Source organism: Pecten maximus, chromosome 19 (assembly GCF_902652985.1).
Source record: "Pecten maximus chromosome 19, xPecMax1.1, whole genome shotgun sequence".
NCBI classification, from domain to species: domain Eukaryota; kingdom Metazoa; phylum Mollusca; class Bivalvia; order Pectinida; family Pectinidae; genus Pecten; species Pecten maximus.
In genome coordinates this window covers 4,765,163-4,837,251 of record NC_047033.1, presented here as the reverse complement: position 1 = coordinate 4,837,251, position 72,089 = coordinate 4,765,163, and the positions used below count along the sequence as shown (strand labels likewise).

The 72,089-nt window shown below is 34.6% G+C and overlaps 1 protein-coding gene across 1 annotated transcript; it reads left to right on the top strand.

The window, feature by feature from the left end:
• Nucleotides 1-31,869: 31,869 nt before the first annotated feature.
• Nucleotides 31,870-34,590, top strand: LOC117317864 (E3 ubiquitin-protein ligase TRIM4-like). The gene has a single exon (XM_033872823.1). It carries the CDS (start codon nucleotides 32,696-32,698, stop codon nucleotides 34,220-34,222), a length of 1,527 nt encoding a protein of 508 aa, XP_033728714.1. The 5' UTR covers nucleotides 31,870-32,695; the 3' UTR covers nucleotides 34,223-34,590.
• Nucleotides 34,591-72,089: the final 37,499 nt, after the last annotated feature.

Sequence of the window (72,089 nt, the reverse complement as noted above, 5' to 3'; positions counted from 1 at the left end):
ATGACAAACAGCGTATTCCACGGGTGCACATTTAACTTCGGAAAACTGTAAACTCCTCAATGATCACACGTGTCAGCGGCTGAGCGGGTAGCGAGTCTACGGTCGCGGTCTGTTTTCTGTTACTCTCGATTAAATATGATAATCTATCAAAATGTTTTTGTTATTTATGTTAATATCATAATAAAAAACAGAACTATTTTTTACCGCGGAAAAAAAAGTCTCAATTTGTTGTGAAGCGTCACCATTGGCTGTTCTAATAATTGACTCCTCCCACTGTGTCCGACTTTTATATGATTTTATTTATTTACAAAGAAAACATATTGTAATCACAAAAACAACATCCGTAAGTGTAAATATAGGGATTGGATTTCACTTTTATGTTAACCATGCTTTTATGGAGCAATTCCTCTAAGAATATATTCTATGGAGCACTAGCCTATATATTAATTTGCATACGTTGGCAATGATTCTCGACCCTAGGACCCTAATTTCCTGATAACCATTACGTCTATCAATCTGAGTGTCGGATCAGTGCCTGTCGCCGTCAAGTTACAGCTGTCCGAGGCAGCATCCGAGCAAAGTGATGTTCTTTTACATATCAAAAACGTATTTCCTACACTGAGAGACTTGCTTATTTGAAAACAATACAGAATATGATAATTTATCACAAAATTAAATTCAAATATATTTTTATCATCATATTATGCAATGATACTTTCACACGTCATGCTTTTTTTTGTGTGGATAGCTTAAATGAATTTTGCCTGTGTATCCAAACAATGCTTTCCAATTAACGGTACGCTCACATCGACGGGACGTTACGTAAGGTTTGCGCCTCCGTCTAGCTGACATGCCAAACGGTACATCCTCATTGGTTTAGTTCTAACATTCAAGGTTATTTGTTATTTGCATTATGTATCCGATGTACGCTAATAAAACATATGTTCTGACGTCTTGTCTCATCAAATGGTTCTACAACAAAGACCATGAAAACCATCGTGCGACCTAGTTATTTTGCAAACGAAAAATATGAAAAGGATCATTTACACGCACTCTCCGCGTGTTTCGCCATTACTTGAATCTTACATGGACAGGGATATCGCAACCTTGCCGAGTGGTGGCCAGCCAAACTCTTGCACTCCGGTTGAGACATCCCTCTACGTGGTACGGGTATATGTTTGATTATTATTCTTACCCTCTGTACTTAAAGAAGAAATGAATTGTGAAATGTGAAAATTTGCGCCAAAATTGAATTTTAATTTGCAACAACGTGATTACACTTAACGAAATGACGGCGTTGCACTAGTGGTAGCGATGTCATAAGAGCGTGCTCAAATGCTGCTGGCGTACAAACTGAAAGCTCTAATTCTGTTAACAGCTGGGTATACACGAAAAAACAGTACAATCAGTTTACACATTTTGCTACTCCATCAACTTCCATTTCGTGTGCCGCGGTAAATTGTACGCGCATCATTAAACGCCGCCATTAGACTAACAAAACTGGAACGGAGAACGACCGATCCGGCCATTTCATTGGCTAAAAACATAGGTCCTATGTAAACAATCGAGTCCTCACCGGTTTATCGTAAATTCATTTCTTTACACATTTGGGCTTCATTTTAATTTCAACACTCCAGAACATTACATGTGCTTGGACGAGGTACATGTATTTGACACATTTGATTTGCTTGAGTTATTTCGTTGATTACGTGAATCGGAACCCGCCTACTTTTCGGTGCAAATAAAAATGAATCGAGAGTAGAAAAAGAGGTTATTTGCAAAAAATTACGAATCCGGAAATTTATTCCGCGAAGTCAAATTTTAGAGAGTCCCTTTCCGGATCAATTGAGCGTTTGAAAAGAAGGCTTAAAAACGTGTTAAGACAGGGATTTCAAGCGTTTGTTTGACATAGACACTTCTGTCAGAGCACGAAGAAACCACGAGGTATTTACATCAATTTCAATGTGTCAAAATGGGTATTTTTGTCGTATCTGTCACTACAGAGTCAGGTCGTCATAATGTATTGGACAATACGGCAATGGAGCTTGAAGGCGATTTATCGTTCCTAGATTTGTATAAAAGGGTGAACGAAATTCAGATCTCGGGCAATCGCCCCCCTTCAGCCGATAAAATCGTCATTTCGTCCGCAGAAATGTCCATATCGGTATGTCAGATATAGGGATGAGATTTGTTGAATTCTTAGTGAAACCCCAACACGAGAAAGAGAAACAATCTACAAGTGACCCGGTTAAAATGTCAGCATTTTCTGTGCGAATGGAATCCCAAAAAACGCTTTCTCTTCCACCCAAACCAAAAGACTCCGCCAAACTTGTCGGTCCTCAAAAACTGTATTGTGATTTGATAGACTGGGTTGCAACTTTTGATTCTGGTTGGCCAGGTGATAGTCAGAGACAAGGAAAAACCATTATAGGTCTTTTGAGCAATGCATTATGGAGTCTTGACACTTGTCGTAAGAAATTCAAAGATAATGGATGCCCAATACCAGAATGTTTCGGTCCATTCCAGGGTTACAACAAATACAACCTGTACCGTCACAAAGCACCAGCTTTGTCTGGAAATAATGCAACTAATGTCAGAGGGTCTAGCAAAATGTTTGTCATTTCCCTCCATGACAAGGCAGCACAAAACATTAAACAAGCATATTGAGTCACTGTTGACATCAATAACAAAATACAATGAGCGTCTAAACAAAGATAATGTCCGCCACAAGGCTGTGTACCATGTGAGGCAAGAGCTTGCAAGGAATGTTGAGCACGATTCCACATCAACATACATCTCACTAAAACCATCACCTGATAAAGAATATGGAATACTAGATGAGTTTGTTCAATATATTAATGATTTTGAAATTGTTGACCTTGACCATTACACACCAAAAACAAGTAGAAGAAAATACATCAACAACCTGAAACTTTCAAAGCCAATTATGTTGTTTAGAATGGCGTATGGTGGAAATGTTGGAACCCTAAACTTTATTTGGACGGTACCTGTTGACGGTGAGCGTGACAACATGCATTCAAGGAATGTAGCTGAGATAGCAAAGAATCTTCCCAAGTACTCAACCAGAGGGATGAGAAGAGATTTCATCAACCAATATTGTGGATTTGTGAAAACACCAAATAGTGTTCTCAGGCATATGTACAATGACTTAACAGGAACTGAGGGGCTGCTGAAAGTGCAATTCAGAAGGAAGTAGATGAACGAATTTCTGATATTCTTCTGACAGGCGTTGATCCTCAACTACTGTTAGATTATCGAGAATTGAATGGCAGACCCGTTGCTAGTAAATATCAAGAGTTCTTCACTGCAGTTCAAAAGTATTTTGACAAAGAACTTCTTGTTCTCTTTCCAAAATATTGCTAGATTTGATAGCCAATGTTGCCAAAATATTGTAGTTTATTGGTTTCAGATTCTAGTCATTTTGAGACCTGTTGTTTAGTATTTTTACATGCCAATCAAAGATGACTTTGTTAATTTTATCTAATTTCAAATACTATCAATGTTTAAACTTAATATTTAATAAAACACTGTTGATTTTGTTTGAGCAATGTATTTGTTTTGTAATGGTCATTCCTTGATATTTGGATTTTTATTTTTTATAGATGCACTAGCCAAAATATTTCATTTTGGATATTTTGTTCATTGGTATCCATAAAAGAACATGCATTGCGTATAGTTTATGAATTCAAGCTTAAGCATTTCATCATTCATGGAGTGACCAATCATTGACTTTGGGTATTTTAGACAAATTTTCTACTACATTACATTGTTTGTAACTTCTGTTGTTGATGTTCTTCTATTCACCTTTTGCTCCTGAGCAGATCCATATATGTAGTTATAATTCAGCAACATCAAATAACTAGTTTGAATGGTTTAAACATTTGTTGATGCTGTATTTAAAGAGGAAAAGACATTGTTCTAATGCTGCGTATGTGAAAATTATGCGCTCGCTCCAAAATGTTAGGATTTAAATTTTTTTTGAAATCAAAATAATTTCGCTCGCTCGCTCCAATTTTAAAATGTCAAAATCCTAAGAACAATTTATCAAATTGGTATGGCCTTAACATGCTATTTGCATGTTCTCAACAATTGCATTTCGTCATGTCAACAATACCATGACGTCACGGCGACAATAAAATAACGTCATGTCAGCATTTCCTGTTTATTGCATTTTTGCCAGTGAAATATAGAAATTTATCAAACGAATAAAACTTATATTTTCACTGCAGCGATGAGCAGTGAAAATATAAGATTTTGCAGTGAAAATATACGTTTTGCAGTGAAAATATAAGTTTTCCGTTTTTGACCAATCAGAGCGGACCTTTGTATTCACCTCGTTGAAACTTGCCGATTTTTCAAACCGAAGCGAAGATAGATAACTTGGTTATTTTGCTGTATTTCTGAAATTTTCAGACTAGTTTTTGACAAAATATTCACTTGACGTTAGCTATTCATGCACAGATTCTCCTATAACAGCAGAAAACTCTTAAATTGCGTTGATCAAAATGGCGCCGTCAAGTTGACGTGGAGTAACGTCACAAATAAATGACGTCATTACTGATTCCCGCACTTTTTGCCGCTATTGATTTTTCTATGTTTTTAATTTTTTAACTTGTAGTTTATGAAATGCAATAAAAGAAAATTGAATGGTTTCCCGTTAAATATAACATATATTTCACTATTTCAATCTTCGCACTCGTGAAAATATCGATATTCTGTCATACTCGTGAAATATATGTTATATTAAACAGGAAACCATTCAATATCCTCTAAATATTTTGTCTGTTCTGTTGTAATCATGTGTAATATACATATTGGGAATGAAATAAAGTTGATATTAATATAATGAACATCCATTGTGATCTTATCTCTTGTCATAATAACGAAACTGTAATTCGAAGTTTAAGTTGACATACATTTAGATTTATTCATTTTGTTCCCAAAATAAATAAGTCGAAAACAGTATCGAAATCGGTCGATCTAACACCAGATGTCGACGCCGAAAGTTCACGATTTGCACCAGTCGATCTATTACCAATCAGCGAAATAATCACTCACGCAGAATGAGACCCGCACGAATTGACAGTGACGTCATAAGTTCAACAAACGGCAGCCAAAATAACAGATAGAGATAGCTGCGAGTACGGAGTTAGATTTCGAAGATGATCGAAATAAAAAAAAATATAACACTTTTAACTAAAGTTCTTAAAGAATGTAATGTATACTTAACTTTTTAGAAGTAAAGCGTTTTAAATACGCGTGTCAGTCACGATTTGCCTTCAATCTGAGCTCCTCGTTAGTTTCTAAGAAACTAGATTCAGGCAAAAGTAGTAGCCATTTTGGATAATGTTCGATCACATGACACAAAAGATGGCGGCGGCCATGATTGAATAAACGACGAGATTCAGCGAGGATCATAATGTGGAAACGGTAATTTGTACGTTTGTCAATGAAACAATATAGGATGTATATGGTAAATATTGCGACATTTCGTTATATTTCTCATATTTTCATAAGTCGCCGCTTTACCCCCATCTAAATAATTTCCTAACATTCTCAAAATGGTAATGCTTTATTTTGTCGTCGTTGCATTGAGTGACGAATGGGGTATTTCTGGTACTTAATACGTGAAAATTCTCCAGGCTACTTAAATGATTTTCTTCATATTTCACCCTTGATTATATTATTATTTTAAAGATACATTTTACATACCTTTTCGTGTATATATACCAATTATATTGTAGCATGTAGGGAAAGCGCTTTGAATAAGTTGTATAACTTTTGCCAAATCTTCTGCTAACAAAAGGCTATCAATATGTTTATATCAAATCAATAAAGAAACATTAAGATATCTATTAAACATCGTCCTTCTTTCCATTGCCATTACATTATGATTAGCCACATTTTTTTTCAGAAATTGTAAGAATTACAAAATTACCACCTCTAAATATGATACTTATATATATATATATTCATATAGGGCAAATAATTAATTCTAACAGTGTGAACAATGAAAAATGTCGAAGCAATCCGCCCCCTTACCAAGACACAGCAATACAAATACATTCACATGCTATATAAACAGTACAAGGAAATACAATAAGATAAAGTAAGAGTAATAATTTTGGTAGTAGTTGAAATAATAACCAGGAACACTTCGGTTGGCGTGGGCCGAAGGGACAATGGTTGTTAAAGGGGCGGATTGGTTTGTTTGGTTTATTTTGTTTAACGTCCTATCAACAGCTAAGGTCATTTAAGGATGGCCCCCCGTGCGTGCGACATTCATGCGTGCGGTGAATGCGTATGTGCGTTTTGGGTGGTTGCGGTATGTTCGTGTCCAGTCTCCTTGTGATAGGCCGGAACTTTTGCCGATTTATAGTGCTACCTCACTGAAGCATACTGCCGAAGACACCCAGCATGACACCCCATCCGGTCACATTACACTGACAACGGGCCAACCAGTCGTCCCACTCCCAACATGCTGAGCGCTACGCAGGGGTAGCAAATACCATTTTTAAAGACTCTGGTATGTCTCGGCTAGGGAACAGAACCCAAAGCCTTCCTCACAGGGGCGAACGCTCAACTGAAGACCAAAACTGAGGCATTGTCAAGGGAGACATTAGGAAGAAGAAAGTTGGTAAGAAAGAAGAGAAAAGATAATATCCCAAATTTAGTCGCCTCTTACGATCATGCAATCGGGGTAGCAGGTACAATTCATTCTTACGCCCTACCTGCATGACAGAAAAAGGGGCGGATTGCCTCGACATTTTTCACTGTCCAAACTGTTAGAATTGCTTCTTTGTCCCATATTAACATTTCAAGTAATTCATATCCAGCAGACATACATCTGAACCTGAAGTTAGAATAAATGACTCAATATGGAGGATCCTACCTTTAATTTTGGTAATTCTATGGCAATGCATTTCTTAAAGCATTGAACTGCTTTCAGTTGGAAGTTATGGGCTGATGAATGCCAACTGGACAAAGGCAAATTTAATGACGTTGAATTTGCCTATGTTCCTTTGGCATTCATCAGCACATAACTTTCAAATGAAAGCAGTCCAATGCTTATATTTACATTTAACAACGATTTTTAAAGAATATATCCAGGAATTTTGATCCTACGATGAATGAACAAATTATTATCGTCAAAGACGGAACAGCCTTTTAAACAGCCATATATCGTTATCACCGACGGGACAATTATGATGTCACTATAATAATGACGCCATAATAAAGAGTTGGACGTTATGGACTCGTAACCTTCAAGTGAGCTTGGTAAAGTTATAAAGTGGGGCTGCAGTGTAAATGTAAATATGTTGATATGTATCCTAATTGTATGAGAGCAAACAATGTATCTCAACAATATCTGAATTGCATGTATGCAGATATGTTTATGTAAATGCATATAAATAACAATATGAGATCTAGACATAAATAAAACCCAGACAACATGCAATCAAGTTTTCGCGAAAGGTGTGGTCTCCTTTCTTTAACTTGAAAATTTTAAACAAGAAGTGACAGCAGTTATAGCCTGATTCATGTATATAATTATCCTAACACGTGTTCCACTCAGCTTGATAATACACTCATGTATATGGTAAGAATCATACAACTTCGTTAAAGTCTATGTCTTAATGTTTTACAGTGTGAAATAAAAGCACGAATTAGATCCAAACTATAATTGTAATTGAAATAACTTCTACAGGATTCAAGTTGTATCTCAAGGTAACATCACAATCCTCAAAGGAAATTATTAAACTGACCATCCACGATATTCATTAAAACATAACAGAATATTTACATTTCTTACTTGACAGACACATAACTGTCCTGAGTAAATTAAACATAAAAATGACGGGAAACTGAGAATTGACACGCTAAAGAATTTGTAATCAATTTAGATAAAATGTAATTTTTTAAAACATCACAGAAATTAAACACAGATGCATATGTTCTGAAACATATCTATAATTTTATTCAAAAATCACCTGTACTCAATTGGCTTTTTTTTTATAAAGGGTTACATAGGTTTCAGAACCCAGGTACCTTCCTGTAAATTGTATGAAATTGAATACAAAATATATACTTACATAAATTTAAAAAAAAAAAAAAAAAGAAAAAAAAAAAAGATTGCTCCACTGCAACTAGAAATATATCTATTCTTACAAACCTCATACTCCCTAATCAGTTAATGTTCTGTAGAAGTCACATTCGGTGTCTATTACACTTTTAACAATACTGCGACGAGTCAACTAACTTTTCTGACATTTGGTAGACAATATTGCTGTTTGGGGATCATTTCGTTGATATAATTAATTCATTGCTGCCGATAGAATAAGAAAAAGAAAAAAAGACAAGAATATGGATCTAATAAAAAGATCAAACACTTAGCTCACATGTTCCGGTATGTAAACGCCTAGACTCTAGATATTTATGCTAATATTTACAGTTGGATAATAAACATCAAACAAAACTAAATGACAAATATGTCAATAACATTTATATACACTGTACTGCTACATTGAAATGAGCTGGTCATGGTCAAACGGTTTACCCTACGGCAGCTATGTAGTTCTAGGTAATTTGGTAATCATCCGGCGAATCACCCAGACCCATCATTTTCATTTGTATTCATACACTTTCTTCCATGCCTTCGTTGGTAGATGAAGGCGGGGTGTTCTTTTTGATTTAAACATACATGTATTTTATTGTATCTTAATATATACATGGGAATTGGGCACAAATTATCAAACTTATATTAAGCCCTTTCCCTATATAATTTTACATACATATAGTACATTTATTTTTACAAGATGACATATATTTACATATTTGAGAGAGAGAGAGAGAGAGAGAGAGAGAGAGAGAGAGAGAGAGAGAGAGAGAGAGAGAGAGAGTATAAATGAAGATATAATTAAAAAAAATCATTATGACTATAGATTATCAAATGAATAAACAATTCAAGTAAACAATTCCGATGCCGATAGCAGAAGTTCACACTGTTCACTTTTCAAAACACTCTGCTGTTTCTAAAGTTCATCACATCCTGTGCCATGGTTAGCTCTCTCCGTTCGCTTCCTATGCCTCCTGGAAATTCGATTCTCTTTTGCCATCGGCATCGGAATAGATATGATAAGCACACATAAATTTACACAGATATATATAGAGAGATAAGGGGTATTCAAATCTATACGAATCAAGAATGTATTTCTGGGTGTTTTTGCATATTGTAACATTATCCTCTATGGATAAATCACTGCTTCCATACAGTAATAGCTGCAGATCCAGCGGTATGAAATTGTTCAGATTCAGGTACAATTCGATTCACTGTTCAACATAATTATTACAGAAGAAGAAATGATATGTATCGTCAATAGGATGACCACATTGACAGTGACTATAATCAATCAGATGAGATCGGAAAAGGTCATTATTTAAAGTACTACAACTATTTCTTAATCTTGCATGCAATATATTAGATTTTCTATTTCCAACAGAGTAATGATAAGGTACTTTTGATATATTAGTGATAGACTTTTTAAAAACTAAGTATGAGTTACTTTGCCTTGTTTCTAAATCTAATTGGTTCCAAAGTCGAATAGTAGCCGGGAAAAACGAAATATTGGTCAAATGAAGTCGGAAATTTGGTAAAGAGTAGTTATTGGCGTCTCGGAGGTTATAGTGAGAGTTTACAGATACTAAAGGAGGCAGTAGAGTGGATAAATAGCTTGGTGTTAGGTGATTTGTGACTTTATAGAAAAGTTGCAGTTTTCTCCTGGTACGACGAGTAGCAAGTGGTTCTAAACCACTTTCAGAATATAACGAATGTCTGCTAGCAAAAGATGGTAATCCAGTAATTATTCTTGCTATTTCTAAGTTAAGTTTTTCCAATTTGTCTGCATCACCGAGAGAACACCCGTCCCAAACCTCGCAACAGTATTCAAATAATGGCAGAATATAAGACTTGTACATTTTAATTAAAGTTTGTCTGTTTAAAAGATATTTGAGCTTTCGGAGGATACTTACCTGTTTTGATACCTTTTTACAAATGTTGTCGATAGAGTGGATCATCTGCAATTTGCATCTAAAGTAACTCCTAGGTGTTTATGGTTATCATCAAATTCTACATCCACATTATTAAAGCTGATATCTACAACATGTTCGTGCTCATTGTTTGAAATAAGTAAAGCTTCAGTTTTCAGAGGGTTGAATTTCACCAGCCATGTTTCTGCCCAATTTTGAATTTTAACTAAGTCATTATTTATTTTCGTTTCAATTTCCAAGAGCGATCGACCAGAACATAATGAGGAGGTATCATTAGCAAATAATTTGGAAAGACTTTCAAGGTTATCTGATATGTCATTTATATATAGGATAAAAAAAAGAGGACCCAATACTGACCCTTGCGGAACGCCAGTATTAGTAGTTCTGACGGAAGATTTACTAATTCCTACGAAAACTTGTTGTTTCCGGTTTCTGATATAATTATTTAACCATTTTAAAAGTTTTCCGTTTATTCCATAATTATCTAATTTTACATTTAGTCCCTTGTGCCACACACGATCGAACGCTTTGGAGATATCACAAAAAACTAGACATGTTGGTTGCTTTTTTTCAAAATTTTCACAAACAGTATGATAAATTTCTATCATTTGGTGAACGGTAGAGTGACCAGGTTGGAAACCTGACTGATATTTATATATAAGTGAGTTTTCAAGTCAATAATTATTCAAAAATTTCACAACTAAGCGTTCAAAAACTTTACCAATAGTACTGAGTAATGATATAGGTCTATAATTTGAAGAAACATGTTTATCCCCATTCTTTAATAATGGCATAGATATTGCTAATTTCCAATGTTCTGGAAAGACACCAGTATCCAACGAGTATCTAAAAATTAATGATAAAGGATGAGCTACAGATACTGCAGTATTTTTTTAACATACTGTGACTAATCCCATCATGACCTACAGCTTTGTATATAGATAAAGATTTAAGTATGTCGATTATGTCATTGAGTTCAAATTGTATGTCTGATATAGTAGCGTCCGTCTTAAGTTCGACCCCTGGCTCGTCGATGTTTGTATCGTCAATAGTAGAAATGGAAACAAAGTAATCATTTAGTATATTAGCTTTATCTACATCTGTCATTACAAGATCTCCGTTATTATTTACAAGGGGTGGTATAGTATTAACAGTTTCAGTAGATTTTATTAATCTGCGGACAACTTTCCAAACAATTCTAGGATTCGAATCAGAAAAACGGTCTAATATACCATTTATGTCCGCATAGAACTGTTCTTTTATGTGCTTTTTTTAGATTATTAACGTGATTACGTTGTCTCCGAAAATTCGTCAAGTTTCTTATAGAGCGATTAGATTAAAAAAAAAATAAAAGTCTGTCTCTTTTCCTTATTTCACGTCGAAGGTCAGAATTAAACCAGGGCTTGTCATTAGGTCGTATTGTAACAGTTTTTGTAGGAATGCACTCCTCAGCTATGTCCAAATATTTTTTCTGTAAACTTAACACACATGTCATCTGGGGAGTGCGAGGTAGAGAATAAATCAACCCAGTCTGTATCGTCAAGTTTACTATTAAAAAGTTCGTAATTAGCTTCATTGTAACATCTTATGGTTCGTTTAAACGTCCTGGTAATTACTGTGCCTACAGACAGTTCTACAGTCGTCGCTTTATGGTCAGATACCTCATCGTCAATGTCAATTACGTCAGAAAAGTTAGAAGTACACGTGTCGGAGAGTAAAATAGGGTCAAGTAAGGTAGAGCTCGTGCGTCCTATGCGTGTCGGTTTGTCGATTACATTAGTTAGGTGAAAAGTGTGGATAATATCATACACAACGTGCGTGTTTTCTACCGTTATAAGATTAACATTTATATCACCAACTAATACTATATGTGGGGTTTCCTGAATAGCAGTGTCTATAGAATTCTATAGATGATTCCAAAAGGATTGTGCGATGTTAGGAGGCCTATACAGAGTACACAGAAGATATTTTTTATATGGAAAATTGATCTCCGTCCAAATAACCTCACCCACCTGAAATTCTAAGTCAGCTCTACGACGGATGCACAAGAGACTGGATGTAAATACTGCTATCCCCCCTCCCGGGGTTCCCCGGTCCTTACGGTATAACTCGTAACCACCCAGGAGTATATCGGCGTCAGAAATAGAAGGATCAAGGTGAGTCTCGGTGACGCAAACAATATCATAATCAGAAGCCAAATTTTCTAAATGTGATAACTTATTTCTTAGACTACGAATATTCCAGTGGAAAATAGATATACAGTTATTATAATCTGGGGGGCCTGGGTTAGGATGGACATCATTACAGGACAGGAGGAGGAGCTGAAGTATCAAGAGAAAACTAGTTATTTGTAATGCTGCATATTAAAACACGTGTTACTAAAAATAGTTTTGTAAACATAAACATCACACTAGATCTACAGCCATTGAGAACATGGGACATTTTAATATAGACGAAAAACGTTTGTGAAATCAATAAGCCATGAGTACGTTGGTAAAAACAACCGATAGCCGCCCGATACTGAACTAAATCATTACCCATGGTCATCAAACAATAAGTTACATGAAGAGGGGCAATCGGTCGCGTTTACCATAGCATATTTGTAATAATAGTTAGAACACTCAGTCTCATGGGGAGGTTGAGAAAGGTCAGGAAAGCATAGGTCAAAGGTAGGAAAGGAAAAGTAAGATAAGAACATATAAAGTAAAACAACATACACGAGCTATAAAGTAAGATGTTTCATATTTTTCGGTTAACTACAGTTTTTTTTTTTTTTTTAAAAAGATACATTGTATTTGTATACTTATTTAGCGGGTGACTTATTGATACCAGACATTAGGTATGTATATATGATACCAGACAGGGTGTTCTGATTGGTTTGCCGTGTGCCGGTTGGGTTCAATAGCCTTATATTTTTTTCTGATAATTTTATAATGGTTTTGAGAGCCGTCATTCTTCACTGTTAGGTTCATGTCAGCCATATTCTATGTATTGGAGGATTTAGACGATTTTCATTATTCACACGTATGATTATATCAAGTTTGAAGAGACATTCGGTCAGCTAGAAGAAAACTTGTTGAACCAGTTCTAATGCTGGGATTCTTCTTTTAAATAGCCTAATCAGAGTCGACAAATCTCGGTTTAAGGGCGAACAAACCTTCATGCGAGTTCCGAGTCACGCACTCATCGAATTTTGGTGGGACTTTCTTGAAATTGTTAAACTCAACATTGAGGACTTAATGGTTTAGCAGTGCAGATGGAAAGGTCGTATCTAAATAACTAGTAGTAGTAAAACGTCACGTGTTAATATATTGAATCGTCTGATCAGAATGAAATACAAAATGCATATAAATATGTTGGAATTCACCTGTTTAATATATATAGCAATTACATTATTTGAGAGTTACCATTTACGAAAGTGCCGCAGTTTTTGATAACTCAAGACGAAATGTCAGTTTTACATTTTATCCTGCAACTGCCACCGCATTGTCAGAATACACCCAACGTATATATTTTTGCTGTGTACGGCAGTGACGGAAAACAGCTGTATTTTGGAATCTTAGCACGTGCGTCAGTTCGACTGACCTACTTCAAAGTGAAACTACGTTTAAAAGACAAACATATTTCTGTGATATTTGACACCGTTTCACTTCAAAATGATTATTTTTGATGATTATTTTCATGACTATTGCAGGATAAATAGAATACATAGTCAGTGTCTTAAAATAAAAGCTGCATTTTTGGCTCGGGACAGAAAGACAAAAGTGGCTCGCCAAGGCTCGTCACTTTTGTCTTTCTTTACCCTCGCCAAAATACAGCATATATTTTAAGACACTGACCATGTATTCTCTATATACGTATCTACCGGACGTAGGCCTGTTTGACACATGTAAATTTAACGTTGTTTATCGCTTATTGGGACAGTGATTAATTCACACGAATAATAATTAGGAAAGGATGACAGATCGGCCGAGGAACTTTCTTTTCATGGTAAATGACGGTGATCGTCCTGGGCAAATCGGTTAGCCCTGACATGGTATACAGATGTTCTCATACAGGTAATGCCTTGGTGCAATTACATAATCAGGAGTTGTTGACAAATTCATGGATAAATTATAGCATGTAACGCAGCACAAACTCGATCAGCATCTCGTTGTAGTATCATTGTATATATATATATATATATATATATATGTATAGTGAGGAATCGCCGAGATGCGACGAAAACGCTAGAATCGTGTTGTCTACTTTTAATTTTTCTTTACGCACGCACGCACGCACGCACATATATATAACATAGTAACGCAATCGACGAAGGAAGAAAACTTAAGACCCGTGACCTGACCGGGCCTCGAACTCACGATCTACGGCACCCAATCGCCTAGACAGAAATACCCGCAGCTTATACCGCTGCGCCACATCCGCGCTCTCAAAAAGAACGTTTCAATGGCGCAGTGATGGTCGACCCGATATCATGAAATGATCATAGTGGAAGTCGTCTATTAGATGATATGAATACATGGTAGCAATGTATTTACATAAATGGATGCGAATTTTACACATATCATAAATATTCATTCAATGCAACTACGACAGGAAATTCAAATCTTTTTCTTCGGATAACAAAACACATAGTCCATATGGTATATTGTGCTAATTATTTGATATATGATATAGTATCACAATTGACGAAGGAAGAAAACTTTATGACTCGTTCCCTGACCGGGCCCCGATATATATATTAATGGAGCGAAGACGTAATTCTAACATGAAAAATGTCAAATTTTCTAGGCAATCAGCCCCTTTAGTTAGACACTGAGAATACCAACGAATCCAATTATAAATCTTTCTGCCATTATCGCACCAGAATAGTTTCTGCAGGCAAGTAAGGGACATATTTCCCCCGGTAGTACGACATTTCAAAGGCATTTGGTAAAAAAACGGTTTGTACTTCGTGACTTTGGGATGCATACAGTTATTTGTTACAGTATAAGTAGTAGTTTATTTTTCGAGACTTCAAAGATATAATGACATTCACGTCAAAAGTACAGTGCAGGGGTTATAAAAACAAACAAACAAATAAATAACAATAATACATAGTAAACACAGGATTGACATCAGTATCGTGAATTAACTATCGAGGTTATATCAATGATAAATTAAGCCAATGAAATAATCTCATTTTGAAATTATATTTATGTCAGAACAGCTATGTATGTCGTTGAAAATGGGAGAAAACCGCCATCGCATTATATGTTGTGTATGGGCCCAGGATGAACAAGTAAAAACATTAAAATAAACGTCTAAGGGCATGTTACTTAAGCGTTTATCAACATCTAGATAAACATTACAATGGAAATGATATGAAAACAATGTTTAATCACATGACAGGCGGCATATATCATCACACTGTTCGCTCTCCTATGGTAATATCTAATAGGGCGGAGTCATCCATGTTGAACTTGTGTCGCAGAACTGTAACACCGAAACGGGGTCATCGCTGTCAGGCCACAAGTGAGATTTCAATAAAAGTCGGGATTTCTTTGAAACGAAAGCCGGGCGTGGTGTTCGCAATTTCTCCATTTTAGCTTTAATAAAATAACGTATTTTCAAACTTGATATTGTAAATCATTCGGGTTACACTTTTAAATCGATAAATCGTAGAAAACATACAAACAAAACCCCAAAAATACTTAGGAGACCCTTAACAAAATAGAATGTGAATAACGATAGGTATTCCTAAACGAGTAAGAGTCTGACAATAGAGTGCTTTTAAATGATTGAAAAACAGGGGAAGATAATTGTATACCGGTATACGAAACCAGAAATTGCATACGTCAAGCTGTTACCACAGCCCCCCCCCCCCACCTCCCCCCCTCCTCCCCCCCCCCCCGCCCCCCCCAAAAAATAGATAAAGTTTGAGCAAAACAGCTTTTCTTTTGTAGAGTTACGAATTTGGAAGTGGATAGATTTTCAATTGAATAACAATGAAGTTTTATCGTATTTACCGTTATATTTAGCATATCAGCGACCATGATTAGGTAGCTGTTTTTTGTTTTGTTTTGTTGGGTTTTTTTTACTTTTTATTTCGTTTGTTTTTGTAATCAATGAAATATCTGTATGGTTACATGTGTTGGGATAAGATCTTAAGCGTTCTCTCCCTTTGCTTAAGCGAGTCAATTCGAAATTTTTTCAAACAGGTCGTGCATTCCTAATAATGATATTTACCTTGAATTATATTTTGTATATGTAACCTTATGTTCACAATAATATATAGAAAAGAAAATGACACTTTAAAGGGATTTCAGCATCTCTCTTTGGGAGTAGCCTAAAATTGCCAACAAAAGGCATGAAATTTTTCTCTTGATTTTTGTTATCAGGCTACACGTTTCTCTTATAAAAGATTGGAACTATGTCATATCTTCTGTGGGCTGTGAGAAATGATATACAGACCTTTGATGAATATAGACGTGTAAAAAAAAAGAAATTTTTAAAATAATGACCAAATATCAACCGGAAGATTTTGAAACCCCTGGAAAAGAAGAATGAGATTAAAACTGGGAGCTAAAGGTGTGTAAACCTCATCAATTCATCAAACACTCCTTTCACTATAAAAGAAAAATAAATAATGGCGCGAAAAACGTGATGTCACAATACGACAATTGACGTTGCGTATTGATTTGAGAAAAAGAATCCCATATAAAATCAGTAAAATTGTACATAAAACATGTTTTAAATAAGAAAATCATTTTCAAAAATTAATTATAAGCGTTGATGTAAATTATTTTTTAGTTTCATCGGGGTATGAAACAAATTTTGTTTGCAAACTTCTGTAAGAATCCGCGTCGGGTATGAAACAAATTTTGTTTGCAAACTTCTGTAAGAATCCGCTACGCGGATTCATACAGTTTGCAAACAAAATTTGTTTCATACCCCGATGAAACGATTTCCTCTTTTTTTCTGCTCCATTCAAGATGCTATGATATAATTATTATATGCAGTTTATCATTTGGACATTGCTAAGTTTTATATATGTTTAATTGTATTACGGAGAGGACATTGCTAAGTTGTGCTAACTGGCGTCCAATCCCTTTGTGCATTGTTCATGCAATAAAAATGATATAAATTCAAACATAACTACATCACCTGTCAGTAAATTAATACGTTATGTAGACTTTAAACTGTTTGGCTTTTGCAGAGAACATTGGTATTTTGCCATCTGTAATGTATATATCAGAATCATTTTTTATTTACGATCTAGCAGTCAAAATAATTGATTTTGCTACAATAACTTTTTAATGCAAATGTTTTACATTATGTAAAACTTAGATATAACTAGAACTGTCGCCAGGATGGCTGACTAATACACCCGCAATCTGCAGGAGTCAATGGTGAATTGGAACTGTTGATTAGAGGCTAACTAAGATAACCCAGCAATATAGTGACCAGTTGCCAAAGCAACCATAATTTTGAGAAAAAGAAAGTGGCATGCACATCTACACATGGTCCTCTATATTTGTGTGAAGTTTCATTGAAAACTTCGTTGCGGGGGTGTAATTATATGTAATAACAGTTTCGACACTCCCTATCCACGAGGCAGACATTAGAGTCACTTCCCTTCGTTTAATCATCTCCAATATATACGTAGAATATAATCAAATGAAAATCTTTGAAGCCAGATTTCGTCTACTTAAATATATAAAGACTCTTAAATAAATTTGCATTTTGGACTTTTCAATGATTTATAAAAGAGGGATGACGTAGGTATTTTTGCCGGTTTCGACCTAACGGTGACGTTTTCAAAATAAAAAAAAAAAAATGTTAAAATCTCCGGCTTTTGAATACAAACCTTAAATCTAAAACATATAAACATTCCCATTTGCGAAAAAAAAAAATGTTTGTTAATTGCAATGAATGTTTCATCAAATGACCGTTAAGTTGCATCTTTGGGCTAATTGTAACTTTCGAGGAGGTTTTTCCCCCGGATTGAAATAAGTTAAGCGCATCAGAGGCAAAAAAACCCCATAAAAACAAAAACAAAAATAAAAACGGTGTTGATAAATATTCTAATTCAGCATTACAAAGACTGGCTATGAATTATAGCATAGACATCACATTACCATAAGTCCGCATTACTCATATGGCAGAACTACCGCTTAGAAACACGACTGTTCAGAGTTCGAATCACCAAGATGTATTATTTCATATTTTGTTATGTTTCTTACTTCCATGTATTTTTTCTTAATCGCATATGAAAGATATTTTCAATAATAAATGCATATTTAAATGTATTTAGTATAATGATAGAAATGTTGAAACAAAGTGTCAAATAATATATTTGCTCAATATTATTCAAAATAAAATGTAAATGAACTGCAGCGTCGACAACAGACCAACATGGATGTATCAATTGATATCTATTTCATACGGTTTCGATTGACTACATAATCCTTTCGCAACGCACTGCGCGCCAATGGACCATGGCGATCTATTTTGTTACTGGGGAATCACTTGTATCACGTGCATTTTACCTTTATCTTTAGCCGTGATTATTACTCTACGTTGCCCGTACCTCTTTGCAGTGTTTGGAATATTTTTAACATATATTTTAACCAAAATAATGAAATCATACTATTTAATAAAATGGTAAACAGAGGCTTAAAGTTAATGGTATCAATATAATAATATCATAGAGATAATAAAATTCAAGAAAACAACAAGAAATACCTATATGTAATATATATTCATGATATACATTGTGGATTTACAAGAGAAGCATGTTCATGTATATATGTATTTATGCATGCATATTATGTATGAGGAAAGGGAAGCATCTTAATAAAAAGGCTCCGATTATCCAAACAAAAATTAATTAAAAGAAGTATCTTACAACAAAATGTATCTCTAACCAAAATGTAGTGTTTCGTTTAGTGTTCTCCGGGAATCGAAGTGCCTGGATTGGAAGCATACTATCTAGAATATGAGAGAACACAATGATTATCGTTAGAACTCTTTCTTACTATTTAATTCAATGAAAAGATATCGTTACAATGTACTTTGGATTAACATTACCTTCTCACAGGACAACATTATGGATATCTGTCTTTAGTATTCCGTTAATTTAAAACACGCTTGTCTAGTAAAACCACTATGCATATCATGAATATGCAATTAGTATTAAATTGAATTCGTTAATCAAGGAGGAAAACCCGACCATCATGACATCTAAATTTATAGACTGAAACTGTCTCTGTGAAAAAAAAAATGTAAAGAATGTAATGGAAGTGGAATAATGAGTAATCTTAATCCTCCATGCTGGTTTTTTTTTTATCATGACACGACTGTTCCGTGATGTTTGGGGGGAAATATAGGGAAAATTATGAAGGAAAGTCCGGGAATTCAAATTTGGCCTAACGGAATGGAATAATTAGGAGAGATACTTCACTCGTGTATATTGGTTTTTTGTGTGTGTGTTTTGTTTAACGTAACAGTTCAAAACAATGGTGCCGACGGGGCCAATTTAAGGAAAGTCTTGGAAATCGAATGTTACCTGACGAAATGGAAGCATTTGGAGAGAAAAGTAGGGTACACCAACGTCACAGCCCCCATTTAAGAAGGACGTTAAACTCTTTTATATTGTTGGATGGTTGGTTTTTGTAATTAACATTACAATCCTTAACAAATGGTGCCGACGGAGCCATTTTAAGGGCTGTTTGAAAAGTGTCATTCCCTTACAAGGTCGTGTCGTAGATCAATATTGGCATGATATCTCATCCGGCAGTATGCTTCAGTGAGGTAGCACTCTAAATCGGCAAAAGATCCGGCCTATCACAAGGAGACTTAACACGAACATACCGCAGCCTCCCAAAACACACATACGCACTCGCTACACGCATGCATGTTGCACGCACGGCCGTCCTTAAATGACCTTAGCTGTTAATAGGACTTTAAATAAAATAAACCAAACCAAACCAAACCAAACAAGAATTGGCAAGTTTGCTAATGTATCCCTTGCAGTGTTGAGTGTCAAGCAGTAATCAGTGCCTCGGAGCATTTATTAATTACTTTGGTATATCGCGGTCTTTGGATAGCGCCCAACACGTTTTGTATGCAATTGTATCTAACGCTCCAATCCAAGGCCAAACAAGTGACAGTGCCAAGGGAAACATTAAGATTGGTTTAGTTTAGCCCGAATTGTCCCTGGCCCTGACACCAAGTCTAGTGTAGGGTCAGCATAAAGCGAGGGTCTATACGGGCGGAATAATAAAAAGGATTTAGGACTAAATGGGTGTTTTAGGGTAAATAGATATCTCATGTGTCCATATATGTAATGTATGTATTGTTTCACGCCCGATTTTATTGTGTTTGTACCAAACGGTGTCAAAGAATTCCACGTTTTTATATAGTAGTGCGCTCTGGCCCTACACTAAACATGGTAATATAGTACCTTATTATTACTCTGTTGGAAATAGAAAATCTAAGATATTGCATGCAAGATTAAGAAATAGTTGTAGTACTTTAAATAATGTCCTTTTCCGATCTCATCTGATTGATTATAGTAACTGTCAATGTGGTCATCCTATTGAGGATACATATCATTTCTTCTTCGTCTGTAATAATTATGTTGAACAGAGAATCGAATTGTACCGAAATCTGAACAATTTCATACCGCTAGATCTGCAGCTATTACTGTAAGGAAGCAGTGATTTATCCATAGAGGATAATGTTACAATATGTAAAAACACTCAGAAGTACATTCTTGATTCGTATAGATTTTAATTCCCCTTATCTCTCTATATATATCTGTGTAAATTTATGTGTGCTTATCATATCTATTCCGATGCCGATGGTAAAAGAGAATCGAATTTCCAGGAGGCATAGGAAGCGAACGGAGAGAGCTAACCATGGCACAGGATGTGATGAACTTTAGAAACAGCAGAGTGTTTTGAAAAGTGAATAGTGTGAACTTCTGCTATCGGCATCAGAATAGTTTATTGGAATAGTTTACTTGAATTGTTTATTCATTTGATAATCTATAGTCATAATGATTTTTTTTTAAATTATATCTTCATTATAACTCTCTCTCTCTCTCTCTCTCTCTCTCTCTCTCTCTCTCTCTCTCTCTCTCATATGTAAATATATGTCATCTTGTAAAATAAATGTATTATATGTATGTAAAATTATATAGGGAAAGGGCTTAATATAAGTTTGATAACTTGTGCCCAATTCCCATGTATATATTAAGATACAATAAAATATGTTTAAATCAATGGTATTAGGGCCAGAGAAAACGCTACGTTTGGTTATGTGTTGTTGATTGTCAGAAAAAGGTCATTTAAGGACAACCTTCCCTTTGTGCGGGATGCATGCGTGTGGTGGAATTGTGTTTTGGGAGGCTGTGTTATGTGTATCTCATTGTGATATGTTCTGATACCTAGCAATAATGGAAACGAATGCGAAGGAAATATTCCACTTCAAAATTGCAAGAGTAGCATGTACTATTTTTGGAAACTCTGTTATGCGGCGGCCAGGGAACAGCCTCAAAGTCTCGACTCTACATTCATGGCAGTGGTTTAGCGCAACGACAAAGGAAAGTCCTTGAACAACATTACCTTGTTTCTGTCAATTCAAATAGCATACATCTAAATTATTTCAATCAAATTACTGAGCTAAAGCAACCATGTCAGAGATATCCTCCCTCATTCCTGCTGGCAGTTCTAAGCAGTGTACCTGCTTCCGCTACTGCACAATTTGTATGAGAACTATAAAGTCGAAACGAAGCTTATGAATATACAACAGTCCCCCACACACTCATGTTCGCTCACAGGGGTGACCGTCTTTAAATGACTATACAATTTATACCCGTAATGTTGCGTGTTTGTAAACGTATCGTAATTAAGATGTTTCATGTTGGCTGGCTTCCCCTTCGCGGACCTCACTATACGAACGTACCCGGATGAGGAAGTCGGAGATGATGATGACGACATACATTTTGTATTACTCCGTTTCTATTATCAACAAACATGGATCTCACGACAGTCGCCAACATTAAGGACCAATTAGAAAACGAGGCTTATTCCTCAGATTTGGGAATCTGCACTTGTTGAAAGTGTCAGATCGGTTGATTGTTCTGACTCGGTGGAAGGCCTCTTAAAACAAAGATGTAACGTACACATAGTGTCATATTGCCAGTGTTGAATTAAATTATGTTATTCAATCCAAAGTTTGTATATGCATGGATAATGCACAATGACATCTTCTCTTGAAATACATCTTTTATTATTATTATTTTTTTTTTGGATTCAACGACGATATCAAGTAGAATCTCTACAATCCGGAACTCTCTACAAACCGGCTTTATTTTGTGGTCCCAAAGGTGTCCGGTTTAGACAGAGTGCACTGTATATGTTGTCAATATTGTAATAGCTTTGTGAATTACAAAAATACAAACATTTTCGTAGGGGTTTGAGAAATAAACTTTCAGCTTAAAAATAGTCTTGTCATTTCCATTCGTCACGCGGTATGAAATATATCACGTCAGGGAGCAGAGCGAGTGTATTCATCGTTTCTCTCATACGTTATAAATATAATCTTTCATCCCCTTGGAACGAGACAGGGGAATCTCAACCCGAGGGGACGATTCGTAAGTTGTCGAACACGAGGCTTGATTTGATCTTCGCAAAGACGAGCATTTACCCTTGGTACAGTGCAAGCAGTTGGCATCATTTAAAAAGACCGACGGGATTCAACTAGAGCCCCCAATTGGCCTAGCTATATTGACAAGTTAGTTGACAGTACTGAACTTCGATGTTTCGTAAATTATGTGTCTTGTAAATCTAAGTGATGACTTGTATGATACATAGTTAGAACAAATGGTAACAACTAATATCACAACGTAGTTAAAGAAACATCATGAAGTTATAAACACGGCGTAAATCGTTAGGGGCATAGGATTAGAAAGAGGTGCCCAAGGTGGGATTTTAAATATATATATTTAGTCTAATCAGTCATTGCATACCAGAAAGTAAGCTTTATGACTTTACGCTTTTGTTTAACTGCTTATGCATTTCACATAGAGTTTACATTGTATTATTATTTTGTGGTACAGTTTGATTTTTAAGCACAAGATCAAGACCTTCATGACCATAAGGAAACTGAAGCTGGACCAAGGAAGATGAACACAGGCACGGAGCTCGACCACTACGGACGACCGATTAGTCATGAAACAACACATAGCTATTTTTGTACTATAATGAATTGATTACAAACTCACCTTAGTCTTAGATGTATTTTTTGTGTTTTTCCTTTTTTTTTTTTTTTTCTGTTTTTTATGCTTTTTATATTTATATATAGACCCAAAAGCAAACACTTTCTGGCAGGACCATACCACAACGGCATGTCTAGCCTTATATTAAAAAAATGGCCTGAAATAATAATTAGTCTTTATAAAGGTATTTCTGGCTATTTCAATATAAGTCTAGATACACCCCTGCGACTAGACGAGAAAGAAGAAACTCACAATTAAAAGAGGCCACAATACCAAATATTTATAAACGGCATTATCGTCTGGATGGAAAGGGAAAAATATTGAGTCGTAGAATTATGGAATAGTTGCTGTCGATGCTAGATTCGAATTAGTGTTGGATATCTCTACATGATTATACAAAAATATGAATATACTCATTTCAGTGAGAACTGTGATTAACATTATGCTTTGTATATTTATTGACGTGGACAATTAGGCTTCGAGTCTGATTACAGGCTCTGGTTTGTATCACGCTGTAATTTAAATATTCATGAGTGACGGGCAATGTGTTTAAACAATGGTTATGGGTATATAATTTAATTTTGCTTATAACAAGCATTTTCATTGGCTCAAAAAATTATGTTATCATCTCATAACATAAAAAAAAATAAAAGGAACTACTTTCAGTTATACCGGAAGTTAACTGTGACGTCAGCGGAGTAATCGTTGTTTACGGGATTTTGTATTTATCGATGTGTTTTTAAATATCTGGAGCAAAATAAACATGTTATACTTAATGAAAATGTTTCTTATCGTTGTTAATTAAATTATAAGTGTTAACTGTAATATTTTTTTTTACGTTATTGAGCAATAACACAAAAAACTGGGGTGCACTCTTTTCATAAACCGCTTCGCGCTTTATTCAGAGTACACCGCAGTTTTTTGTGTTATTGCTCAATAACGTAAAAACAATATTACAGTTAACCCTTAAATAATCGGAAGCTATCAATCAATAAATTTTCGATTACAAAATCGCTTGAATAAAAAAAATAATAAAAACGAAAATGGATATTAAATATGTTTTTTTTTGGATATCCATATCCAAATTATGGATGTTTGCGATTTATAATTGTAATCGGAAAAGATTAACCAGTCTGTTTTCGATTATAATCATTGTTCAGTCGACCACTATATATATATGAGCTGCATGTAAGCATGCATTCTCTACAACACTTGTTGATAAACTGCTGAATCATTAGTGTAATTGGTAGGACACGTGCAATGGGGATTTAAAGACTTCTGGAGTTTCGATTTTGTGAATTTCGTGATATTTTTTCTATTTGTATATATATTGATACTGATGGGACAGAAGGAATTACAACAATGTGGACAGTGGAAGATGTCAAATTTTCGAGGCAATCTGCCCCGAGACACAAACACAATCACATGACATATAAAGAGTACTAGACATACAATCAGATACAGTAAGAATATACTCTTGATGAAGGGGCGGATTGCCTCGAAAATTTGACATCTTCCACTGTCCACACTATTAGAATTATTTCTTTGTCCCATATTAACATTTCAAGTAGTTCATATCCTGCAGATTTATTTTTTTAGATACCACAGGATATATAACACAAAAGTTCCCAGTGGATAGTAGTACAATAAAGGTGGAAAAGATATGAAGCACTCACATCAACGAACTCGTCAATCTGATAGAGACCAATAGAATAACGGATAGAGTTTGAATGTCTAAACCAAAATCCTTGGATTCAAATGATCCCAGCAGGATATCAACCGTCCAAACCCTGTTCCTCAGCCACCCACCGCCCAGCTGGTAGACGTGAAGAAATCCCAGTGAAAATTTACAGGAATAATTGAAACTTTGAGAGTAATCGAGTTCCAACTGTTCTTTTGATTATCTGTCCTTATTTCTTGGTATAATGGTATTAATGGCAATCCTGTTACCCACCTCAACAATGCCATATGTTAATCAGCGCATCCTTACTTTCAAAATCTATATACCTCCAAGAGACAAACAATATTATCTGGTCTGAAAAATTAAATCATGATTATTCGTGGCTGTCTGCACAATTGAAGTATTGATTTTAACACATACAGTACTAGTAATTTATGTCTACAATCAAATTTTCATTTATGTCAACATTCATCAGCACTTGATAGCCAAGGATGTCAACACTCACTTGTCACTGATGTCAATATTTGCTATCAATTTCAACACTCACTAGTAATGGCAGTCAACAGCCTCTAGTCATTGTTGTCCACACTCACAAGTCATTGGTGCCAACATTCAGTAAACATTGATGTCAACATTAAATAGTCATTGATGTCAATACAAGTCTCTGGTGTCAATACAAGTCACTGATGTCAACACTCACTTGTCACCGATCTCAGCTCTAACTTGTCACTGAGATGTCAATACAAGTCTCTGATGTCAATTCTAATATCATTGATGTCAACTTACTAGTCAAGGATGTCAACACTCACCTGTCACTGATGTCAATACTTGGCAATAATGTCAATCCCACTAGTCATGGATGTCAACATTCTCTGCCAATACTTGTCATTGATGTCTACACTCACTTGTCACTGATGTCAATACTAGTCATTGATGTTTACACTCAATTGTCACTGATGTCAATACTAGTCATTGATGTCAATACTTGTCACTGATGTCAACACCCACGTGTCACTGATGTCAATGCTTGTCATTGATGTCAATACATGTCATTGATGTCAACACTTGTCATTGAAGTCAACACTCAATTGTCACTGATGTCAATACTAGTCATTGATGTTTACACTCAATTGTCACTGATGTCAATACTTGTCACCGATGTCAATGATGTCAATACTTGTCACTGATGTCAACACCCACTTGGCACCAATGTCAATACATGTCAATGATGTCAACACTCTCTTGTCAATACTTGTCATTGAAGTCTTCACCCACGTGTCACTGATGTCAATACTTGTCATTGAAGTCTACACCCACTTGTTACTGATGTCAATACTTGTCACTGATGTCAATACTTGTCACTGATGTCAATACTTGTCACTGATGTCAATACTTGTCACTGATGTCAACACCCACGTGTCACTGATGTCAATACTTGTCACTGATGTCAACACCCACGTGTCACTGATGTCAATACTTGTCACTGATGTCAACACCCACGTGTCACTGATGTCAATACTTGTCACTGATGTCAATACTAGTCATTGAAGTCTACACCCACTTGGCACCGATGGCAATACTAGTCATTGATGTCAATACTTGTCACTGATGTCAACACCCACGTGTCACTGATGTCAATACTTGTCACTGATGTCAACACCCACGTGTCACTGATGTCAATACTTGTCATTGATGTCAATACTTGTCATTGAAGTCTACACCCACTTGGCACCGATGGCAATACATGTCATTGATGTCAATACTTGTCACTGATGTCAACACCATCGTGTCATTGATGTCAATACTTGTCACTGATGTCAATACTTGTCATTGAAGTCTACACCCACTTGTCACTGATGTCAATACTTGTCACTGATGTCAATACATGTCAATGATGTCAACACTCTCTTGTCATTGATGTCAATACTTATCATTGAAGTCTACACTCACTTGTCACTGATGTCAATACTAGTCATTGATGTCAACACTTGTCACTGATGTCAATACTAGTCATTGATATCAACACTTGTCACTGATGTCAATACTAGTCATTGATGTCAACACTAACTTGTCAATACTAGTCATTGAAGTCTACACTCCCTTGTCACTGATGTCAATACTAGTCATTGATGTCTACACTCACTTGTCACTGATGTCAATACTCTGTAGTCAGTGTTGTCAACATTCTCTTGTAATTAATGCCATCACTTATTTCTAACTGGTGTCAACACTCAGGAGTAATTTATGTCAACGCTTTGACCAAGACAATAAATATGTGGTTAATGTGTTCTATATTTGCATGTTTTATTTCTTTTGTTCTCAGTGATTTTCAGTATCGAAACTGTTTTGTGTATGATCAACAACATTCATAATAATTGTTTTGTATTATTGAAAACTGATGCACATGAATTATGATTAAAAAAAAAAACCCAAAGATTTCCATAAATTAAAAAAACGTAATTTATTTCGGTTTCATATTGGGTTTTAATTAACCAACATAAAAACACAACGAACTATTCATCATAAAAAGAAAAAACAAAATGCATTGACAGTGATCATGATGCTAGGCGGACACATTTTAAATTTCAATCAATAACATATTCATAACAAAAACTTTGTCAATCAAAAAGAAGCAAAAAATAAATATAATGACTTTGTCTTTGTACCTCAATGTGTATATTCTGTGATCAATTGTTTTGTTCAGTAATTTGAACATCTAATATTAAAAATTGTGTATTGATTAACAGATAAGGAGATGATAAATATAATGCTATTTTTATGTTTTCTTCATTTTCTCTACCACGACCACATTGACCTCTCTAAAGTTGGACTTTCACTGCTGTTGACTTGCAAATAGCGATGCTGGTAGAGATACTACTGATGTTGACTGAAATACAAGAACGTATAACATACCTATACATAACTGTAAGTAAACAAAGTGACGTCAATCGGCCAATTCCTCAATATTCATCAATCAACATATACTTGGCTTTCTAAAACCTTTCGACTAATCAGTGAGACTGAAGCAAAGATAAGTCCAAAAACTACTAACACATTGTTGGTTCCCATTTTCTTTCAGATGTCAGTTGGAAAGGCCTAGGGAATTGGAACAAGTCGAACTTTCTGAGTAAAACTGAATGATTTTTTGTTCAATATCTAGACCTGCAGTTTGTTAAGCGCTTTTAGTGCAAACATTTTACAATGTCAATCCTTTACATTTCGGTAGGCCTAACATGTTAGTGATAGGCCATTTTTGTATTACAACAGTTACGTCGTCACAACACTAAGGACCGCCAAATAAAAAAAAAAAAAAAAATTAAATTTGAATATACAATTTATTATTGGGACGATATTTAAGTTAAATGAACACTTCAAAAATGAAGATACAGTGTATATATTTTATTTTTATATATTTTAATATGTTAAATTTACCCAATCAACAATAGTGAATCGGGATTGATGTTCCTAGAGACCATATAAATCATCCGATTGCCAATAAAATCACGTGACGCACTCTGCTCTCTCCGATAAAAACAGCAAATTGCGACAAAACAGCTTGCTTGCAATAGTGATATTTTAGGTTGATAAACATTGTCAATATTTCACAAGAAGTGCCATACTTTTGTAAACAGTCTAATTTCAAGTACCACAACGCTTTCAGGAAATTAAATGCGTGAAGAAAATTAATGACATCTAACCATTTAGTTCCTTTAAAATATAACGTCTGATAATAGTATGCAGTAGTGATTTTTACAGTTATATCACTTAAAGCAGCCTAGACACATATGAATACAAACTATTCTAAGATAGTGTATGTAGGATTTGCCGTGTATTCAATTTTTCAGGTAGTGTTATTGGAAATTTAAAAAAAATCAAAAAAACTAAATAACAACAACAAAACCATCTTCCCCCCCCCCCCCCCCCCAAAAAAAAAATCAGAAAAAAAATAAATAAAGATAAATAAATAGAAAACTTCTTATACTGACTGTTACATTTGAATATATTACACACATGTATATGGACATATAAAACATTTTCCTTTTGTTACCTTGAAACTATTTTACGGTTGATTCAATATTCCGACAGCAATGACCACAAAGAACGTCGGAGGGGGTTATATAATAATTAAGGCAGTTCTATTTTCGTGATATTTACATGGTACACATATATACATATAGTATGCAAACTATTATTTACTTGTTTAATCAAGTACATGATTTTATTTCTTCAGTTATATTCAATTATTTCTTCGCAAATTACATATCACACTTAAATATGTAAATAAGAAAAACAATCAGGCTCTTCATTAGGGAAACATTTGACATTTATATATTCTAAATTCAAAGTACAATGTCACCTTCATGATCAAGACTTCTAAAATTAATTCCTGTTTTGACTTTTGCCGCGTTGTGTAATATAAATATATTTTTTAGACAAAATACATATACATAATGCATTCAAATGCAAATGCAGCAATAAGTTGGGGGGATATTACATGTTATGCAAAAGCCTCGTTCTGGTGGATGATCAAATCTTCTAAAAATATTATGGTAATGAAATGATATGTGTATATAAGGCGTGTGTATTGAGAGCTTTGTTAGTGAGCTGGAAGGTGGATGGGCCGACATACACCTATACCTAACACTGTCTTGGTTGCGGCATACAAAGGTACATTTATATGGACAGGTTTGCATTCAAAGCAACGGCTCTGTCTGTGTACCTGTGTGTGTCTTTCTGTCTGTGTGTGTGTCTGTGTGTGTGTCTGTATGTCTGTCTGTCTGTGTGTGCGTCTGTTTGTCTGTCTGTCTGTCTGTGTCTGTCCGTGTGTCTGTCAGTGTGTGTGTGTGTGTGTCTGTCTATCTCTCTGTCTGTCTGTCTGTCTCTCGGTCTCTCTCTCTCTCTCTCTCTCTCTCTCTCTCTATCTGTCTCTCTCTCTCTCTCTGTGTCTCAATCTCTCTGTGTCTCTGTCTCTGTCTCTCTCTCTCTAAGGAAATTTGGAGCAAACACATTCCTTTTGCTAAAATAACGCTCCTGTTATAAATAATGATATAACCACGAACAGATTCGTCTCACGAACGAGCATAGGTTAATAAGGGGCAGGGTCCGACTGGAGTCATCATAATCATGGTGTATTTTACAGCAAAAATGCCAAATCTTAGTACCAGGAAAATAATAATTATCTTATTTCCGTTAAAATACTTTTAAGGTCATTTGGCCACAAACTTGAATGAAGAAGATATGATAAAACGTCCGGTTTCTGCCTTATATACGTACAACCACACTACTTTATTCTGGTTTTTAAAATGATGTTGAAGTTACAACATATGTAAAACCTTCAGAAAGTTTACTTTTTGTAGAAATACTCTACTGTTTCTCGGTGGTTGTTGCTAGTGCTACAGAACTCATACACTCCCTGAGGCAAGTCTACTTCTAAGTGACATTCAATTCATACAATGGGATCAACCTTGACACAACGTGTCATTGCATAATAACGCAAGGAATTTAATTAGCATACGGTTATCGTGTTATACAGCTCGATACAGGATATACACATATCATTGCTTTGTTGCTGTCTAAGAAATATCCATTTTATGTTCACAAATTCGTCTTACCTGGGTTGATAAATGGCTAATAATACAAAGCAAAACAAACTGAAATATTGAAACTAAAAACAATATTGTAAAATATGCCTTCTTAACCATTGCACTTTTATGCAATAAACAGAATAATATTATGATAATATTTGTTTAAATATCGTTTTGACAGGTTGTTTACATCTACGGCGGCATTTGGAGGATGATTACAGATGTCGGTGCCACTCAGGAGTCACTTATAGTGTAATCCCATTGAACTGTCTTACGGGGATCAGGATACTTTGAAGTCATATCTAGTAACATAAATAACCAGTCTTATTATATTGGACTGGCATAACTCAGTTAATTGAATCGACATATGACAGCGTACTCGGTCACGTAATACTGACAGCGGGACACCCCGTGTTATAACATTGAATCGACAGAACTCAAAAAAGGTAGTATGACACCGTGCCCGGTCACGTGATACTGACAGCGGAATACCCCGTCTTATAACACTGAATCGACAAAATTTAGACACGGTAGTAGGACACCATACCCGGTCACGTGATACTGACAGCGGGATACCCCCAGAAACGTATCTAATTCCATGACATCTAACTTTATTTACTTTCAGACGGTTTAAAGAAAAAGAACATATTGATGGTAAATTACACAAACATATTTTTAATGACTTAATTGTTTTAGTTTTCAAGAGCTTACATTTCAATAGTTTATTCTTAATTGACTTCGTGATTTTAATGTTGCAATATTTTAGTAGATTGAAGCTGTTTTCAGTTTTCAAAATTGTAGAAAAGATTATATTTATATCAACTCAAACTCTATAATTTTTGTTTTATAAACACTTGAATGTGTTGGTATGGTTTTGGTTTGTGTTGTTTTACGCCCTAACAACAGACCAATAAGGGCGGCCTTTCCTGGGTGTGTTTTATTTAGTTTGTATTGTTTAACGGCCTAACCCCAGCTACAGTCATTTAAGGGCGGCAAACCATGCGTGGATATTGGTTGGTTTCTATTGTTTAACAAACTATATACAGCTATAGTTTTTTAAGGACAGCCTCCCCTGTGCTGGTAATTTATTGGTTTTATTGTTTAACACACTATCATCAGCTATAGTCATTTAAGGGAAGTCTCCTCTGTGTGTGTATTGTTTACTTTATAATGTTTAACGTCCTATCAACAGCTAAAGTCTTTTAAGGGCAGCCTCCTCTGTGTATGTTTGGTTTGATTAGTATTGTTTAACGCCCTATCAACAGCTATGTTCATATAAGGACGGTCTCCCCTGTGTGCAAGATGCATGCATGTGATGAGTGCTTGTTTTGGTTGGTTGTTGTATGTTCGTGTTTGTCTCCTTGTGATAGCACAAATCTGATGTCGACATTATATTGCTACCTCTCTGAAGCATACTATAACCCTGTCACCTTCTACTGCCAACGGACAAACCTGTCCTCCCACTTCTTAATTGCTGAGCGTTACGCTGGAATAGAAACTACCATTTATAAAACTCTGGAATGTCTCTGCCAGGGAACAAAACCAAAAGAAGCCTTACTCAAATGTGTCGAATGCATCATTTATATATTGTAAAGGACTCAAATATATCAAAAATGTGACGTTTTTTATTTTGTCATAACTGCAATCACAATATCTTTCCCAGTTATTTATGCGTTTTATGCATATATTCTCACGAAACATGACTTATATTCTAACGCAACATGACATATATCCTCACGCAACACGATATATATCCTAACGCAACATGACATAAACCATCACGCAACATGACACATTTCCTCAAGCAACATGACATCAACCATCACGCAACATGACATATATCGTCACGCAACATGACATATATTCCCACGCGAAGTGGTATATATCCTTACGCATCACGACATACACCCTCACGCAATATGATATGTATCACCACCACGTGGCATATGTCTCACGTGACATGGCATATTTCACCACGCAATATGGTATCGATCTTCACAAAGCATTAGTAGATTTCTTATTAATCAAAAACACGACTGCAATCACAACTGATTGATTTGTGATTTGCTTTCAGGTACTCATGACGTCTACATCATGGCAACAGCAATAATAAAAACAGCAGAAGATCAAATCACATGTACGATATGTCTCGAGATATTCGCAGAACCAAAAGCCTTGCCGTGCCTGCATACCTTCTGTAAAACATGCCTTGATAAATACATCATAGAAAAATATTCTCAAAATCGGAGAGGAAAAGGATACAAGTGCCCAATATGCCGACGTCTTGTTTCGGTTCCTCCACATTTAAAATATGAGCCTGAAGTATGGGCTAGTGAACTGGAAAATAATCACTCGGTGGCATCAATGATTGATGCATACAAAACAACAAGAGGAAAAACAACGGAAACATGTTCAGAGCATCCCGAAAAGGAACTCAATTTGTTCTGTGTAGATCATAAACAGTTCATCTGTTCCCTGTGTTCTCCTCAACATCGACGTTGCTCTGACGTCATCTCTCGTGAGGAGGCACGTGGTGATGATATATCAACAGAGAATTCAATCCAAACCAAATCGTCAAAAATGAAAAACCTTGAAGAAGGCATGAATCTTCTCTTCGAACAGTGCAACACAATTGAAAACTTGATGGATAAACAACGAACTGCTTTGGGGTTTCTTGATCAATCGGAGAGGCAATTTCGAGCCGAAGTAATATCAATGAGACAGAGATTGAACAAAATGACGGAGAAAAACAAAGAAATATCACAGGATTTATCAACGAAGGGAACAGAAACAGATCAAGCAAATAATCAACATCAAGACCAATTTCAGGAACAAGAAATCAAACTTCCATACCAAGGAAAACCGTCATGGATAACCGGGATAGCCGTTTTACCGTCGGGGAAACTGCTCATTGTGGATCATACCAATGAAGCCGTGTTCGCATTTAGTCTTTCCCTCGAATTTCTATGCAAAACCATCATCCATCCGGCACCTTACGACATAGCAGCAATTACAGCGCTCCAGGATCACATGATGGTATCAATCCCAAATACACGAGAACTCCTGAAATGTCATGTACTAGAGAATGGTTTCGTTGAAAGTGGTCCAAAGCTGAAAACTAATATCGAATGTAAGGCAGTTGCATCGGATGAAGGAAATGTAGCTGTGTGCTCTAATGATGAACTGCAAATCTTTGAAACGGATGGCAAAGTCTGGATGATGGTTTTAGATGAATCTTATACTGAAACAAAGTTCACTTACATCACAATGAGGGCATCGGAACAGAAGGTTTTCATAACGGACCACAGCTATCTAGAGCCGCACATAAAGTGCTTAGATTTTGACGGAATAATTATATGGAAGGTTGCAGATGGCCGAATCACCTTCTGTACCGGAATTTGCGTCATAGGTACACAGGTAATGATGACATCATGGGATTCAGGCAAATTATTGACTGTGTCCTTTAACGGCGACAGATTTGAAACGTACCGCAGCAATACTGTTATGTTTCCATGGAAACTTCATGTATCTTCCATAGAAAATATCATCTGCGTTTCTCAATACAAGACGACAATATCTGAGGAGGACAAACGTACAATAAAAGTGCTCAAAATAGCGTGAGTCACCCATACTGAATAACAGTATATTGACACAACAACAAAACATTCAAATGTGTGTAGAATTTGATTATACATATATTGATAACAACATCTTTTTTCAAATAAATAGTTGGACCATGTTCCTTGTACATTAATGTAAATTACACTTTTTATGTATTCAGAAAAAGTGTTTAACGCGCTGTTTCTTGTATCAGTTTCCATCAGTCAGAGCTTATTCAGCTTAGAATATAACCTCATACCATTTTTATTCTTTGAGATTGTGTATAAAACCTTGTAATATGCTAATTATTCTTTTTTTCCAATTTCAAACAGTAGCATGTTTTCTTTGCCGAAGGAAACATACAGCAATTGACAAATGTATCACAACAAATTGTGCGTGTATGTGTATATAGGGATTGGATTTCACTTTAATGTTAACCATGCTTTTATGGAGCAATTCCTCTAAGAATATATTCTATGGGGCGCGCTAGCTCCCCATTTAGAATATATTCTTAGAGGAATTGCTCCATAAAAGCATGGTTAACATAGAAGTAAAATCCAATCCCTATATTTACACTTACGGATGTTGTTTCTATAAGTCTTTGTGATAACAATATTTTTTCTTTGTAAATAAAAAAAATCATATAAAAGTCGGACACAGTGGGAGGAGTCAATTATTAGAACAGCCAATGGTGACGCTTCACCATAAATTGAGACTTTTTTCCGCGGTAAAAATAGTTCTGTTTTTTTTTATTATGATATTAACATAAATAACGAAAACATTTTGATAGATTATCGTATTTAATATTGTCAAACATGTTATTTTTATACATTTAACAATGGTAAACAAACCCTAACTTAAATTGTAAATGTAAACAAAGCTATGTGCTTGGCGAAAGTAGTTCCCGTACCCTGTCATATTTTCATACACAAGTTCAAAGGTCAATGTTTCCATGCAAGAATGGTAAACAAATCGGTCTGGTAATGTTATGTAGTGACAAAACTTTGCAAGTGTAAATATATATGTATGATAATCTAAGAGACCACGCTATATACAGGGCAATGGTTAGGGTGAAGGAATATGTCAATATTTTTCATAAAATGTTCATTCCCAGTTATTTCTTTTTGTGTGTGTGATATCCTTTCATCTGTGACTTTCATACACGATATAATGTTATATATACGAAATGGTCATATGCAGGTCAATATATACCATATGTACTCCATGTTCTAAATTTAGAACAACCGTACTATTTGGACTCCTGAGTCTAAAATATGATGTGATATATTTTGACATATATCTTTATTCTAATTATTGCATTTTATTTGTTGATATGTTTCATTTTTTTTGTACTTTGCTATGAAAATAAACGCATTTATTGACGATAAAGTTGTTTGTCTGAAAGTTCAAGGCGATTATCAAGTTACTAGTTTATACTCGAGGAGTTGCGTTCACAAAGAATTACGACAGACAGACGGATGACGACAATGCCTTATTGGCCTTTTGGCCGATGGGTAATAAAACGAGAACAACATATGAACAAAATATTTTAAGTGTACACGGAGAATATAACCAGGTGCTCAAGAAGTTACAGCGATTTTCTGCTTCATCGACGACACAGAGACTATCTAAATGAAATAAATATTTCAGCGTTTGAATGAGGTGTTCACGATCATACAGTTTTACTTCAACGTAGGCCATATGCACCTTTTAATTATTCCAACAACCGAACCATATAATCTGACCGTTCTAGAAATAAACATAATATGAAAGAAAGTCACAAAATACTCCAGGAGACAGTGAAAGGAATTAAAACTCACATTTTCGTAAGTTTTAACATAATGAATGCAAGAAACCTACAATAATTATAGGGGAAATGTCCAAGTAATAAGTGCTGCTATTATTTTTTCGATTCAGAAATATGGTATGTCTCTTTCTTATATTACAATGACTTTCCCAGACACAAATTTGATATATTGCAATTCAAGTAATCTTCGACAGCACGGGTTGTGCTACAACGCCGAAGGGTTATACAAGTGCAGCCAGTGCTCAAAACCTTTTTTTGATAGTAGGAGCCTCTTTGATATTCATCGGTGAACACTTTCAAAGTAAAAATCTTCTGATACATGAAGGGTAGAATTTATGACATACGTTTCACTAAAACCACACCAAAACAGGGAGCAAACAGAATTAAAATGCAAGGGATTCTCTTAACGGAAGAGCCATTTCACATAACACACAGAAGGAGAAGGCGTATATATAATACATGTAACAAACTCTTTCGTTTTAGAAATAACCCCAATCGCCAACATAACACAAGCACACACCGACGCCATTTACAGATGTTCAACATGCAATAAAGCATTTAAAACTGCTACGAGAGAGTGAACGTGCAACAACCAATCTAGGACTCGAACTCGGGACCTCCGAACTCTAGGCGGACGCTCTAGCCATTTGAGCTAATTGGCCACCAGTGTTCAGCCGAGTTCGATTCTGCTCCATTCCTCTACACAACCTTTATATCCACCAAAACCGTCACGAATCGGAATCGTCCATTTGCAACACATGCATGAAACATATTTTGTCAAAAGAACATCTCAGGCGACAGTTGCAGGATACACCAAAATAATGTCTGTGAAAAATAGAAAACACAGATTTACACTGATTGATATAATAGTACATTGCACGGAAAGTAGCGTAACACTATTTGAAGAAAACACAATGATGGCTTAATGTAGTTATAGTTGATTGAAAAAATACATTCTTGCCGTTATTTGATAATTGGAAAACGTATTACATTTGTGATATGCTCTGCAGGTGCAGCGTAAGAACTGTGCCTGTCGCCGCATTGCATGATTGTATTGGGTGACTTAATTTGGGATCTTATATTTTCTCTTATTTCAAAACAACTGTCTTCCTCCTAACGTCTCTCTTGACACTGCATACTTTTGACCTTTAACTGAACGTTCGGCCCGGTGAGGAAGACGTTGGGTTCTGTCCCGTGGCCGAGACTTACAAGAGTCTATAAAAATGGTAGTTACTGCTCCTGGTAAACGCTTAGCATATCAGAAGAGGGACGACTGATTCGTCTGATGTCAGTATTATGTGATCAGGTGGGGTGCCCTGCCTGTTAGTTTCGGCAGAATGCTTTAATGAGGTAGCAGAAGTTCCGCGCTATCATAAAGAGTCATACACGAATAAATTGCAGCCCCCTAAAACACCAAATTCACCACATGCATGTATCTGGCACACGGGGGAGACCATCATTAAATGTCATTAGCTTTAGATAGGATGTTAAACAATACAAAACAAAATGTAGTGATTGTTTTAAGCTTTTCATATTTTGTTTTATTTTCCTTCCGTCCGTCCAATATCTTTCGTAGCATTTCTGTTCTATTGTTTTTGTTTGCCTAGGTAGATGATGCGTGTCTGTTTACCTTTTGTTTACGTCCAGACATATCAGTGTTGTATCAATATTTCTAGAAAGATTTTGTGGACTTAAGAGAGGCCAACCTGTATTCAAACGATTTGTATTTTAAAAGCTTCATTATATGTATTGCTCTGTTATAATGGGATCTCGCAAATGGTGTTTAACACAACCAAAAGACTTGTACAGAATAAAATTTTCCCACATACATGTATTTATGTTTTGAAATGTTAATATGAAAACTAGCATTGCTATTATTAACATTATCCTATCAACGATAAAAAAAAAGAGAAAAGAATCGGGAAACATGTGTTTGGTTTATTTATTGAAAAAAAATTATCATCTCTCACAAGTGACTTCTCCCATCTTATTCAATGCTGATTTCTGTAGCGCATTCCTCTGCAAGGACACTGTTTCATGCTGCGTTTTCCTGTTTCTTCTTCTTCTCTAATTAAAGCAAAAGAAGTGGTTTGTGTGATTATGATACAGAAGATGATGCGATGACTTAATTGAAAGGGTCTCTTTTTTAAATTGCATGATTACTATATGAAACAATGCTTTCTGTTGTTTGTTGGTTAGATGACGCAGTTTCATAACAATGTAGCATCTGAGCTTATAGGTGGATAGTTGATAAGTTTTGCATATATAATTCATTCAAAACATGGAATTTGACACGGGTATCAAATCAAACTATAATCCATCATTCATAAAAAATAATGTATCGAGAAAAACATAATAATAATATAATGATAAAATGGTACTAATAATAAGAATTTTCCTTATGTGCGCCAAAGGCTATAACTACAGAAAATATACTATTGACACAGGATTTGAAAGAGAAATGTCATTTGCTCAGATAATGCCACATACCAAGTTACAACTCCGTGTGACAAACGGGAAAATGTATGGAAAACTGATAATTAGAAATTTACAAAGGGCTATAACTCTAGCAAAAAATTAAAAAAAAAAAAAAAAAAAACCCACAAAAACAAAACAACAACACGGGACTCAAACCTGATGTGTAACCTATTGTGATACCGCAACTTGATGTAACAAATGGTAGCGGGAAAACTCTAGAAAGCAATATCTGTCAAGTGTGATTGACGGCGACAGGGACACGGCACCGACGATGCGTTACGATTGACATAGTAATCCCCACGTGACCGTCATGCTTCATAGGCGATGTAATAACCATCCACAATATGCGTGAACATATATTAGCACAACGTTTTCACTGGTTTTTGTTTGAGCATGCAGAATAGGGAATTAAGCGGTTTACTAATTTTCGCATAATTACCCTGTTCAAGCACATTTAAGTCGGCACTTGTGTTTGTCAAGCCTTGCTTCAACTTTTTTCTTTTAATGCATGTCAAAGTATTTGTCATGAGCCAATTTTTTATTTTTATTTTGTCTTGTCGGATTTTACATGATAATACAAATGCATTTATGACAAAACACACACATTCATTCATGACTTTCACACACCCACATGTGCTGAATTTGTTGATCATCATCACCATCATCATCATCACCACCAGCACCAGCACCAGCACCACCACCACCACCACCGTTACTTATCTTATTTAATCATTCGACCTCTATATCAATACACTATCATAATATTACATTGTCATGTGATTTCTACATCACCATTCAATCTCTGCATCATCATCATTTCATCACTACAACACTATACTTATCATTTCGTGACAATATCATTACATTGCTACACCATCAACATTTCATGACTTTAAAACTATATTTCACGACACTGCTGTCAAAGTCACTATCATCAATACCATACAAAATATAAAACGTTGCCATTATATCTCATATCCTTACATCAATTATCATCATAACACTGAAATATCGTTTCATCACTCATTGTAATCAGTGCCATCATGACATTACGAGAGATTGTATCTTATTGGGTGTTTAAAACACATGCACATTCACACGCACGCACGCACGCACGCATATATAATTACCTGACGTTAATAATTTTACCCACTCCTTCTACCCATTTACATATCTATCTTTATACCTCTCTCCTTTGCTGTGAGTCATATGCTTTTGTATTTCATGATGATCAAGAATAATACAAATTAATGCAGTAATATTCATTGACTTGTGCAAGCACCTAGTTCTGTAAATGTATTGTTTAATTGGCATAATGATTTGATTGTCAACTTTGTATATTGTAAAATTGTTATTATTATTATAACGCATTTTTGTTTAATGTAAATGGTAAAATATAGCTTTCAACTACCAATATAGACTTTTAATAAGATTTTGTACTTGATAACATTACCAAAATTAATGTTCAATATTTTTTCTTTCAGAGATACATGGATTGCAAAGATGACTATCTACTAGCATTGATTTAAAAATAAATGAGTGTATGGTTAAAGTATTGTGGAAAACTTTAAATAGAAGCCAATGAAATTTGGAATTTTTCAATATGACTTAAAATGGATCTCTGATATATTTACATCAAATTGATTGCTTACCTCAAAATTGTAACTAATTGCATATATTTTTATTTTGCCATTGCTCGCACAGTGATGTATTATGCAGATGAGGCAATTACAACCATAGTAACAAAATTAGAAAAACAGCATTTTTATTTTTACTTATTGTTTATGTTTGAAAAAAGACATTTACATAGAAAACATTAGCTTATAATTTTATCATCGAGGTACTTCTCTTAAAATTGCCTTGCGAAGGAAACTTTTTATTTCCAATCAATTCCTTGAAGCGACTGTGACTGGCGGCCATGTTTGTTTTCATTAGATATACAACTGACCAAACCCTTACGCTTGTAAATTCAGTACCATTTACTATAATTAAACACTTGATACAACAATCTATATATAGATAACTTATCAAAAGGAAAAAGAAACTTTCGTATTGAATATTTTCGTATTGATTATTTTCGTATTGATTATTTTCGTATTGATTATTTTCGTATTGATTATTTTCGTATTGATTATTTTCGTATTGATTATCGTATTGATTATTTTCGTATTGATTATTTTCGTATTGATTATCGTATTGATTATTTTCGTATTGATTATTTTCGTATTGATTATTTTCGTATTGATTATTTTCGTATTGATTATTTTCGTATTGATTATTTTCGTATTGATTATTTTCGTATTGATTATTTTTCAATATAAAGTCCTTCACTGGGGACCTCCTTTTCTAAACGTTCCCGAAAATTCAAATTATCTATTTACACGTAGGGAGTGTTGTTATGAACATTTCTAAAATATATCTTATCATGACATTGCTGTACCTAATATTTATGTGACAGTTGAATGTCACTGAAAGTATGTTACTGTTGAAACAATAATAACATTATAAATATAAATGTAAAATCAGTACAATTCATTATACATGTTATTTTGTATAAAACATATGCAAATATGCATAGCATGTTTTTGATTCTAACCTGAGTCACTGGCACTAGGCCAACAGTTGTTCATTTTGATTGGCATATTGACAAAAACGCATGCGAAACGGTTAACATAAAAGAAAAGATTAGAAGAAATATTATTGAAATATATCATGTCAATAACTATTTGAAAATGATAGGTGAAACAAATGATGATAAGTGCAATTTCTGTAGAGATGAAACAGAAGACATAAATATATGTTTTGGACATGTCTAGGAGTTCAGGAAATATTAGGACAATTAGCTGATTTCTTATTACAGAAAACAAACAGAAACATTACCATTGACTTGAAATTAGTAGTGTTCGAAACACCAAAAAGATATTAAAATCACAACCTTTAGACTACTTCAAACTACTTAAGATATATTACATTTTTCTTCTTCCCAAAGACAAAACCGACTTTATTTGATGTGTTAAAAACTATTTTTTTCAAAAATACACAGGTAAGAAAACAGTACGATTAAACTAAAAAAAGAACTCCTTTTTTTTTTAAATATGGGATGGTTTGGTTTGGTTCATTTTGTTTAACGTCCTATTAACAGCCAGGGTCATTTAAGGACGTGCCAGGTTTTGGAGGTGGAGGGAAGCCAGAGTACCCGGAGAAAAACCACCGGTCTATGTTCAGTACCTGGCAACTGACCCACGTAGGTTTCGAACTCGCAACCCAGAGGTGGAGGGCTGGTGATAAAGTGTCGGGACACCTTAAATATGATGCTGAATATTCATTGAGAATTTGATGAACTTAGATATCTTTTTGTTTCATTTTGTTGACCATTTCTATAATTTTCTCGGCCAATCGAAGGTAATTATTTACATCTTTCATTTTTCTCATAATAACGATCTTATACCAAGAATCTATAATTAGCTTATCAATGTATTTGATCGTCTTATTGTTTAATCAATATTGTTGTATTGTTTGTTGTGTATTTTTTAATCTGTATTGTTTTAATCAATAATTAACTTTTCAATTTCCATATTACATTAGATTTGGTCTGATGATTTAGAACACTGACATATATGTATGTCCGGGTGTGTTTGTTTACCTTGTCTTTCAATTTATTTATTTATTTCATTTTTTGTTGGGGCCGACACTTTATCACTAGCACTCCACCTCTGGGTTGCGAGTTCGAAACCTACGTGGGTCAGTTGCCAGGTCCTGACTGTAGGCCGTGGTTTTTCTCCTGGTACTCGGCTTCCCTCCACCTCACCTCCAAAACTTGCACGTCCTTAAATGACCCTGGCTGTTAAAAGGACGTTAAAAAACAAAACAAACCAATGTCTCGTTATGTGATGTGGTTGTTGTGTGATGTGTCTGTATACGGGGTGAGTGTATGTTTATATAAACATATATTCATTGTTGTAAATAGGTTCTTACTAATTTTCTCTGTGATTTATTTTTCTTTTTTTTACATAAATTTATTATTTAATTAATTAATGATAGATGTAATAATGACACTGTTTTGATTTTAAAATGATATAGGAATATTATTATTCTATATGCATACATTTCATTCTTGATTAAAATAAATATGAAATAATTTAAATATGTCATTAAAGGTCAGAGTCATCTTACAAAAATAAATGATAATCTATATATCTTTTTAAATTAGATAATTCAAACTATTAACAAAATATAATATCTAATCTATTATTGCTTAGCATGTACATACATTTTTGTTTTAATTTCATTTCTTAAATATACATATTAATTGTTAAATGTAAAAAAAAAAATGATAATGTATGAAACGAAAAGAGAGACATGTTGAATGATTTATATAAGAAAAAACAGAAATTGATAAGTGGAAGATGAAAGAGATCTTGCGCTTGGAGAAACATATTACCAGAGGGCTCCCGACCTTGGCAATCATCCAAAATTCTGCTGAGGAAATAAAAGTATATTTGTTACTAGAGCAAATATATATAGATAACATTTTATGCCAGAAAATTATCATGATGTTGAAATGAGCGTGGTTAGACAATCGAATCAAATCCCGACACTTGATGTACCCACAAATTAAATGAAAATGACGAATGAACTATAATTGCATAAAACGACGAATAAAATATTTTGTTAGACTGGTTAAAGCCTTGTAAAGTCCGTAATGTCTGAAGCCAATTGTCATTATGTCGAGGACCCCAGATGATACAGCCATGACCTGACGCCAAAGCGCCTACCATATCCAATATTATCAAAATGATTAAAGGGACATCACAGTAAAAACGTTGTTATTTTCATTGAATGTACGTGTTTTGTTCCTTTCCAGTTATGTTTCTGTGCTATCCCAATATTCAAAGTCGATCCCTATGTCCAGATTGACCACTCGATTTAGTTAGAAATCCTCTAAGTATAGTGACAGTAGCGATGTACTGGTACAGACTGTATAAATATTACTGAGTTTGTATAAATATTACCGAGTACCGAAATATTACCATTTTTGTTTTCATGTGTTTTAGTTTGTTGTGCGCATGCGTTTTATCGTGTATATAACAAAATATACATATCCAGACTGTTGATCAACGAATTGTGATAACCTTTTTATAATTAATAATTGATGTTTTTGTGTACATATATCATCAAATTTGAATGGCTATTGTTTATAAGGTTATATTTTTTTAAAGATATATCATATAATATGAAATATTACAAAATAAAAATTGGTTTACCATGATGCCTCTTTAAGCAAAATATAGCAATCGTAACACATGTATGCAACACAAACTGTATATATATATATATTACGAATCACTTATCTCATTCTCATTCGTGGTGGTTCGAACAGGTTTGATAAATCATTCCAACATTGCGAACATTCATATAGCCATATACAATGTTTGATCTTATCTAGTCTAAATGGTTTTAATCAATTTCAGATAGCATGTAAGAATGGATGTTTTCACACATGGGCAATAAGACTAAAAAAGAAAAGAACAGTTTTATTATATGTACAATTTGTTCCGAAATCTTCGAGGGAAAGAAAAGAGTCACTTTAAGTGTGTGACATCAAGAAATATTTCACAATATTATGTTATGTCAGAGTAGAAAAGCTTACTGTATCCTTTCTGTCATACTTCTATAGTTGTATATATCCATCATCGAACTAAGGAACAGCTTCAAAATAACCGCGTGATAAGGGAAAATATGAAAACCTATAGAGATCATCGCGAAAAAAGGAGTTTCCGTAATAATCTTATCCAATTAGCATACCAAATACGCTGCTTTAAACATCGATGTTTCGCCGATATTTGAATGCTAAGGTGACGGAAATAAAGTACAAATCGACACTTAATGTCTCATCAGCTGTTAAGTTTTGTTGTTCAGGAACGAGAAGAGAAAAGTTTTTGGCATACAGGACAAATCTAAGAGGCACAACATGAAGGAGAACGAAACCAAACAAAGTGATAGTGAGGATTCAATAACAAAATTTTCCTAGAGAGTCAACTATTTTTTTAAAAATTTGTTTCGTGTTTTTATTTTTGCGATCTGTTTTCTGAGTGCAGCGTGTGATATAATGCATACCATATATACATTGGATATTTATGTCGCATGATTAAAAGGAAGTACAAATTATTGACAGGGTTTCAAGCACAATCATTGCATTGCATATAAATGTATGTGATATTTTCGTTACTTGAATTATGAATTTGTCTCACAAAAATAGAACTTTATAGTGTTTCGATACTCCTTTACGCATTTTGTGTTACTTCAATGACTACAGCTAGAAAAAAAAATATAAAACAAAAACATCGTCGTCAATTATTGCTCCATATTTACTTCTTCGTTTTTAACGTAAATATTGTTATCTTCGACGGATTCCATCTCCACAATTTGATCAAAATCTGTTTTTAATTACATTGAATTAAGTTACAAGCAATATAATATCATTTCTTTTTATTTCTCGCAGGATAAACATTACAAAATGCCTTCTGCGGGCTATCTGATGAAGCGGGCAATCTGACAAAATGACAATGTCTCTTGTCTTTCTCTGGTGTACTATCAGGTACCGACATTGCTATTTACGGTTGAAATAGGAATGACACGATACTGTCTTCTCGTGAGCCATTACATCATTATAAGGAATCGACAAAACTGTCGCCTCGCGTTTTTATGCAGATTTTCTTTCTTTTGTGAATATATTGCCAAGGAACGCGTTTTCCAAAAATAGCGAAATAAGACTAGCCTAATAAAACGCAATAGATTCATCCAAGTTTGTCTTGATGACGAAAATTTGCTACTTCTATTGCAAAATTCACATTGAAAGCTTCTGCCCATCTGTTAAATAATTTAATTCGACATGATATGTTGGTGTGAACGTCCGAAGAGTCAACATAAAAAAGTTTAAACTATCTTGACAGACATACAAACATGTAAATATAATTTTGCAACATTAATATTGACCATGTATTACGGTAAGGTAGTTATATATGAATACATCGGTCGCTTAGCGTATATTGGTTACTTAGAATGACTTATATCCATAGTCCGGAACAGTGTTTATTTTGTACTTCTTTCTATATTCTCCATGTAAAGCCGTCTTATGTTCATATGTGTCTTCTTATCGATTGGGTTATGACTTCATCGACATATAAGTGATCACTGTTTTGTTTTGTGTAACACTAGGCGACTGACTCTGTTGGTAAGCAGTTATCCAGCAATATACTGAACCATGGCCATCCACATTACTGTTTATTATTTTAATTTATTTATATTTATTTTATTTGCATTTTTTTTTTTTTTTTTTTATTGTTGTATTTATGATTTGCATTAATATATACTTACATAATTATACAGGTTATATAGCTGAAGGCATACATTTGTCCATGACTAGCAGGGATTACAAACATGTATGCAAGATTATAATGAAATAAACTGTCAGCCGAGATAGGAATCTGATAAGATGACGTACTGTATATAACACATCATCCTGATGGAGATTTCGTGACTTTCCGTGTTATATAAACCTGAATTTAATGACAGATTATATTCAAAAAATAAAGTGCATATATTAACATAATGCAGGCATTACGACAATATCTATTTATATATAGTCATACAAGTATATAAACCATGTGCAGGTAGAGAGGTTTAACTTGCAATGTGACTTAAAGATGGGAGGTGTTGACACAGCACAACCACTTCAATATTTGCTGTCGCAGAAGATTACAGGTTTGCATTCTCTAGACAAAACGGCCAGCTCTACTAAAACCGTTGGTACATGAATGCTGTAAATGTAAAAATGGCTAAATGTATAAGCTACGACACATTTTAGCCTTTTTGCGTTACAACAGCAGCACATATGTAAAAGTACGCTTGGCATTATATAACGCAACATATTTATAAGCTATGTAGCTTCTCAATAGTCCTTATTTAAGATAGTCTATATTTAGATATGAACACAATCCTAATCATATAGGGTGCTGTTCAAACCATTTGCAGTTCATAAAGACCTATTGAGGTTTTACCATCATAACCTCAACATACCTTTATATTTTTTTGTATATTTATTATGAAAGTTTGTCTTAAGACCTATTGAGGAATATCTCCACCGGTCATATGGAAGTTTTTCTCTACATTTCCGTCTTCCCCTCTTCCTCTTAATTATCCGATAGCAGGGAATACCTAGATATACAGTCTTATCAGTATAGAATTTTTTTAAAACAGTTTATGCTAAGTGATTAATATATATATATATGTACATTGCACGAACCTCCAATTACCAACCCGAACAAGGTCATTGTTAGAAGATGATACACGGCAAGTTGGTGGCCCGGGGAGACGGGTATAGGAGTAGGGGTAGGGATAGAGGCTGGTGTGCGTTAGGGTTACATTCATTCTACTTCTGAACCCGCCATTACCCGTTTGGCCCTACCTGATATCAGATAGATGACTGTGAATGCCTTTTGATACCTTAACAGTAATCCAAGCCGTGGTCCAAATTAAAGATAAAACTCATTATGCTGCCTTGAATGACCTTAAAGCGACCCCTAGCTCCCAAGTGAGGTGAGCAATATCTTGAGTATCCCACGTCCGAAATGTCTCGGCCAAGGGACAGGACCAAAGCCTTCCTCACAGAGGCGAACGCTCAACTGATATACCTGTCGATGTACATTTTCATTCCCAGCTGAAGGTGATTGTTGTCGCCATGTTTGACCATAATAAGACTTTTGCTTTGTTTGGTTTGTTACCCTTTGTTAGCAACTTGCCCAAAATATGATCCAAAGCAGTGCACGATCAGTGTTAACAAGTTATTTATTTGGGTCAATGGGATATTTTTGGTAGATCTAATAGTATTTGTTTTCTATATAGACCAGATGTAAACTAGGTCACTATAGCCTACGTTAGTAGTTTTTAATTTTAACAATGTGACATTATTTAGCCCAAAATATCTAAACCATCAATGTTTTATTTACACACACTTGAAACCTATACCTATTTTTATTTTCTATGAGCCCTCGCAAAATGTGATGTTTTGAATAGCATACTATATGCAGATGAACTTTGATGTCTATCAATGAACAAACAAATCGTCATTGAAGGAGTGCGGAATTGTCTTTATCTCTACATATCTTTTCAGGTGCTGAGTATGAGGATAACTTTGCAATTATCATGGCGACATCCATTATACTGACAGCAGAAAACACGTTTCAGGCACTGTGTGGTATGAAATCTTCGAAGAACTAACCAATTTGGAATCTCTATCAAAATGAGGAGCACGTGATTGACAAAAAATGTCAAAGAGGACAATAACTAAAAAATGTATGGATCAGCACACAAAAAAAGTTTTAAGAAAGAAAATACAGACACCGAGAAAAATACTAACGACTAAGGGGAATGCATATCAAGAACCCATCTTCATCTCAAATGAAAACCGTCATTGCCAACTACTTCAGCAAAAGTGTAGTGTTTTAGTTTTGAGTGTATATTATTATACAAACCAACAGGACACCGTCATTGTTGTCTGATGTTTTGACTGTGGATAGGTTATATCGTAGGGATATGTTTAGAATGCAGCACATAATGCTGTTATGTGCCTATTTTTGTATTGTGTTTTCATTATCTTTTTCTCATTTGTAACGATAAAAGTAGTAATTAGTTCAATCAGATCAAGGCTATCTATTCATTGCATTCTAATCCTCTGATTTTTTTAAGCAAATGAAGCGATGATAGAAGAAGATGTTGTTTGTTGCGATTTATAATCGCACAACTATATATGTGGTAAGCACTCCATATAATGACGCTTTCTGCTCGTCATAAGATTACAAAATTCTGCTGTAGTCTGACAACAACGTTTTCATATTGTTCTTTTTTCCGTCATTACAATGAAATAATAATAATGATAAAAAAAAAACAAAAAAAAAAAAAAAAACGATTTCCCGTTGAATACCAAGTATTTCACCGCTGTTTCGCATTCGCGAAAAATATTAATACTCTTGTCATTTGAGTGAAATACATACAGTATTCAATGGGAAAACCCTAAAAAAACCTATATATATATATATATATACCTCTTGTTGTTGGCATTACGTGCTAGCCTGATGACTCTATATGTATCATTTTTTTTCAGCTAAAGGGCGTTTACGTCTATCTAATGGTACTAGCAATTTGATGCTTGTTCTAATGACTGACTAGATGGTGGGAATGGGTCGGCAGTAACGATATCGTTATAGGTCTTTTGTTGCTTCTCTTACTCTCCAGTTATCTACTGTTGTCTCTTGTCACAAAGATAATATTTTCAAACTGGTCTGCACATACTTGTATATGGTATAAGCAGATACAACAATAAGGCAATTGCAAGATTGGCATACGTGTCCTTTTCGGAATAGACATTTCTCACGATTATACAATTTCTTATGCATTTCCAACAACGTGTATGCAGATGTAATGACGTTTTTCCTACTGGAAGATTTCGAAAGATATTGATCATGCCATATTCTGTTATCGATGAAACACGTTAGTGTGACTAAAGTAATCCTTCAGTTATCTCCCCTAGCTAGGACACAAATGTGCCAAATCGATGGTACACAAAGATATATATCTGTGATCATTACAACGAGTAAATCAGTTTTGACAGATACTGTACCGTTTGAAGTCTTAATATGCTATAACTAGTCGGTGATTTCCTTTTTACAAAACGAGTGGACGCCGTTTTGTTAAATATGATATTCGCGGTGGACCCAATAACTGTCTGCCCTGCATGGAGGGCGTTAGAATTGAACCTTCTGCTCCCATCGCATGATCGTAAGAGGCGACTGAATTGGGAGATTTTCTCTTTTCTCTTCTTTCTTAACAATTTTCTTCTTCCTTATGTCTCCCTTGACAATGCTTCACTTTTGGCCTTTTGTTGGGCGTTCGCCCCTGTGAGGAAGTCCATGGGTACTTGACCGAGACATATCTGGGTCTCCAAAAATGGTAATTTCTACTCCTGCTTAACGATCAGCATTTTGATCGTGGGAAGACTAGTTTGCGCCGGTTGTCAGGATAATTTGACTGGACGTGGTCTCCTTCGTTGACACCGTCCATAAATGACACGATTGTGTTAACAGGACACACATGAATAAAGCAATTCGAAATAAGCCACATAGGTATGTTTTGCCGCAAGTATCTGGTGTTGTGCCCAGTAAACTCAGATTAATTGAACACGATTAAAAGAGAAATCCGACGACCAAAAATGAAATAATCGCACATGCTTGGTAATCTTAATGATTCAAATAAGTCTTAAGGCCTTAGATGGATATCAAACATTAGTAACATCTATCATTATCACATCTGTATATGTTTAAGTGAAAAAAACAACATTTTTTATGTAAATAAAGAACAAGTCGACATGATGTTTTGTTGACATTTGTTATATCTGACATTTTGTCTTAACGCGTTAAAATATTAGCGCAATGCTGAAATGTATTAACATGACGATAAACTGGCGTACGAACAATATTCGCCTTAGAAAAAATTAAAATGTATCTGGAAGTAGCAATTCGCTAAAATATGTTATACATTGTAGTATTTTCTAGACACTAGTAGTGGAGGCTTAGGTTGTTAAACTTTCCATTGCTGTTTCTCTTTGATGTTTAATTTGTTCAGTTACAGAATATCCTGACGACAGCTTAGTCAGCACTAATTGATTCAGAATTGCGTTTCTAACAGAGAATATGTAGGCATGGTAACGCTTTTATTCTGTATCATGTGATATATCACCCGGCTGTCTTGTATTAGTTATCACAGATGCATAAAAAACAGCTAGTCTACATACATAAATACATGCATACATCAGACATATTTTCAGTGTTTCATTGCAATTGAATTTTTTTTACATTGTTGACCATTCCAAGAAAGAATCTGCAAATTATTTCTATTTAAAAAGTCAACCAGAATTTTTGCACAGCCAATCAGTGTGACTTTTTTCATTTGAAATCACTTGACGCTGTTGTAACCAACCTGGTGCGTGAACAAATATCGTTTAAATAAATCTTCTTTGTTAATCTTTGCATACACTGACTTGCATGCGTTCGCATACTAAGTCCATTCTTAGTGTTCTATGTCCTTGTCAGTGGCCTGTCAATAATATATATCGATATAAAATAACGGAATCTACTTTGAAAGATGATATATGTTACTAATGACGCATTGTTGTTTATAATGGCATGTTTGATAATGCAATAAAGAATTTTGTCGCAGAAAAAGATTTGTCTTTGTTTTTAGTATCTACGCATATGTGTGATGTATACTGAATATAAAACAATTTAAAAAATAAAATAAAATAAAATAAACAACTCATGATTGATTTTGAGGAAATGCATTCGTAACTGTGAGAAATGCTTTTATTTCTGTCCCACGGCGAAAACGTACATCCTCAATCCCGTGGTTTCTGGTTTTGCTTTCCGGAGTTGAACAGATGAATATGGGCTAAATTTTCCAGTTAGAATTACTTTCTTCATATTTGGAATGGCAAAATGCATCTAAGGTATTATAAAAGATTAAAAAAAAAATGTCCTGTAGTTTTGTCAATATGGGACAAATTTGACACCGACTTTACCACCTCGAAATGTTCTCCGACCTGACCTTAATTCCATGTCCCTTTGTTTACGACCGCACTAACTTCCTTACCTCAGTGTATTTATATGCAAAAGGCAAAAACATTAAGAGATAGCCACCAAAAGACTCAAATTGGCATCCATCCTTTGTATGATTTCAATTATATGGTATTAAATATACCTAAAATAAAGACGCAAAAAGAAACAACAAAAAATGGGGGGGTATTGACATTAAATTCTGATATACGCTATACGCTTATTTTAAAGTTTTGCAAGACAGAAACATACATTTCGACAACCATAAGAATTTATCGATAATTAGTGCCAAGGCTTATTCCTATTATAGGTACAATGAATGACCTTGCCCACAGATGAATTACTCTAATACTCTACCACTATGACAAATACAAACACACAGTGAAGAAAATAAAAGAACAGCAGTAATGAATTGCAGTGTGATTCTAAATAAAAAAAATCAATAAAACAAGGGAAAATAACGACAAAACGTAGCCTTGCATGGAGACCATTGGAGAAGTACAATGAGAACGAGACATGACTCCAGTTGTTCCGAATTTGACAAAATGGTTTTGAAACTATTAGACTTGTCAGGCTCTTCCTAGCTGATCATTTTAAGGAATATACGCATGGAAACTTTGACGTAGAGGAAAAAAGAAATGTTCACTACTTAAGTGATTAGGTAATCAGCTTTTGAACCCAGGTATTAAGAAAGGGTGGCGTTTTCTGCTTCACTTAAGACACCATCCTGGCAAGCCTTGGTCAAAATGGCAAATGATGTAGTCGACATCTGCCATGGAACCCGGGATGATGGAGTACTTGCATATCAATACATATACATTATGATAAGATCTCAATATAATCAACCACGTGTGTAGCACAAGTCAACCAATGGAATGTCACAATTTGTTCCCATGGGTAACATAATTGTGTGCTGGAAGATGTGGTTTCGAGATGATAAAAACTTTGAATGACATTATCAGCGGTTGTCAAAACTAACATAACATAATTACATGCCTAAGATTCTTTCATGATCCTCTGGGCTTGTCACCAAACTCACCAAAGATGTTGTCGGTCAGAAATCTAATAATGTAAACGTTCTTAATTTGACGTACTCAAACATTAGCCCCAAACCAAATTTAAACAGATTAGCAGAATAATGAATTAGCGAACCAACAATGGTTGTCATAGAAACCAATGTAGATACACTACAATTAGCGTAATCATAATTTAGCGGAATAATTTTAATGCGATAAACGCTAAAATAGGACATCCGCTAAAATATGTACTTTTACAGTAATTGTCATAATATCATACCACGGTGTGTTTAACATCATACGGAATTCACAGTTGTGTACTCATCACGCCGCCAAAATCAGCTTATAAACACAAACCATTAAAGTTATCAATATAAGAATTGACAATGTATTGCAAACCTACATAAATAGTTTACCGTTTAGGGGAAATAGTTCATCGTTGTCCAGAAATTATTATATGAATTGTATAACATCTTTTATAATGAAGGCTAACTGCAACATTGCTTTGGTTTTATGTGGTGTCCTAATGGCTGTCTTCTGCAGAATGCTTCAGTGAGGTAGCATTATAAAGTCGGCATCAGAAGGTGATAAATACGAACATACCACAGTCTCCAGAAACATGCGCACATTCGCCACACGCATGCATCTCGCAATTAGGGGAGGCCGTCCTGAAATGATCTTAGCTGTTGAAAGGACGTTTAACGATACTTATCTTATCCGTTTAATTTCAATACGTTTTTTTCCACTAGAACTAACATCAGGGATCAATTTCAACTTTTCGCACGACTAAAATGTGGCAGATTACCCTACCCTTTAACAAAGTAGAAAATCAATCAACCATGTAGGACAAACACTCATTCGATAGCTTAAACAAACGTTCCATAATGATTAATTAATTAAAATTACCAAGAATCTACTAATCGAATTACCCAGTGTCAAATATCTTATCAGGTCATCTGGATCAAAGTGGTCAGAACGCTATATTCAACGTGCTTCGTTCCGCCGAGGGAATTTTTACTTAGGTATCTATATTTGCTTATGCGCATCGAGTTTATAACTTCTACATACACAATTTGTGGAGTAACTGGCTGCGATGTAACATACGAGCGATTTGGCTTTTAAAAAAGTCGTAATGAATTAATGTTGTATTGTACAATGATATCAAGATAACAGATCCAGTCGACAAAATATAAACAAGTACATTGTATGTATAGTTTTGTTCGTTCATTTGCTCAAGTTGAATAGCATGAATGAGTTCATTTTATTAACCGTAATTACATAATGTTTTAATATTAACAGTTAAAAAACTCTTTGGGCTATTTCGTTGATTGTTTTCTGTGTTGATAATCGAGTATTTTGATTAGCAAGGATGACGGCAAAATTAGAAAAAGAAAGCAGAAGGAATAATTAAAAAGAGGAAGGTAAAAGACACAATACATTCTCAAAAAATGCACACACCGGTAACAAATAAACCACAAACCAACAACATATAAACAACACATACACAACAAACCAACAACATGAAATCAACTCGCTAACAACATATAGACAACACACCAACAACATATAGACAACACACCAACAACATGAAATCAACTCGCTAACAACATATAGACAACTCACCAACAATTAATAAACAACACCACAACACATATATAACAGCAACAACATATAAACAACTCACCAACAACATATAAACAACTCACCAACAACATATAAACAACTCACCAACAACATATAGACAACTCACCAACAACATATAAACAACTCACCAACAACATATAAACACACCAACAACATATAAACAACACACCAATAACAACATATAAACAGCTCACAAACTATTTATAAACAACACCACAACACATATCTATATAACAGCAACAACATATAAACGACACCCCTACAACACATAAACGACACACCAACAACACACTAACAACGCACTAACAACATATAAACTCACTAACAATTTATAAACAACTCCAACAACATATAAACAACACGTAAACAACACACCAACAACATATAAACGACACACCAACAACACATAAACGACATACCAACAACACATAAACAATTCACCAACAACATATAAACAACACACCAACAACACATACACATTTCACCAACAACATAAAGACAACACACCAATTTTTGTTTTTTTGCTTTATCATTTCCTGGTGTTAACTACATAGTTATCTAATTTTATGTTGTTTTAATGCATTTTTGTGACAGACAGACGGCGTTGTATCATCTTGTAAAAAGACTGCTTTTATAGAACGGATATAATATTAGCCAGTCATTTAATTGCTAAACAATTGGATTGTGCTGATTCCCTGAACACTTATCATTTCAACTGTCAAAAACGGAATAATACTTGTCAGCCGAAGATTGATGTATATAAGTGCAAACTAATGAATAAATCGTGTTATGGTAATTGATCTGAATTTGCAAGCGCATCTGAACACAAACTCCGGTTTTCTAATATGTTGACAAGATGAAAATCTGACAATTTTGCTACAAAACCCACGAACAAAACGTTGGATTGCAGCATGAAATAGAATTAGATTGTCCAATACATATGAATTTTGTAGATTGTATTCCCTATTCAGATATGTATCTTTATAATAACTGGTAATAAACCTACTACCATATGCTGTTATTGAAATAAATCCTGTCATCCAATGACAGTGCTTTATAGTTTCTTCAATCCGAAACGTACGCTACACATATTTAATGTTAAAATCTCACAATCCTCATACTACATTATAACATATCACTAAACCTCGTTTAGAAAATAAGGAAACCTCTTTACAACACATACCTGTTAATGGGGATTATAAATGATGTGGAAACGTATGTCTATCCAAAACAAACAATAGCAAATATCAATGCCTTGTCCGGTGTTAATATAATTTATTTGAGGTATCACAAAGATCTGTATGTTAAACAGATACGGAATCTCTACATAAATCACTCTCTGGTTTCTGAATTGATTATGAGGTAAAGCCTCGTTCTGGTGGATGATCAAACCGTCTAAAAATAATATTTAAATAGAGCAATAAATTAGTGAATATGTGTATAAAAGGCGCGCGAGGTTGGAGTTGTGTCAGTAAGCTGAGAGGTAGATGGGCAATACATATCCTCCACTCTGTTGCTGACTAAGAAGATTACATTTTACATGAACAGGTTTGCATATTTGGATTCATACAAAGACCAAAATATTAGCAAACAATAACAAGATTGAAATGTCAATCATCACCATGCGGGGCTTTCATTGGACGCTGGTTACAAATGTGAGGTTTAAAATAACCGAGTTTTAATCGAGGCTTTGAAACAAAATTCTGCTGTTTAAGACTACCAGTCAGCACAATCACTACGAGTCTTTAACCTCAAAAACTTATAGATTATTGATTAACAGAACAGTGTTTCAGTTTGCGTTTTATATTAAGCATAACCTCCTCGCGAATTTTCGTTAAGTGCCCTAATGTACGCAAGAATCGTCCATGTTTCAGAGAATCAATAATTTAAAGAGGAAACAATGCCGAACATAAAATTGTATCATCACGGAGACACGTTTTGCGATAATGTCATAATTTATTCATTGAATCATGCAAACTGTGTCATGTTTTGGATAGGCCGGGAATCATTTAAGGGTGATAAGTCATAGGTATGCCGGGTTTTTCCTACAACAACGTCCATATGATATCTACAAATAGTAATAATTCTCATCGAAATGTCATATATTCTCAACCGATTGAGCGTCTAGTTACCTCGTGTATCGTCTTGACAATTAGGTAAAGTCAGGATTATCAGATAGATTTACCAATACAGATATCAAATATACCTAGTATGGGATAAAAATCGAATGTAAAGTCGAGTTAAGGAATTAGGTCATATTAATATTCGTTTAAATCATGTTAATGATATCCGCATAAAAATTCTGGCTGTATATTTTAATCGCTATTGCAATATTTATGTCCAATATAAAATATTCATTGAGCAATACAGCTCGTTGCTGGCAGACCCTATGTCAAAGGGTTGTTATTGGTCTCCCAGGGATGAATGAACGTAAGGGTGGGAGGGCGTGGGGGGAGTGTGTGTGTGTGTATGTGGGCGGGACGGGGGGGGGGGGGGGGGGGGGGGGGTATATAACGACCAATGCAAAGGAATATGTCATTACTTCATTGCCCTTAATGCTCTATCATATTTATCTATATCCCTGGAGCACATCAACCGATACAAATGACAAACGTTCAAATTGTATGTTCAAATTCAAATTGAGTGACAGATTTTCCATTTCAATTCTATGCGATGAATACCATAACTAAAGCTTGAATTATGCAACAATAAAAGTCGATTATGTATAACTTGGTATAATGATAGACGTTTGGATATACTAATACAAACCTTAATATTTATAACAGTCAATGCAAATTTAATTCTTTTTTTTTATTGATCATTTAATAACAGAACATTTCATGCTGGTTTTGCCTATGCTTTTAATATCATGCAAAGCATATCATATATGTTATTATTTGCAATCTTAAACCATTGATGTCATTTGTTTTTGACATGTATTTTTCGTACAATTCTTCAGACGGTGTAAACGGCAATTTCCAATACGTCACCATGGCAACAGCGATTATGAAAACAGCAGAAGATCAGATCACGTGTACGATATGCCTAGAAATATTCGAGGAACCAAAAGCTTTGCCATGTTTGCATACATTTTGCAAGAAATGTATAAGCAATTATATAATCGAGAGGCATTCTCAAAATCGTAACCGCAACGGATATCAATGTCCTGTATGTCGGCGTCATGTTTCAGTACCCATGCATATGAAACAAAACCCGAAAGTTTGGGTAGATCAGCTTGTCAATAACCACGCGGTTAGTACAATGATTGATGCCTACAGAACACCAAAAGGAATAGAGTACTGTGCAGATCATCCGAAAAAGGAGCTAGGTTATTTTTGTGTTGATCATAACAAGTTCATCTGCTCAATATGTTGTCATCAGCATCGACAATGCAACTATGCCGTCACTCATGAAGAGTCACATAGCAATGTTAAAATAGCAGAGAAATCAAATTCCATCAAATTGTCGAGAGAAAACAGCATGAACCACGACTTGAATATTCTTTTCGAGCAATGCAACAGTCTTGAGGACGCTATTCATAAGAGACGCAATACCTGGGAATTTCTTCATCAATCAGGACAACAGCTTCGACAGGAAATCGTATCAATGAGGAAAAGGATTACTGAACTGATGAGTCAACACAAGGAAGGGACAGAGAAAGATGTCTCCAGGGGGGTATCTCATGTTACAGATCAATCAAACGTTCAAGAGGAGGCGCACGTCCATACAATAAAACTTCCATACCAAGGAAAACCGTCATGGATAACTGGAATAGCAATTCTGCCTTCAGGAAAACTGCTTATTGTTGACCATATGAATGCAGTCGTGACCGTATTAAGTCTCTTTCTCAACTGCATGTGTACTACAAACATCCACCCAGCGCCTTATGACGTAGTTTCAGTTTCATCGACTCATGATCACGTATTGATGTCGATTCCTGACACGCGGGAACTCATGAAGTGTGATGTGTTAGAAGATGGCTCTGTCGTAGTCGGTCACAAATTGAAGACAAGCATAGATTGTAAAGCAATTGCTTCTGATGAACGATATGTGGCCGTGTGTTCTAATTCCGAGTTACAGATTTTTGAAACTGATGGAAAGGTATGGATGATGGTTTTAGATGAATCTTATGAATCAACAAAGTTCACGTACATCACAATGACGTCACCAGAGCAGAAGGTTTTCATAACAGACCAAACTTTTACGGAACCGCATATAAAGTGCATAGATTTTAACGGGGCAATTCTATGGAAGGTTGCAGATGGTCGAATTGGCTTGTGTACTGGGATTTGCGTCACTGGTACACAATTAATGCTGACGTCATGGGATTCGGGGAAAATGTTCACTTTGTCCTTTAACGGAGACGATTTGAAAACGTACAACAATAATACTGTGAGGTTTCCATGGAAACTTCATGCATCTACGAGACAGAATATCATCTGTGTTTCCCAGCACAGAAACACGTTATCGGAGGAAGACAAACGAGTAGTGAAAGCATTTCATATGATATAATTCAAAAACGCTGAACTAACTTTTTTATTTATTGTCTTCAAAGGTCGGAGCTGCCGTTAGCGTAAATTGTAGGAAATCACAGCGTAAATAGCATTTTGTATATAAAAAGAAACTATATAATCAAGAACGTTCTGCGGCAAATGCAGTAGTCCGCAACAATTGTACTTAGTTACACCGTCATTGTTCATTATTTCGAACGTATGTCCCATATTAATCTGATTTGAAATTATTGATATGAAGAAAGGTTCGGTTTGTGGAAATGAATTAGAATTTCATTAATCACTGTTCCGGGACTTTTGTTTTAAATAGAATATTGATTGACAAATATTACTGGAATAATCACTTGACACTTATTATCTGTATGCACGTCTCCTTTATGTATTTGGTGAAAGATGTTGAAATATTTAAAATATTTAAACTTTGACTACGATCATTTTGTCTTTGTCATCTGACATTTTTTGTTTCAAAAACCCACAAACAGAAGATTGCATTGTAACATGAAATATATTTTTTCTAGTATTCATCCTACTTGTATATCATTCTGTTACCTTTTAACTGAATAGTGTATTGATTAGCAGGTACTACTTGGATAATTACCGGATACTTGTTATGTGTATGCACGTCTGTTACATGCATTTGGTGAAAGATGTTCAAACAATTAAAATATTAAATTGAACTGGAAGTCTTTAAGTCATGTTTGCATGGTGCATTGTGTTGACATCATACTGCTGCATACAACTGAAACAATATCGCATGACTTCCACTGTCATCCTGTTTTATTTTTTAAACGAAAATCAATGATACCTTAAACTCCACGTCGAAGATATGTATATGAAAAAATGATAAAAACAAGTGTTCCGATACAGCATGTGTCTGATGTCTTTTAACATCAATAAAAAGCGTTTTTAGGTTGAACTCAAGTTTATTTCAAGTTCTGAATTTGTGAATTAGAGTAGAAGTTGGATTTACAAGGTAAAGACAATTTACCTTTTGGCCATTTGCAATATCAGTTCTTTGAGGAATTTTTAACAGGTTGATGTAATCATAAATTTGAGCACTCACAATATTTCTAATGGTATATGTACATACGGTTCATAATTCTGAATGTCAGCGTGATAACACACACACACACACTCCATCACACTCTCACACACACTCACAGTCGCTCACGCACACGACAGTGTACTAACTTGCCTCAAAATGTCTTATCACAGAATCGCACTAATACGTGATTGGTTTAGTTTATTTTGTTTAACGTCCTATTAACAGCCAGGGTCATTTAAGGACGTGCCTGGTTTTGGAGGTGGAGGGAAGCCGGAGTACCTGGAGAAAAACCACCGGCCTACGGTATCTGGCAACTGCCCCACGTAGGTTTCGAACTCGCAACCCAGAGGTGGGGGGCTAGTGATAAAGTGTCGGGACACCTTAACCACTCGGTCACTAATACATGATGTTTTATATGGCGAGAATATATCACTTAAGAATATCTCAAAAAAAAAGAAGAAAAAAACAAACAAAACAAAAAAACGAAATTTAACAAATGATGTAACTTCGATAGGTAAACTGTTCCATAAAATTCACATATTTCACACATTTTTTTTTATTAGATATCATTCAACGTAAAAATTACTCATTTACCATATACAGCCAATGCCCTAGCACTAAAACTCTCTTATTCAAAAGAAAGAACATTTTCACCTGCACTTTACTTACAACTGTAAGTCTTTGTTATTTGGTGTCAGTGATAAAGCTGTTGGTAGAATTTATCCCCAGTTAAACGCTAAAATAGGTTTACCGCTAAAACATGTACCTTTACAGTATCGGTGTAGCATGGTATTTTGAATCATGGTGAGATGATGACCCTGAGAGTCACTTACCATGACCATCAAGACACACGCATGATGATTACATGATTACACTGTTTTCATGCATAAGGCCACATGCGCTCGCATATAAAATGTTAATTTTTAAAATGTATGATGTAAATGAGGAATCTGGACAGGCTGAGGTAGCAGTTTGCGAAATTGTGTGTCGAGGAAGGAATTGGGCGATGTTTTTTTCACTGATTATTTTGTTTTGGATGTAAATATTCTTAGTGAGTGACACGATAGGTTAAAGATATTTCTTGGTGTCGTATAGAGTATTAACGTGTCAGTCATAAATGTGCTTTTAATCGGCTGAAGTAAGGTGGGTGCCGTTTCGCATGCGACGGTTTGCCAACCTTGTCCTTCCCACAGTATACAGACACCTGCCATATCGTATTTTTTCAAAAATTAACATTTTTCTTTAGACAGGCGCCTTTTGATAAGGTAGCTCTAAAGCGCAGTTTCCCCACTAAATTTAAATCACGAAAACTAGTCATGTCGACAATACAAATCTATCGTCTAATCGAAAAAATAGAACACAATTGATTAAACTCAATTTTCGTGAACTGTATACTGATCATGGCGATTTTGAATGTACTTGCTTGCCCGCTCAGAACAAACAAAAAACACACACAAAAAAAAAAAAAAAAAAAACATAAAAAAAAAACAAAACAAAAAAGCAACAAAAGATTAAAATAAAAACAAATTAGGTAGTGTACTGGCCGTGACCCACATCATTGACTTTTTCTAAAACTTTTTATTAAACAGCTACACCAGAGGCGCTGCGATGTTGTTACATTTTTCAGCGAATGTTATATGATAATAATGACTACTGAAATTGCAAAGCTGTGGCCCCCTCTTTCCCCCCTCCCGTTCATTGCGACCCACCCCAACACAGCGAAAGACGATCTATTTGTACCAGTTTAATATGTTGTTTTTTATGAAAGCGTCACCTGTACGTCCATGATTGATATACATTTGACCCAGCTACGGCGCTTTCACTTAGTCTTTGCCTTGATTATATTACTTACAAGAAATACAATTCAACAAGCGTTGAATTATCAATAAGATATCTTTGTGAGAACAAATATACCGCAGCCTTCCGAAACACGCGCTCACAACACTTATGCATTTCAAATACTTGTTAGGCTGTCCTTAAATGACCTTATTACGTCAGCTGTTATGGCCGGTACGGCCTTGCAGCTGGCGATGTATATGCTGTTCAAACGTATTGACTAAATGAACATATCTGACTAAATTCACACACATTAACTAAATACCGCATTCATTAGACTAAACACCATGTGCGTAAAATAGCATTACTCACTTTTTACTTACTCATGTTTGTAACAGTGACAATGATTGGTTGAAATTATCGCACGTGACAGAGATATAAAACATCGAGTTTCCTCTCGAGAGAGAAATAATACTTCTTAGATTGCCCCCATAGTGACCTCATATTCTGGTAATTATCAATCGTGCGACATGAATAACAGGGTTTTACAATAAATTGATATTTATATCTCGACTCTATATCTGTCATTTTGAATATTGTCATTTTTGTTTATGTTTTCGGTATAATAAACAATGCATGGCTCTGGTGGTTGCACTGTAGTATGTCACTGCAACCAGGGCTATAGACGCAAATACTGTGGAACGGAAGTAGGTTCTCTATTCTAGAGCTGTTTTAAAACGGACAGTTTGACTGGTTGATGATTATAGTTCGTATTTGTTTACAGAGCTGTCGACCAATCAGATTGTCCCTTGCAAATCGCTCTAAAATATATAGCCTACTTCCGTTCCACAGTCGATTGATTGTCGGCTATCAGGACCGCTTTTTGTCATTTTTTTTACCTTTAAATCATTGTCACACGACAAAAGAATAACATGCATTGATATCTAAGAAACCAAAGTACGTTAATGAAATGTGTTTGCATTTTATATTTGAGTCGGATTGAACTTAAACTCAATGTTATTCGACGCTCACCCCACCTTCCGACTTTTCAAGTGTTACGCCTTGTAGATCTAAATGGGTTAATACCTTTTCCCTATAAATACTAAGCAAACGCAGACACCTGTCAGACGCCTGTGTATTAATACACTAAAAAGTACATTGATAACCTTGAAACACCCAATTTAATGCCCTTCTGGTCAGAGTTGATTACATGCACTCAGCGCATCCGAATGAAAAACTTTGTTAAAAACCGTGGTATTATCATGTTAGATTACATATTGATTGATAACTCATTGGATTTATTCTTACAGCACATTGAAATATTTTCGACTGAAGAAACTGAAATTGCATCAGCTCATAACCCAGTCTTACGTATTTTATCCATACTCGTGAGACACGAACACCAAAGCAACCCGATATTACCGAATGATTCCCGTGCATGGAAAAAGGCAAGCAAAAAGGACTACCAACTTACGCTCCCAGAAAAACTCGCTACTTTGGAGGATATGTCGCTAAGGACACAATATAATGTTGACGCGGACACGGAAACTCTTACGTTGTCGATTATTTTATTAGCGAACTCTTCTATTCCACCAATGAAGCGAAATCCGCACTTAAAGCCCTACTGGACGACCGATGGGAAACATGCACACAAAGAGGCACTAAACAAAAGAGAAATATGGAGACATGAAGGAAAACCAAGAGGCGACCAACACAAATCATACCGGGATTATAAAGAAGATAAAAAGTGTTTCAGAAATGTTCATTGTTGTGCCTACGGACAGTATGTGAAGGAATGCGAACTTAAGTTAGAACCCGTCATGAACACAAAACAGACTTTTCCGACAAGTACATCTTATTGTCTGTCAACCTCATAATCTGTGTTTATGTTTTGCTTTATTTTTGCTATATTTCTATGTTATATTGCCAAAAAAAAAAAAAAAAAAAATCTCAGTACACACACGTGTACATAGACCAGTTTGCTTGAACTTCGTTGAAAACACGAAAATTTACGCACGTACACGTATATCTGTGTATTTCCCACATCAAAGGTGAAATGTAAAATACACCTGGTGCGATAAAGTTCCCTTTCCAATTGTGTTCAAATATATTATTGCTAATTCTCAGATTTAAAGATAGCTAGCTATATTGACATGCACAGTGCTTGGTTTAATGTTCTATGCTGTTGTGTACCTCAAGTTTTCTTTATTTGGATGTACACAAATTGTACAATGTTATTTTTTGTTAGACTGATTGTCAATATCTTCAGCAAAATCAGTTTAATATAAGACACGTACATCTATATGTACGTGTACGACCGCCAGTTTAACGGTTGTTGTATACTTATAATTAGGTATATCCTTAAATTACGGTACTAAAAAAAAATATGTCGTGTTGGAAATAGAAATGGGTTAATTTTCTACTTGTTTACGATTGAAAGACTAAATACTCGGACGTCATTGAAAAGTTTATATACCATGTTTCTTTTTATTGTCTATATTTCATACGCGTGTTTTCATTCTCTGAATTAGAGAAAAAATATTACCCGTCATAAGTTAGCTCGAACGTCGTTGAAGACACGCAAATGTACACAAGTGCACGTACGTATGCGTGTTGTTTTCCTCTGTCAATGACGAATACACCATAGCTGTGCCTCAAATATATTTTTGTTTATGCACAAATTCAAAATAAGCTAGGTCTATTGACTAGCACTATGCTTGGACTACTTTTAGTTCGCATTAAGTTATAACACAAACCTGGTATATGTATATTAATTACAGTACCACTTCTGATGATTATTATAACAAACCTGATATATGTCTGATGCTAAACTGCTTATATTCGGTGTACCTAATGAGTGACCAGGGAGTGTCCAGGGACATTTTGCACGCCCAGGAATTCGTTAATGAAGATTTTTTAATAATTTTTTCTGTAACATACTTATGAGACCATTATCTAACACCATGCAAAATTTCACTTCGATCGAATGATTACATAATATGGAAATGCACCTCTGAAGTTGCAGTGCAGCGTGCACTCGGGTGTCGGGCGCGCCCAGGAATTCGTTAATGAAGATTTTTTAATTTTTTTTTCTGTAACATATTTATAACATCATTATCTAACACCATGCAAAATTTCACTTCGATCAAATGATTTTATAATACGGAAATGCACCACTGAAGGTGCATTAAAGCGTGCATTTGAGTGTCCGGGGCGTATTTGACACGCCCAGGAAGCCGTTATTGAAGATTTTTTTATTTTTTTTTCGGTAACATACAGATTATACCTATATCTAACATCGTGTAAAATTTCACTTCGATCAGGCGATTGCATAATACTAAATTTTGCCATTAAATCTTACGAAGTTACGATGAAGATGGCCTGTATTACGGCTGCGCTCGGCACATGAGTACCAGGGAGGTTTGTACAAGCCCAGGAAGTCGTTGATTTATATTTCTTGATTATTTTTTCTGTAACATACAGATTATACTTTTATCTAACATCGTGCAAAATTTCACTTCGATCAGGCGATTGCATAATACTAAATTTTGCCATTAAATCTTACGAAGTTACGATGAAGTTGCCCTGTATTACGGCTGCGGTTGGCACATGAGTGTCCAGGGAGGTTTTTACACGCCCAGGAAGCCGTTAATTTATATTTTTTGATTATTTTTTCTGTTACATACATATTATACCTTTATCTAACATCATGCAAAATTTCACTTCGATCAGACGAGTGCATAATACTAATTTTTACCATTAAATCTTACGAAGTTACATGGAAGTTGCCCTGTATTACGGCTGCGGTTGGCACATGAGTGTCCAGGGAGGTTTTTACACGCCCAGGAAACCGTTAATTTATATTTCTTTATTATTTTTTCTGTAACATACAGATTATATATTTATCTAACACCATGCAAAATTTCACTTCGATCGGACGAGTGTATATTATTGTATTTTGTTACTGAATCCAGCCTTAGGTGATCACTTCATTGTCCAGGCCATTTTATATCTACCTGTGATCTGACAAATTAATCCCGGAGCGCCGCCCACCTGCGGTGTGACCGGTAATTGTATTGGTTTACATAACAACTTGACATGTCCCTGTTAATTGATATATAACATATTGCAACCCGGAATAAAATACAAATAAAAACTTACTATTTCATCAGTTACGATTATTCCTTCAGTTACAGTTTCAGTTCCGTAATTAGAACGTTTATAACATCGTAAACTTTGAGTTCTAAAATACATTATTTTTTTACAATATAAATAGTTTTAATGAGTGACAAACCCGCGTGTTCGGCTAATCTAGCTAGACACTCGCTAGATAACGTACAATCAGAGGCAAAAATATATTGTATTCTAGTACAATTAACGACTTAAAAATAAATATAGCAATTATTTATCAATCTCCTGCAAATCAAATAGAATATAACGCATTATGACAGAATTAATTGTAACGTTATAACTCCGTTGCCATACCTGATAAATGTATTAAAATCGGCTATAGACTTATTTAACATGCCCGTATTCTGGTTCGCCCAATAGGAGAAAGTCGGAGGTTTGATTTTTGCGGAAAGGTTATAACAATGTAAATTGTAAATAGAAAAACAACCAAGGACCTTTAGGGTCGTTCAAGGATTACCACACATATAATCAGGAGAATTGATTTTAAAATTTGCTCTGAAAAGGTCATAGTTAAGAGAGCTAGCACGGTTCTTCAAACGGCTATGCAGTATTTTTAACATGCGGGAGCCACACACCAAGATGCCTTTATTATTGGACACTTCCTAGGTATATTTCTTTTAATGAACTTCTAAGTAGACGAATCCTTTAATATCTGGATCGTTCCAGTTTGATGGACGACGGAAAGAAGGAAATACGCATATTTTCTAATCGAAAGTTAGGTTGTCTCAGATGATGGGAATCTAAAATATTACGGATTTCTGCTAATCTTTCTGGCATGATGTCACAAAGAATATTTATATCTATACCATTTTTGGTAGAGAAGAATAAAGACATTCTCTGCGTTTCTTCTATAAATCGGCAAAAGTTCCAGCCTATCACAAGGAGACTTAACACGAACACACCACAGCCTCCCAAAACACACATACGCACTCACCACACGCATTTATGTCGCACGCACGGGAGGCTGTCCTTAAATGACCTTAGCTGTTAATAGGGCTGTTTCCCTGAATGCCTACATTTTGAAATAACACCCTACTGAGTATGTTTGTACAGTAATTATAGTCTGTTCTGGTGAAGTCACTTAAGTCACCTGTATTTTAACTGTGTGTGTTACCTGTAGATTTTATAGTATTTCTCATCAAAAATATGAGATGACTGGTACTCAAGCGGCATATATATATATAAAGGTCAATATTCAATGAATAAATACTGCACACAAATATGATATTTTAGAATTACCTATATGCACATGATATTTGTCAATATTTATTTAAACAAATAAGAAATTATCAAATTAATATTAATTAATAATTCATTGCATTAAATATTAATTAATAATTCATTGCATTAAATATTAATTAATAATTCATTGAAATTAATATTGTAAAATATTCATTAATAATTCTTTAATTATCAATTTCATCAAACCAAAATGTAAATCAAGTACTTTGCTTTGTTTTTAATTACAAGTTACACTCAAACGGCTCTCTTTTCTATATGCGATTTTCATGCACGTCGCCTCTCTGCAAGTAAATTATGCCATTGGTACAATATGTTTTGTATCTATATCTTAATGTATTTTATTACACTGTGAAATATATATATGTTAATTTGTTCCAACTGCGTACATGTATATTTACATGTCTGTTACAGTTTTCTGTGTCTATTTGTTTAATTTTGTCCGTCCTGTAACGTTACATTATGTTTCTAATAGTGTTATTCCTATCAAAAAATGTTATAGTATAAAAAATGTAACATTCTAAGATTAACGTAACTAACAAATTAGGTGTCGTGCTGTTTGTCCCTCACCATCAGTTTGCTTATTTCTATTCTAATATAAAAAGAATATTTTGTTGCTACCAGAAACATGAAAAAAACAAGTCATTTTATTACCAAATGTAATTTTCTGCATCTTGTACTGCTGCAACAACACGTGTACAAAAATGACCGTTTGTTGCCCGAGTGAATAATCATCAATTACTGTTATTGATGACTACGTAATACCACCAATTGGCTTTTTGAAGTGTAAGTTCTATCGATTTAAGTTGTGCATTTTCGAGATTTTTTAACACATTTCGTGAAGAGGTCGGCTTTGAAAAGGGCCGTTTTTAGAGGTACTGATCGTTTATTGTCGGAACAATGTGGTAGGGTAGGGTTTATCTAGATCCCAAGAAGATGGTTCTAATCACACTAGGTATCAGCCCAATATGGTCGGATAAAAAATAAAATCAGTGGCCTTTTTATTTTGGATATAAGGGACTTAAGATTTTTAATTGATCTGTCCTTGGTTAAACAAATGTAGGAGTATAGTATGTCCCTGCATGTACAAACTTGTACACATTTATCTTCCCGAAATGGCACGAATTATCACCTTTTATTTCAGTTAAAATCCATCGACCGTTTTTTCTATTATTTGATACGAATCTCGTATCATGATTCACAATTTGGTTGCAGACTCTAACTTTGAAATACTGCAATACATTTTGACAGATTATAATATTTTTTTACAGCGGACTCCTATGTACACTCCATGTAAAACATTTATTTCATACAGTTTTCAATGCCATTTCACATTCTTATCCCATATGCACGTTCTTTTTATCATTATATCATTATATCAACAAGTTTTTATCAGTATTTCATTTCAAGTTTCAAACTTTGAAATAGATTTTGAAGAACTGTTTATTGGATATAGGACAGTTTCCAATGCCAGTTGACTGTTTTATTTGTATTTCATTTCAGATTTCAAACTCTCTAATTTATATGATTATAATATACACGCATTTCAAAAGAATCATTTGTTAGATATGATTTTTTTTCTTCCTTTAATTTCTCTTAAAAGTCTGTTGTCTAATACCTTTATTTAATACATTAATGTATCATTTTCTATGTTGTACTACTTGTACTTATACTTCCTTGCTGTGTTAACAATCAATGTTTGAAATGAGAAAAAAAAATAATATACTTACACGAAAGAAACATCTACATATGTGTACATGTATTTGTTTTAATTTACTTGTATACTTTAATTCTTACGACGTTGAAACAGAATCCCATTTTTTAGGCAAATATATCTTTTATAACCAAGAACATCAAAAACTTTATAATCATGACAAAACAGTGAATGCTGACTTTCTAAATTACTGTTATGATTCTAAATTTTATTTCTTAATGACAAAGGAGGAAGTTAAGAGGAACTCTTTTTGCTGATTTAACCTGGTACGGTCCTGTTAATGTAAATATACTTTGCAATGGTGACACGAATATCGCCTCAACTGACAATGTAAAAATCGCCAAAGTTGTGCAAAACTTCTTGAGTAGGTCGGGAAGATTCGACTAATCATCACTTCCTATCCCCCACCCCCTTCTTTTCATACTATTTTCCTATAATAAAAAAAACTTAATCCAAAATGCTCCATTTATCCATATAATATAATAATGTTTTTTCTTCTAATCGATCAAGTATATTTGAATTCATTCCAAACATTTATATGTCGTGATCTTTCCTGATGCAGTCATTTAACTTTATATGTACCTATCTCCTCTTCCCTCCTGCCCCCCCCCCCCCCCCCCTCTCTCTCTCTCTCTCTCTCTCTCTCTGTCTCTCATTATATTTTCGTTTCTTTATCGAATTTCTGAATATTTGTATATGCCATCATGTGACTATGTTATTGTTAATTATTTTGTTATTATTATGGGAGAAGTCGTCTATAAGTTGGAAAAACTTGCTGACTAATCCCTTTGTCATTATTATATGTCAATAAAATATGTTTAAACTAAAAAGGAAGAAGTACAGCCGGTTTTAGCTAGCACAATATTTAACCTTTTAAAGAAGAGACAGGACAGGAAAAAGGGTAAGAAATGCCAAGACAACTGCCAAAAAAATGAAAGTTTAGGATACTCTAAAAGTAAAATTTGTTTTTTTTCAAAAGGTTTCATACAAAGTTTAAACACTCTAAAGGGAATATTGCAATAGAAAAAATATATACAAAATAAATTGATTGTAAGCTCTTATAAGATTTGTAATTATACTGTTAAAAGAAATAATGCTACATATTAAAAACAAAAATCACACTGTACATAGCATTATTATCAGGCAATCCTGTCAGAATTTTTCACATCAGAATAGTTTTACAGCAGTTTATTAAAAAATGTAATTATATAAATATCCAATTGAACAATTTATCAATAACTAAGTAACTAACAACAACAAAAATTAACTAAAAGTCTAAAACAGTTAGTATATATAACTCATGTAAAGGCATTCAATAAATAAATATCATAAAAAATAATACATTAATAAAGATGAATAGATCATGACTTTCAATAATTACTATGCAAATTAAAATGCATGAATTGGTTAAGATATTAAGTTATTATCAAACATTTAATAAATAAATATCATAAAAAATAATACCGGTATATGAATATAGATGAATCAATTATGAGTTACAACAATAACTATTATGCAAAGTACAATGCAGAAATTGGTTAAGATATTAAATCATCATCAAACATTGTGACATTATTCAGTACAAAATACACATAATATAAGTTTTATAATAAATTACATCTTCATCTATAATCAAATAAATAATGTTTTAATGCAAAGTGAGGAAATTATTCCAAATAGTATATTCTGATTTTATACTTGAAAAACTTTATCATAAACAATATCTTAGTGTTAAGAAATAAAATAAAATTATGGAGAGTCAAAAAAATAAAGTAAATGTGTTACATATAGCCAATATATTAGTTATACTCGTTATAAAATAAATAAATAATGGACTCTTTGTAGAACCGCGTCCTCATCGCAGTCTGGTAACATTCTTATTTTAACAATAGAGTTACTTCCCTTCCAATCTTTGGAGTACACTACTTCGTAAGATTTAATGGTAAAATTTAGTATTATGCACTCGTCCGATCGCAATGACATTTTGCATGGTGTTATATAAAGGTATAATCTGTATGTTACAGAAATAATAATAAAAAATATAAATCAACGGCTTCCTGGGCGTGTAAAAACCTCCCTGGACACTCATGTGCCAACCGCAGCCGTAATACAGGGCAACTTCATCGTAACATCGTAAGATTTAATGGTAAAATTTAGTATTATGCACTCGTCCGATCGAAGTTAAATTTTGCACGATGTTAGATAAAGGTATAATATGTATGTTTCAGAAAAAATAATCAAAAAATATAAATCGACGACTTCCTGGGCGTGAAAAATACGCCCTGGACACTCACGTGCTGACCGCAGCCGAAATACAGGGCAATTTCATCGTAACTTCGTAAGATTAATGGTAAAATTTAGTATTATGCACACGTCCGATCGAAGTGAAATTTTGCATGATGTTAGATAAAGGTTTAATCTGTATGTTTCAGAAAAAATAATCAAAAAATTTAAATCAACGACTTCCTGGGCGTGTAAAATACGCCCGGGACACCCGAGTGCACGCTGCACTGCAACTTCATCGGTGCATTTTAATAATATGCACTGGTCCGATCGAAGTGAGATTTTGCATGGTGGTAGATAATGGGACAATATGTACGTTACAGAAAAAAAAATCAAAAAATCTTCATTAACGAATTCCTGGGCGTGAAAAGTATCTCCCTGGACACTCATTACTCCCTGGTCACTCATTAGGTACACCCCTTATATTACCAGTTTGTTGGGTATAGTAACATACCTGTTGTCAAACTAGTTATAGTACCAGTTTTTGATGAGTATAAAACAAACCTGATATATGTATGATGTTATACTTTTTACAGTACTATGCTGATGGGTATAAAAACAAACCTGAGATGTCATACTATTTATAGTATCATTTTGATGAGTATAAAAATTAACCTGATATATGTATGCTGTTATACTTTTTATAGTACTATGCTGATGAGCATAAAAACAAACCTGATATATGTGGTTATACTATTTATATTACCAGTTTGATGAGTATAATCTGGTACATACCTGGTGCTGATGCTATAATATTAGATAATTTCTGATTAGTATAAAAACAAATCTGGTATATATCTAACGTTTTATGTATAGTATCTGTCTGATGGTTATAACGCAATTTTAGAATACTTTTTGATGTTATTCGAATGCATTCACTTTTTAGTATACATATATGTAGCATATGTTTAACTTCCAGTACAACTTGTAACATGTCTTCTGTTATATATTTATATATCTTTTCTACACCACACAAACCCATTACCTCCTATGAAATATATGTGCTTTCTTTACATTTTCCTTTTGTACCTTCCTTTATGTCTTTTTTCAAGTCTTTCCTTTCCTCCTTTTCCCTATGTTACTCTTATGGTTGGGTATGTTGGCTATAGTCTCTGGCAGTATAAAACGTTGGTGGGTGCAACTGATGACTACTCCTGTCGATACTTAATTTTCGATGATTATGGGTAATGATTTAGTACAATATAGAGTAGCTATTGGTTGTTTCTACCAGCGTACACATGGTATATTAACTACACTACACTTTGTCATATTTAATTCTATAGGTAAAATTCTAAAAAGATGCAGGTCTAGGTTGATGCATAGCATTACTACATTATTATTAGCCATTCAAACTACTTTGTCTGCCATTACCAATAATTCCTGTTTTCTACTTTTATTACAACTCCTCATCCTATCCTGTAACGACGTTCATCCTAACCCTGGTCCGAATAAAATAAATGACATTTCTGTATTTCATTTAAACATTCGTAGTCTGAAAAACAAAATATCGTTTCTGGAA

Bases quoted from the DNA above. Each gene is read 5' to 3' on its own strand.
- LOC117317864 (XM_033872823.1), top strand. From the start codon at position 32,696: ATGGCAACAGCAATAATAAAAACAGCAGAAGATCAAATCACATGTACG.